The sequence below is a fragment of the Echinococcus granulosus genome (genome assembly GCF_000524195.1).
Source record: "Echinococcus granulosus chromosome Unknown EG_S00023, whole genome shotgun sequence".
Classification (NCBI taxonomy): domain Eukaryota; kingdom Metazoa; phylum Platyhelminthes; class Cestoda; order Cyclophyllidea; family Taeniidae; genus Echinococcus; species Echinococcus granulosus.
The window spans coordinates 290,191-362,279 of NW_020170403.1; the positions used below are offsets into that span (position 1 = coordinate 290,191).

Genomic DNA, 72,089 nt, shown 5'->3' on the forward strand with positions numbered 1-72,089 from the left:
GAAGGCGAGGTGGTGGTTTAATGTGATGTGCCAACTGCTTGTTTACCATACCTATTTCTAAAATTCTGAATTCAAGAAATAGTGTTTTTGTGCATGATGTTTTTTTGTCTATGCTTTCCTATCATTTCGTCGTTAGACACGTGAGCAACGATTAATGGAAGGAAAGTTGGAATGCTTTCGTACTAACTACTGCAGTTTCGCGGCGACCTGGTAAAGGTACCCCCACAGGGCTAGTAGTGAGGTGGCTTTTATCCCGAGCGACTGTTTTCTCTCTGCGCATATTATTGAAGACGGGAACTGATCTTGCGCTAATGGGTACGAGAGGTACCCGCTGCTAGCTCTAATTCCAACAAAATGGAGAATCTGCACTATCAGAATTAAGGGTGTTTCATGTGTCTGTTTCGGTAGAAGCCGACGAAAAGATTTCTTATTACATCTACATTTGCTAACCACTATTTATCAGTTTGCACAAGTGCCTCAATCCACTGGTAAGGTGCTCTACTTTGCTCTGCTATCCCCTCTTGTTCTCAATTCCCGTTGAACCTCTCTCGTAACATTTGAAGAAGTGTTACGCAGTATCAGAACGAATCATCCAGAAATGGTTTAAAAATACTGACTTTGGTAATGGATCATCCAAGGACGCAAAAGATGGATTGAGTGTTGCGACTGGCAGGTCAATTCGAAGTTACTGTGTCAAGAGCACAGTTCAGTGTTATTCAACATGTTTGTTGAAGCAGTTGTTTACACGTAGGGGATGGAGAGTCATGGAAATTAAAGCATTGGATTCCAGGTGCCTTAGCAGATGACAGTGAGCTTGAAGGTTTCTTGATTTGTTTCCACTTCCTTTACTCACATTGTGGTTTAAGTTGTTTTTTTGGCTGAACAACATCCAGTAACTCTCAACGTGGTGAGAAATTTGTAAACCGTTGCGTCATAATTCGAGTTGTCACCTAAGTTACAGTGGATGCGTTGCTTTGCTCGCCATATCAGGCACTACATTAACCGGGGGTGGGTTTCAGTAGCAAGATAGTTTTTGGGCTGTTTGATGGTCACGACTGGAAGGTAGTATCCCATTCAACAGACGATTGTCAGCAGAATATAGCAGAATCAACATTCCGAAAGTATGATCTGACCTATCCATCCTGCTGTGGGTATGCCATGCCAGCAGAATGTAGGAGGTTAATAGCAAGACGTAAAATCAGGCCAAGATTAGTTCAAGAAGTTGAAAAACGAGATTACACGAAATTCTGGCGAGTTTGGCTGAACATTGTTGGGTTTACTTTCTTATCACTTACCTCAAAATTCTGTGGTTAAAACTCACTAGTAAAACAACCATTGGATGGTGGCCGATTTCCATGGCTTAGTGTCGTTTTATGACCTCCACCAGATGGACAAGAGTTAACTTAGTAGTATAATTAAGGAGAAAGAGGCTTTTCAACAACATCAGTCGACAACGACAGAACCACATACCATTTGGGAATGGAGGATTGATAGGAGCATTACTTATAACTTAAAGCACGATTTTGGCCCTAGATGCTTATCTACTACTTGCCTGTTACAATTGTGTCGACTGTTATCATGATGACTGAAGTAAATGACGCCATGAAGCATCATCGAGGCGCTCAGTAAACGAATGAAAATGGGTTTACTTATCACTCAGTTGACTTGCATGGTCTGCGTTCCACAGCTTGCAATGTCTAAATACTCTAGAAAACGTACCTTAAAGAAGAGGAAAGGTGACGAGAACTAACAACTGAAGAAATGACATTACTTTGGTCCATCTTAAAAGCTGCAAGCCAACGATTCACGGTCGACGTGGTGAGTAAAATGTATTCAAAGTCGACTTTGTCAGGTGGGGGACCAAAAAATAAGCGATCAAAGATCACCCATACTTTACTTACCTATTCTACAACTTACCATTCTTATTAAACTTCTGGCAGCATAAATCTGCCACAATAGAGACAGAAATCCCGTCGCTTTTTAAAATAGAAATCAGAGGTTAAGTGTCTGTGCCTATCTTCCGACACCGCATGCCTTAGTCCTACTTACCTGCACACTAGTTTTCATCTATCTGCCGCTGCTTTGTCTCAGATGCCACTAAACACACTGAAGGGAGTTACAGTGCAATTGCTTCGAAGATCAGACAGGAGCCCGAACAGACGTTTACTATCATGGAGTTGAATGGCTTCGAGAGAAAATAGTGTTTTAAAGTGCGTAATAACGTGTGATTCGGTTGACCCCATGAATCGCCAGATCAGCAACTAAACTAAACGCACAACACCACGAAGATTCTCCAAGACGCCTGTTTTTCTTCCACGATTTCCTTCTCTCAACTGTTTCGACTTCCCTTGTAGTGTCATCCAATAAAGTTGACCCTTACTCCATTTGAGCCACCTTGCCTGTGCACCTTATTGGTACTATAATGACCTCAAGGCGACGTCTTACGTGGCGCCCCTAGTTTTCCCTAAAGTTTTAACACGCCAAAGTGGTGCAGAAGAGCTGAGAAGGTGTTATCATAACCCAAGCCCATGCCGCAATCATTAGTCAAAAACTCGCTTCAAATAGGCGAAATAAGTTAATTCTTATTTCACCAAATAGACCAGAAATTACTCGAAAATCACTCAAAAATATAAACCTGTTGAATTTTTCCTGACGGGGACAAGATAGGCACTTCTTTTGGGTCAAATATAGCTTTGTACTAAAAAGAAGAATTATGCCTTAAAGACTACTACCTTCAGTTCATGGATCGGAGAAGTAGTTTTTCTATCCTCATTCAAAATTTACTTCGCCTTTTTCCCTCAAAAATCCCTATAATTAACGTAAATTTACTACAGGATAGACTACAATAAGCAGATTTAATCCAATAACTTCCTGATGTTTACCATAGTTAGATGAATTGCCTTATCAAAAAAGATAATCGTGATGCGTCCAATTCACATTTCGCGTAGGATAGGCATCGAGTTTGGGAAATGTCATGGAACAAAGAGAGCACTTTAACGAACATCCAAATGAATCTTAATCTGCATCGACAGACGACAAAGAAGAAGGAAAAGATTCTCCTTCCATTCATTCGATTTCTCAGTTGTAATTAGCTAACATTCTGACCCTCCTTTTTCTTATTTGCCTTTCCGACACCTCACACAGTTAAAATAGCAGAATAGTGCCTCCATATTGTTCCGAATAACAGAAAACAAGTCCCCATTTAGTTCTTTCACAGCCTTTTTTGTATAGTCCACCCTCTTTAAGCTCATTGAGATGGGAACCACTGTCTCCCCTTCTAGCCTCGTCATCATCTTGTGGGTATAATGTTGGTCTTTGGTCGCATTCATCGCATTGCTGCATCCACCGAGGTGATGAAATTGCTGCTACGTTTCACTTCTGCTGCAGATGTACACACTGCTCCGCATCCCCTCCTCTGCCAGTGATTTCAGCTCCGCCTCGAATGTCCTACAGCGGCATTTCTGCGCTGGCAATAATAGCGGCTGGACGATTCAAATGCTGGCAATATGGACATGGTCACCTGGGGCAGTAGCGGCACAGTGACACTTGGCACATTGGCAGCAGTTGACGCTGCGATGTCTGATCCTCAGTACGTACTTTCATTAAATCCCTTACACCATTTAAGTTATTTACTAGGTTGTCAAAAACGCGTCATTCAAAACGCAGACGTCCTTTCAGTGAACATTGAACGCGATATTCTGTACTACGTACCAAGCGGTATAGTCATAATCTACCGGCTCAATATGGTTGGCGTAAATTTATTCACCCTGAACTAGCTCTCACCATCACAAAAGAGTACTTCGTCACTGCGTTATAAAGTTGACCGTCAGCTAAATGGGAACAGTAGGGATATTGCCGTTTACGCATCAGAAATGCCCGTCTAATAGATTAGGAAATAAGTGCAGCCATTGCTGGATATTTTTGGCACTAAATGCCCTCCATCGACATTTGAAATGAAATGGGACCCTACTACAAAAGAAACTGTTCCGCGAGGCCCCTAAACCAATCCACTACGAGCAGAAACACGAGATCTGTTGAAAACTAATGCGTAGGATTACCAGCACCCCAGAACTTGCCATTCCCGACCAATCCTAAACCGACATGATAAAGTCAAAGCTACCGACATAAACGACACTACACTCCCTCCCCCACACAGACGATACAAATATGGCCAGACGTCCCTTGGTTGTAGCCAATCCACATGCGAACTAATGAATGTGATCACCCGGGGGGCAGGAATCTATCAGATCCTGTCTGCACAAGCAGATAGACAGCCCCGTCGTCTAGCTTCCTGTGTTCATTTACTAGTCTCTACCATCCTCATTATCTGCCCTAAGGGCATAGTCAACAGGCATATACACTCGTCGTGCAGTTGTCAGCAAGGCTGGCCTGTGCGTATATATTCAAACGCTGACAATCCAAAGTTGTCGAATTAATCGCTCTTTTGTACCACAGAAACTCACCACACTTCTATCTGCACATCTGACGTTAGATTAAATGGGGGAAAAACATACCTTTTGTGCCACTCAAATAGAGCTTGGTTCTGGTTTAAACCTCTTGTTCAGTAGGCTAAAAGTAGTGCAACTTTGCTATTATTGAATAAAAAGTAGATAGACCTCAACAAACAGTAACGTCCACATGGTTCCAATTTGACAAACAAGTAAAACGCCAGGAGGCGCGAACACAAGCAACTGACAAAGATGCATGCGGCTACAAATGGTTGTATAACTCTAAGAGACTGCTAAAAAATTGGAGGGTAAAGATACAAAGTGGGAAGAAGGCTAATTCCACGCTGAGCTTATGTATTCCTTGTGAAATTTGTCCAGACAGCCGTCCAGGTAGATAGCACCGTTCCTGTAAAAGAGGTGATTCATTGTTAGGCAGTGAATAGCGGTTCATTCAGCTAACTCTGTTCAAACATGAATTCTAAGCAAATTGTTCACGAGACGTAGAGACTCACTTGAGTGTCTTAGCGGAGGTGGTAATGTTGTCGAGGGTGACAAGGTCTTTGTCCAACTGGACCAATTCGTCGGAAAGAACCTTTGCTGCGCCCTCACCCTCGTTTCCGAGACGCTTTTGCATCTGATGCAACTCGCGCTTCACCTGCGAAACAAAGTCGACGCACATCTTATCATGGCAAAAATGTCTCAGAAGCAAGCACCAGTTGACAGCAGCAGCAACGAAAGTGACTGATGCTTCATGTTTTGTAATGAAGAGTACCCATGAATAAAAGTGGTCCATTAGGAGACCAATGGTAAAATATCCAATTCTTCTAAATGGGAAAAGCGTTTGGGTCAAACCAGCATTACTGGTGAGGCACGTAAAGGTAAGTAACAAGTGTGATCTATTCACATTCATCAAAGGCGTAAGTGCAAACCTACGAAAAAAGCCACAAAACGCATTACAATGAGGTGATGAGATGCCCAGCCGCTCAGTAGTTCCATATAAAAAGGGTATAGTATAAGCATTTCAAAGATGGAGGTGCTCGGATCTGCCAGTTAAGATTCCAGGTGTGGTGGTTCGACTCCCACCTAACAAAGCAGGAGTCATTTATGTGAACATTCAGTGTAAAATGCCGGATCCCTAATAATTACACGGAAGGCTTCTGCCAGTAGAATTACCGGTCATGTAGATTCTCAGCCTACAGCCCTGACAAACATCCAGCGCTGTGAGCAGTTCAATGCACAACAAGTCCACTCATTCCTTCTATTAGAACAGTGGATACAACGCAACCAATGACAAACGCGGACACCCACAAATTTCAAAAGTCCGTCCATGTTGGACAACAAGGCCCCGACTGACGAAGTTAAGCAGGCCATCACCGAATGGTTCGGCCTTGCTGAACATATCTTTCGGAAAATACGACTATGAGGAAAAGACAAACACTTTTTGCTTGCCAAAATTAGTTCTCATCCATTAGTGGTAAACCCAAAAGTCCCAGCTTGAAACAAACACGCATCATGTTACACAGCTCGGGAGTCCATGTTCCATTTGACACTTAATCCTGACCATTCCACGAGTAGTGCACGCTTTCCGGACGTAAAAAGGACATATTCCTTTCATCGTGGCAAAAAAAGTGTGCTTAGAAAAAATTAACGAATAAATTCATAATGCGTCCCCAAGGTATTACGAAAAAAATGTTAACAAACGTGTTTGCGTCTTTGAAGGTGCAAAATCTATTCAATTAGGTTTCGCTACTAGTGACAGCAAAGCTAGAAATACCGCCTACATTGGTAAACAAAGTTAAGGTGAATAAATTAAAGAGCAAATTAATACCAATAGAGTGTGGATGTAAAGTGGACCACCTTAACTGCCTAAAGCAGCGCTACAAGTTGTCAACACAAAAAGTAAAATGATTTATGCAGCCGAGAGAGAAACAAATGAAATCATTACCAAGATGTGGTAGGATTATTCACCCTAAGATTGATGTCCCAGTATCGTTAAAACCAGTGCCTGAAAGCTACACAACAGGGCATAATTGTTCAATTCTTATTAATGTTAACATTTCTGATATTCCAAACTGACTGCAGTATTTCAAATATCCACACTATGTTAACCGAAAGTGTCTTTCAGCTTGCCTTTCCGGGCATAGTTTTCGTGGAACTCTGGATGAGTCGTCGTATGTTTGATTGATAGGTTCATTATTGAGACAATATTCGCATGTTAGAATTGAATGTCTCCTTTGACAAAGCAAAAATGTGTATTTCGCAAGTTTTGGTCGCTTCCAGGCGTCAATGGGTCACTTCCTTTTGACGCGCCAATTACTCACACTGTTTGCTAGCAAAAGCAGTCACTTTGGAGTGATTACGATTACAGGTTACGCATTTCAACAAAGAGGAAATAACATTGTTTCACCATAATTTACGGGTTGTGAGCAGAGAGTGAGCACTGGGATTACAAGCTAATCGCTAGCAGCACAAGCGATCACAGATTGAAAAGATAGTAAGATTATGCAGACGAAGAATTGAGAACCTTAGGGAGTGCCTAGGGAAATTACTGAGTAGCATAAGCATTATGACAGGGGCGGTTGAAACTGCAGAAAAGAGACAGCGGGCGAGTCCTACCTGGTGTCGTGCGTTGGTGCCAGTGAGGTCAACAATGAGGCGGAGCTTATGTGAGGCGTAATTGACGTACTGGGACTTAAAGGCGGCTTCGCGCGCCCTGTTCGTCCACGCCAGGCGCTCGTAGGCATAGAGGCCCGCATAAAGTCCGCCCAAAACCATTATCATACGCCATCCCGTCGCTTTCAGCACCTGTAAGGAGGGAAGCATATCCTCAACAGTGGTCTTAGTTGCCATTTTTTGGAGTACCAGAGAACGATCATAAGGAATGCCGTGAACGCCGGGAGTTTCTGAATCGTTTTAATTAGTTTTTAGTGCTCTTTTCATAACTGTTTGCGGTAAATTCAGGTGCCTGTTGTTCCAGCCATTTGTCATTCGTATCGCCAACCCAAAGCGCTACTCACTACAACATTACACGGATCTTTTTAATAGCCTTCTGCATCGATGGCGTGAAGCTTGACCCATCCTGCTCCGCATATCATAGGCTTTATAAAGTCTGCTGGTAGCGTCAGAGGGCATGGCCAACATCTTTTGCTTCTTACGAAGTATGCATCTATTTACACCACTGCCTCAAAAATATACAAAAATTGGGTTTGCAAAGACTCGGGAAGGGAGGACATTACTTTAGAATGGATTCTTTAGAAGCTAAAATATGGATTTCTATTCAAACTACATGGGCTACTAGTTTCCCAGCCCAATTATGCCTCCTAACCCCTTCAGAGGCAATACGAAAGCTAATACACTAAAACAAGTATAATTAATATACACTATTAATTTACCAGCCCAAATGCCCAGAATTACAACCGAAAACACTTACACACAGTACTAGACAGGCCTTCTCAATGTCCCAAGACTTAGTGTTCACGAGGGTGGAGTCGAATTTCCAAAAATTCCCATTTTTATGGCTGATTCTTGAACACTCTAGAACGTTGGGCTCGAGGTCAATCTCCTTTATTGGTCAAAGCCAATTAAATACTGCAAACGCGGGAGACTAAGACCGCCCCCAGATTCCGAGTTTTTTTGCCAAGGCAATCGGTCACCATAGCTATGGCCTACTGTTTCCCCATACCCTCCGGTAAGCAGAAACGTCTGAATCGACGTCCTTGTCCACTGATTACTCTACTTAGTAACTCTACAGGACCCAAGCTCACACACGAGCGTCAGTTCATAGCAAGAAGAATTTAATTCAATGAATACGGAGTGCTGAAAGAATCCACAAATAAACAATTTGTGCGCATCATACGAATTACTGCGAAGACTATTCTATCTTGGACGTGGAGTTTGGAAATTGACGGCATTAATGGATATAAATAACACAAACCTACGAGAAGTACCACTATTGCTAAACCCTGAGGTTCTTCGTTGCACAGAAAATTATCGTGTAATAGCCATTCCAGCTTTATAAATGATTTCAATTTACTTGTAGTGGCCAATGAAGAAAAGTGATCTCAGTGAGTAGCAAAAACAAAGCTTGAAATAATGGGAAGGCTGTGTAAGGAACTTATTTTATTTATGTACACGATGACGCGATTATATTCAACTTCCCCTGGATTAACCATAACCCACGCCATCAGTCGTTCAGACCTTCCACGCAAAGTCTAAACATGTATACACGCCTAAATGTCTCGTAATATCCCTAGAGAGCCTAGATCTGTCGAGAAGTGAGGATTTGGTAGATGTCAACAGTCAAATGGGTTAAAAAACTTTAGAGTATTTCATTAATGAAGGCAAAGGACGTACAATTCCACCAACTACAAGTAGTCCAACGGTGTTTCGGCTGAGTAGAGCTGGAAGGGATGAGAGGAAAAGCGGCAGAACCGGTGAGTACTCCGGCATCCCTTGCGACCCGGCCTAAAAAAGACAACAGGAAGTGAGTGACAATCAGTGCTCATCAGCCTTTGCTACTACCTCAGCACCACACTAAGAGAGGCCACTATTTGACGTATTCAACTTAGACCGGGGCATTCTGTTTTACGATTCCAATATGGGTACTACCGTGACGGCACTACCCATGCTATTAAGTGGCATGCTTGGCTCGGTAATACTTGTAATGAACAGCACACACGCAGTAGATCAGTTGGGACAGTTGATCAAAATAAGTATATGTGAACGGAGGCGTAAGCTCGAAGCTGGAGGGACTCGTGTACACAATAGACTTTAGGCACAATAATGATACTGTAATTTGACACAGCTACTCAGCAGTAAGACACTTGGACATGATTAACGTTTCAAAAACATTCTCATAAACATTCGGCATAAGTGCGGAAAACTTTATCGACGACAAACCCGTTATGCACAAGGGACCAATCTTTCTACGAAATAGATCTCTAAAAGACCATCGCACAGGGATCAGCATTTTTGCAGCGACGACAAAGCAAAGCATTGTTCAAGTGCACGGACAAGTCGTTCCAAACCACTTGGATGGGTGTATAAACACACTAGATGATTATATAGGAAAAAAAAAAAAAAATAAATGCAGTTCCCACCTTTGAAAAGTGTTCATGTTAAATGTGAGCTTAGAAGTCTCGATTTGACTTGAACGATAGTCTTAACACCTTGTATCCGATTCACTTGAAATAGATGAGACACTTACGTAGCCACCTGTCCACGTATTGGCAGTAGAGCCGGAGGAATAAAAACCACCGTGGCGTTGGTGGTGGAGCAGCCGCTCGGCTAGAGAGGAGAGTCCAAGAGAGAAACGAAAACGTAAGTCCTCCCTGAACTCCGCGCAGATATTGCGACAGTCGACATGGAACTCTGGTTCGAAGGAACTCGATAGAACGCTCTGCATTATCCTACTCTTTGCCGACTCATCCGCCTCCACCAGACCTTCGTAGATGCCTGCCAACACAGAATCGAATAAAACGATGTTATAACATTCGAAACACCCTATTGCCTCTAATAAGAAACCAAAATCGCTAGAGCATTCAACTCTTCTCATTTATGGTTTGATGAATGGCAACTTTAACTATGAACATCTTTTAATTTGAACTTTATAATAGTGCCATTGAATTAGCTAGTCTGTAAGCTCCGACTTTTCAGGTCAGGTGATTATGCACCTTCCCCTTGGTTAAATGGACGCGTCACTAACATTTCGGTATTTTGATTACGAAATCCCCAACTTTTGTGAGTGACTCAGGAGTTTGAGGGTTTAAAATACCTGCGGCATTCCAGTCTAAAAATTCATGTTATGCCCTTTTGAGGAGGGGTGCTAGTAAGCATCGACTAGCCTTAAGCACCGTTTCTCAAACGGAATACGACAGGCAGACCAATTAGAAGTGAATTCGAAAACCTTATCAAAAACCAATTGCTTGGTCTATGGATTATGCTGCCTGATTCATTCTAATTCACCCGAATAAGGTTGTCATAAATACAGCAACGAAGTAGTTCCACTCCTCGTGACGACCTTCAAAAAGGGCGGTAACTGTGACGAAACAATATCTGTTTCAACTACATATCAAATTTTACAAATCTTTTCCCTATATCGACGACACGGTACCAATTTCATAACTCTTCCGCCAAACACAGGGCTTGAAAGATAAATTGAACCAGCCCTCACTAGCCATAATTTGTTCAGCACGGACCACCTGCGAATGAATATCACCGGCACACGCAGCGGCCAGTTTCTTGCCCAGTTCGCGCTCAATATAAGCGTTGAGCTCGTGACGATAGGTGCGTAGTGTCGCCTCATCGTCCGCTGCGAAAGCGTGCCCACTGAAGCTATCTACCAGTTCGCCCAGTCGTCGAATCTCGTTGCAGAGTGCGTTGGCCACCTGAGCCTCCACGTCCAGTAGGCACTTGGCAATGAGGTCGTTGATGGTCCTAGCAGCATTCTGCAACTTTGCGCGCAACTCTTCAAGTCTCGCCTGTGACAGACGTCGGTAACGGATACCTGCGTCCCTTTAAGTAAGGCAGGAAATCAGCATTCAAACTCGAGGAGACTGGCCTGAAGCATCTGCTTGTATTGCTTACCTCTTAAAATTTCGGATTCTCATGCACCAACTGCATTATGTAGATTAAATTTAGAGTAATGTCAAACAACCGGCAGGGCAGTGCTCAAGATTGTTACCAGCCGTTCCTTAATACCAGATGCCAATAATCGTGTCGTAAAGTTTAAATCTAGCTTTTACCAAATTTTTGACAAAAGAATACTAAGAAGAGTACACTCTACTAGACCAATTTTGATGCTAAACACGAGACACTGCGCTAATCAACTTCGCAATATAAAAGCGGACAGATATCCCTTTGCAAACTAGTATATCCTCTCTAATTCTCTAATCCGAGCTCAAGATGTTAGAAAACGATATGTTTTGAACTCTCCTGTCGAGTTTAAATTCAGCACGAATGAAATAAAGAATGCCACAAATGATAACCTCATTTGTTTGATTACACAAGCAAACATTTCAGATCAGATCGGAGAAAGAAGGCATTAAAGCATGGTAGGGAAAAGTACTGGATCGGTAACTATGAAATATACAGGTTACACAAGTACCCAATTTAAAAATCGACAACCACATGACGCAGGAGGAATAGATACCAGCAACATAAGGAATACAAATGACCCTGGTAATGTGTCTCAACAAAGACGGAAGACAAAAAGTGGACGGTACCACGTTTGGGAGAGGCAAGTGGAAAAAAGCACCTGTAAAAACAAACAGTAGTTCAAATTGACAATAAGAATTCCAAATCCAATATTAGCAAACAGCACCAAAGTATGCGATGACACGTGACCTGCCGTCCATCAGACTGGGTAGAAAACGGTAAGGCAGCGGCACCACATGCGCATTAGACAGGAAATCAGCGCGCAAAACTAACTTGTAGTTTGAAATCAGGCACTTTATATATAGTGATCCAATAAAAACACATTGCAACGATGAATATGAATAAGTGTCATAAATGGTGATGAAAGTGAACACTTGCAGGTCCAAACTTCAAGGTTCAACGCTTGAGAACTCAACAGAAGTAGATTCCGTTAATGAAAATACTTGGCAATATCGAATATCTGCCTAAATTTATTAAAGTTGCAGAGGAGAAAAAAAACTCACCTTTCAGACGTGGTACTCACCAAGAGCCAAGTGTCACCGATGAATAAAAGGAAGCGTCATGGATGGGTGTACGATAGTGCATGTGAGATAAGTACAAGAACGCATAAACACAAATTTTTAATTTGAAATCAAATTATTTACAAATATTTCTCCGATGAAATTAAGTAGGAAGCAAACTACATAAGCGATAACTCCAAATATCTGCCTGGAAGAAACGTAAAAGATGTAACATGCTATAGAGAAAACAAAGCATAGATGGACATACTTCTCCTCTAGGGCAGCCTCGTAGGTTGTCTCCATGAGTTGGCGGAAGTAGGCGGCCAGTTCTTTGCCCTGCTCCGCATGGGAGGCAAACTTTGTACGAGTGGCCGAGTCAGAGAGGATTTTCTGCAAAAACACATCTATCAAATGCTGATCACTTGTTCGTAACAAGAAGGCAAGCATATTCCTTGGTGATTCGAATTGCTTTCAATCAGCAGAGGGATAGAGACATGGAGAACACGGTTCGTAGATAAAGTGCCTGTAATCGACTTGATTTACCAGGATAAAACCAGTGCCCTATTGTCTTGGACTAAGGATTCAGCTAAATAAGATATGCTTGAGAGACCACGTAGAAAAATCGTCCTCTTCAGTGTTGTAGTGAAAAGGTACGAAATCGCCAATCGTCACGATCTGAGGATTATGTGCGAGTGGCCTGGATCCCATTGAGCTCCCAACCAGACTTCAGTCCTGAGGCCTTTATTGACCAACGTATGAGCAAGCGAAGAAAAGCACAATGATCACACACACCTTTATGGGCTAGGTGGCGGAGATCGACTGAGTCTGAGTCCGAGTCTACGATTTTAGTTACGCATAATTATAGTAACTAATTAATATTGGCCTTCAAGGGATTGTCAGTACACTTGAACTACGGCCACGCTTGATGTAAGCCAATCAAGAGGAGATAAGCCGAAGCGCTAATCTCCAGAATGCGCCTAGTAACCCTGAAACAAGAAAGGGGAAGTTTCCCAGGGTTACAGGCATCCCCAGCACTTTCATGTACCCCCTTCAGAGTTAAAGTAATTTTCGATAGTCCCTAGTAGCGATATATTTCCACTAATGCATCAATGCCTCCAAAATTAGGAATGGAATCAAATAACAGACAAGCAATTGATGGTTCATTACACTAGAAATAAAAATACAGTGATTGTTATGTGAAGAGACCACGAAAAAATAAAAAAAAACGCGCCTAATATGAACCCCTTGTCAGATATTCGATATTTGGGAGAAAGACTCACAACAGGATGAGCCGCGAAATTTGTACCACGATTAAGCCCTCACTGACAACACCCTATTTCTCCGTTTTGCTCAATTCAATCATAAATCAAATTTAGATTAAGTACTCTTTTGTCTGCTCGCTCCAAGCAGTTAAATCAGGAATTGCAATTTACATTTACCATCTCCTCCGAGCTTAAAATGAGTACGGCAGTTAAACTAAGATTTGACTGATCTATTTGAATCCTGTATGCCTTACTGCATTGGTCGCCTCTTCTTTAAGTCAGTGGACGAAGCTTTCGACTCATCAGCAGAACGAACAAGATGCACTGGTATTCAAAGAAGCACGTTTTTCTGCCTAGTGCCAAATGACACTCCTGAGCCCCAACCGCTGTGATAAAATCACTTTTTTAATCATTCACTATTTTCTACTAAGGTATGATTTTTCGACCACTTCCAGTAATAACTTGCTTTCGCCTGACTTTAAGAAACTGACGCGTGAATATTTTTTGGGGATTTAAAGTGTAACTGAGCGGAAAGCCAGCACTCAATCATGCGTCTACAGATGCAAGAATATAGTAGAAACGATACTCTACGATCAAAAGAAAAGGGTTACCGGGATCTCGGCAATCTTCCCACAGGTTTCGCGCTTAACAAAATGAGGCACATCACAAAGTGTGATTTCCAACAACACAAATTATGGGCTCTACACCAAAAAAAGGATCACACCCAACTTAAAGTTCCTTTTCGGTTCATGGAATTTGGCTGAAACTCGAAGCCTCTTTTTAGGCATAGTTGCCGTTCGTTCCTGAAGGGGAATATTAATTTGAGAGATTAAAACGAAATTTGATTTGCTAATTGGAATGCGTGCTTTAAGTGAATCATTTTCGATACCAACCGATCATAGGCGTAGCCGAACCGAACATCCCAATATAAAGAATTTCAACGGTTCATTATTCAGGTAACAAAAAAAGCATTTATTTAAGTAGAGGAAGTGATCCAGGCAATGCGAGAGCTGTAACTTGTGCTTTCATGGACGTGGTCAAATTTACTACAAGCAGTTTTTCCTTCGCATAAACAAGGACATTGATAGACTCGATTATTAATAAGTGCAGATGAACAAGGAAATTACCTCGAAAACTTTCTCAAAGGTGGAGAATTCCATCAAACGAGCCTGCCATCCGTCAGCCAGTGGATAGCCTTTATGAGGCAAAAAACGCAATGAGATGAACATCATGGAATTTGCAAAGACATGCAGCTAATATATTAACTAGAATGTGTTGGAGCGCGTAATGAAAGCACTTGCCGATGACAAGCCGAATGGCTTCGCCTCTCAATTATAAATTCTTTTGCCAGTGGGGAAACTGCAAAACTGTCTAGTGTCATACTTTGTATTTCATAGTAGCTAGGTGTACTGCGGACGTAATTTTATCTTGGAGTGGTCTTTGAGTGAAATGAAAAATTCCTGAGTGGATTGAAACTCACGATTTACCCTTGAAGAAAAGAAAATCGGTTTACAATCAGGTTTATCAGCGCTTAATTTTCAGCTGTTCGACAAATCGAGGAAGCTTTAAGAGAAATGGGCTTTCTAGAAGGGCAAAAAACAGATATGATATAAGGTGAGTTGGCAAATGGGATTAGCTGCTGTGTGCCCATTCATTGTATCACATAAAAATAGACATGTTTTTTTATTACCCGGGGACACAAAGAAGACCGAGAAGATTTACAATGAATTCGATGAAATAAGTGCTCAGAAAGCAGTAATATTCCCACTTAAAGCATTATGATTGCTTGATACCACAGCTCCATCCAATTTTGTTGCCACTTTGGAAAGACCAAGTACTTTAACTGCTGAAAGCGATTACCAAGTGCGAAAAAACTAAAGGAATTGAAATGAGAAGCAGCAGTAACAGCAATATCAGCGACATCCGATGACATTCATTAGCAAATGTGGCAAAACACTGCCAAGATGCCCTGTTGTGCTAGCCCCAGTACGGAGAAAAACAATTACGTTGTTTAAAAGAAAAACGGGAATGGAGGCACAAGAGGCCCAAAGAGTGGTGGTAATCCCAGCAGTTAGAGATGAACAGCAGAGTATTATGGATTGGCGATATCCATTCGCATTTCTAGAGAACGTGCACTACCGGAAATGCCGACTTGTTCTGGTCAGTGCCTAGAAAGGCTGAGATTTCTATAACTCAGGAAGTCAGGCAGAGACTAAACACCAAAAGGCGCAAATGGGAGCGGCCGATGATGCGAGCAATCGATGAAGAAAGAACATACCGCCAGCGGAGGGAGAGCCAATGTTGGGCGCAGAACCAGGTGGAGCGCCGCCGTTGAGAGACCTGGCTCGGATGGTGAGGACCTCGCGGGCGGAGACAAAAAAGACGCGCTCCATTGCTTCGTCGTGTCCACACACTTTTAACTCATCCGTCAAGAAGGAAACACACCTCTGCATATGTTGTTCCTTTACCTGCATGCACACACAAGAAGAGCTAATGGTCGAACAATCAGCTATGGGTGCTCCTCCCCAATTGCCGAAGGGTTGAATGACGAGTCTTTGTAGCCGAAGCAGCCAGTGTTATCAAACAGAATCAGGCCAATGAATAAAGCTGTGGCTTACTTTTATGTACAAATTCTTTTAAAAAGTAAGTGTTCTACTATCCACTTGAAATTTTTGTCTTAAATGAAGAATTGAGAAAGAATTATATTGATGATTAAACTAGTCATGGCATCCAAACTAGCAGTCTTTCGGCCCTCCAACAGGTTTATAGGGTACTTGCAGAACTGTGGTATGAAACTTCTTTAAAGTCGACATAATTTAGGCATCAGAAACCCACAAAAAATTAATATTGTAATAAGCAGTCTTATCCAACTGTATCACAAAGCAGTTTCCAACAAACGCATACATGTTAATTTGGATGAAGGATATTAAAACAATGGTCTTAGCACCAAAAAATAGGTTCAATGGAGAAAGAAAAAACGAAATTTTTCACAGATCAAAAGTGAAAGTGGTAAGTAGCTCTTTCTGCATCTACAAAAACCTAACTTGTGCGATAATGTAGGGTATATGGAGAATAAGGATGGAAATATTCACAAAAAGGTAAGGCAGAGGGATATAGCAACTAAATGACTTGGCCATTTTTTCATAAATATTACAAAGTTTTGCCTGTTACTAAATATTGAAAAAAACATTCAAAAAAAATTGAGGAAATTTTCCACATAAGTTCAGGAGTTTAAATCCAAAATGATCGAGAGTACGATAGAGTCACGCCTCACAGCGCCAAATTATTGCGAATTCGAGTAAGAGTGATAGCACGATCACGACTGCGGTCCCAACGCCAAAAACGCGCCAAATCTCCACAATGACTGCAACGCATTATGCCTAAAGTAATTACTTGTAAGATTGCAAATGGGCATTAAAAGTAATGAGATCAGCCAAGGGGATAGATAAAAAATGTGGAATTTGCGGTTATTATGCTTTTTTAATAAACAAGACGATGCCTAAGAGCCATAGTTGCATATTTAAATGCATGTGAGAGCAACTGTGCATTAGCGGTACCTGAGAACTAACACAGTGAAATGTGAATTTTGCAAGGTGCCAAACTGCGCATGAGCACGGAGTGAGATAACCCAGAGTAGAACATCCACTCAGACTCAAAATGAAGCTGAAACAAGTCAGTCAGGTGTAGAATTGAAATGAGCCCAGCGTCTCCCTTTGAATGACGCAATTTTACACTAACTAGGCGACTATATGTATGGACACAGTTAGAGAGCAGTTGAAAAATGTTTGGCCCACTAGATGCGCATGAAATACCGAATCGCCGACAACGAGTAGGAAGTGAGAATTGCGAAATCTAGTGGAGCACAGAAATCAGTTAGACCTACCAAATTCCTAAGTAAAAAGTGTACGGTTTTCTAAAACAATAGAATTATCAATAATTCACATTAAGGGCTGTTTTCTCACCATAAAGATACAAAACCAGTAATCTAAACTCAATATCTATCATGAGATTATCTGCTACAATATCCTTCCCAGAGCAGTTTCTTTATGAAGCGATAAAATAACCACGAGTTTCGTCGTAAAATTGTTGATAAAGCGAGGTGGAGATTAGCTACTAAATGCACAACAGCCTGACAAGTGACATTCTGGTGGGGGAATCTAATCTACAAAAGGTCAATCATGCAGTAAGCCTAAACTAAGTGGGGCGGATGACAAACTGGACGGAAAATAGGTACATGTCAAACTACAAGGAAGCTAAATAAATGAGAAAAAGCATGAAGTTACTGATAGGAAAACATCTGACTGAAAGTAACTGGTAAGCTAAGGAAACAGGATAGTTTGATGGATTGGACGAATGAGTGGAAAAGAGAAAAATCGTAAAAAACGGTCTTTGCCGTTAAACAAAGTAATGAGTTTTTAAAACCGTCACAGGCATCCAGGAAAGAGGTAGAAAAGTGCAAGCAAAAGCTCCGAAACTAGGTATTCCACAAAATTTGTTCATCGAAAATGCAATTAAATTAGGACGATAGCTGCATGCTTCAACTAATTATGCTCCATTTATTTTCAATCACAATAGAACAAACATTTCGGTAGACGACAATCTTAGAAACAGAGCCGATCATCGGTTACAAGAACATACATTCATTGCTCCGACAAAAAATATGCGTATCAATAACAAATTTTGCGCATGAGATATTTAAATGAAAAAATAGAAAGAGACCCTGGGCAACGAATGACTTCACCAACAATAAGCAGGCAAAAAGAAGTACCTGATCGGCTAATTCCGCTTCACCAGCCGAGGCATCCCATCGGTTGTTGAGAATGAAGATGTTCGGCTTGGAGATTCTGCTGCTGACGCGATAGAAGAAGTCTTTTTCCTAAGTTAGAGCCAAAAACTTGCATTTAATGGGGTTCCCCAAAAAAACTATGGAGGGTAATGTAATAATCCACTCTTCATTCACCCAGATCCACAGCGCTACCGAATTCAGAATATGGTTATTTAGTATCAAGCAAGGACAAAACCTTAGAGTAAACTTCCTCCAAAAACCGAAAATTCACCACCAATGACTTAGCTCAGTCAAATTTCATTGTGTATACAATAAAAATCGGAACAAGTGAAAATTCCGAGCTGATACTTTGAAGTAACTGCTGGGTAGAATTAAAAATTGTGGCGAAAATAATTATCGTGATTGAATACTAACATGAGTAAGGCAAATAAGATGATTAGGGCAGAAATTTATACCCATAATGAGTACGAAAATAATTAAAAGAATGTGTAGTAAATTACGACGAACGGTTGTTGCGAGCTGCGGTGAATGGTCACGGTCACTGTCGAGATTCCAATCCGAATGCTTAAGGAGTAGACTTCAAAACAGATGTTTTTACTATCAACTTGAAGAAAAATCTTTATTTCTTGACTATTTTGATCTGAATCGCAACAGTGAATATGCTTACACGCAGCCATGGCGAGTGGAAAAAAATAACTTCAAACCAAGCGTTCGTCTATAATTTTTACAGAGCGATCAAATGTGACAGAATGTGATAGCAACAGCAATTGCCAGACGTTTTTAAAAACCTATCATTCATCAGTCAAATAGCTTAAAACATACTGCCTGCATTAGAGTTGACTCGGCATTAGCAACGAGGATAAAGACGTCAGCATCAAGACAGTGCCTATCGATCCATGCATCCATGTCAGGATCGACATTTACTCCAGGGCTGTCTAGTAAGACCACGTCCTCTCGCAGAAGATGACAGCTGGAGCTTGGCCAGAAGAGGTATATGAGGGAATCACTGGCCATCTTGGCCGAGCTCAACGAATGGGCCAAGTGACTAACCGATTCTATCGGTCGAGGCTAAAACGAGAGAACAAACCTCAAGCCCTTCGATAACCAAGTGATAAAATTAGTACCATAAAGGTGAGGGCATACTTCTGATAAAGTTTGAGTCTCTTCACCTGAACCAAAGTCGGAAATACATTCCTGTTGTAAAAAGCCCTGACTTTGGTTAGTTCCTTGTACTTGAACAAAACAGCTTGTTGTGTGCCCGATACCGGAAGGCAGAATTCGCGAGCCAAGCATTGCATTTATGACTGTACTTTTGCCGTTCGATGTTCTACATCGCGTGAAAATGAGTAATCTCAGAGTAGAAAGGTAAAAAAATATTCATACGTAATTTAATCTAGAGTTGGAGACGTGTATAATAAGTAGATTTTACAATCTCATAAGGTCTATGGCAGAAGAAGTGGGCGAACCCAGTTAAAACACAATGGAAGACCAAATAACAAAATTGGTGAAACCATACAAAAGGCGTGTTTAGCATAAGTTTGCAGCATGCATACATCCAAAATCACTAGAAGTTGATAAAACACAAGCAACATGCCGGCTATGTAGACGTACCGCCCGAAAAAGGCACATTTCATTTGATTACGCGAAATAATTGACTGTATTTGTTTCACTCTTTCAAAATATGGCTCCAAATCAGTTTTAGAGGATTCTTCAAGGGCCGGAGAGAGTCGCTTGCCAGCCTCCTCTGATAGTTTTTCTTTGAAAAACTGTTTGCAGTCATTCACGTAATCCTCGATTTCAGCAAAAATCTTTTGTAAATCTTGCTTAGCTCCCTTGAATTTGAGAAGATCTGAGTGTGTGTTGCTTCTCATAAGAAGATTTCTCGAACGAGACCCAACCTCACCGGTTCTGAAATCTTCTCCCATTACACGAAACGACTAACACGGAGAAGCGAGCCGTGCAAAGGACCGAAATGCTCACGCAGAGTTGAGACGACTTAAACAACTTTTTGAGAATTTGCAGAAGACCCATAACGAGTGCATAAAACTGTATTTGAAAGCGCACAATTAAAATTTTTTTGCGCAAAAACAATTTTTATTTGCGGAGCTAAATTTTATACTGTGATATAACTTATAATTGCTAATCCAGTACCCTATCCGTGCATTAAGTTACTTATTCTGACAAAAACACGGATTGAAAGCTTCACTTGGCTTCAAAAGCTACTTGGTTTGTTCGTTGCTCAACCCAAAGCCAAAATAAGTTTGAGCCGCCCTTATTGGAAACCCCCTATCCCCTTCTAATAATATAAACACTGACCCTTATTTGCAATTTAGTGTTATTTTAGCCCCACTGGTCACTTTTCGAAGACCAATACTTACGCATAAAACACTAGGAGGCAATTTCCATGTTTGGATGTTCACCACAGCGCTTGCAAAAGCCGCGAAGTTAGGTAGACGTTTTAATAAATTTGATTCAATCCCACCGTACGGCTCTGTGACACATTTTAAGGGCAATCGTAATTTGGCTCCCAGCACTTTCATTCTCGCTATTATTTACAAGCTCGCTGGATCCGTTTGCAGTACAGTATGTCGGTCAAAGCTTTTGCACATGTCAGCTTTTAGCTGAGTTTTAAGTATACTTGGAGATGGTCAGCTCTACATTATTCGGTTGCTTTGATGCCTATGGCATAGTTTCAGTTCAATATGCGTTGCCAATCTAAGACGAGATCGGTTTTAGCATATAGCCAAGTTGTCCTTTGCTCCAAGTTCAGGAATATTTGATAATTTGGACGTTTTGTACGTACTGACGAATGAAAAGAACTTGCAGTTCCGGTTTCTCTTTCCTGTATTAAGTAAGATATTGAGGCCTGGTTAGTTTGGTAATGTTCTTCATCAACAACCTTTTTGACCCCTTGTCATAACATAGCTGCCTGAAAGACACTTAATTCTTGTTCTTTTTTACTGGGAACTTAAGTTGCGCAGTTGAGCAGTATTCATCAGGGTTTTCATAAGAACTTTTTCATTCATCGTCTCGTTAGATGAGTTGCTGTACTTCATTCGAGTTTTCTCTGGACCACATAGTAGTCAAATTACCCCTCTCACCCTTACCTTATGAGTATCCCAGATGTGTGTAACTCTTATTGAGACTGGTATATATTTCTAATACGAAAATGACAAAATTTAAATTAGTCTCATGATTTTCTTCTTATTCTCTCACATTAATTCAAATGAGTTTACGTTTGTGGATGAAATGCAGTACTCATTGTGAGGGTTTTCACTTGATGGACTCAATCAACATCGGAATTGTAGCCATATGATTGTTGGTGAACGGGTCTCGCGGAGGACCTTGGTTGAACCTGAGAGATTGGTTCCTTTTGATAGCTTCCAGCAGTCTCGTGACTGCTCCACTTTCCTCCTGACATCTGGAGGAATCGAAGTCAACAATACAATCTTGTGGTTAATTTATGAACAACCGAGAAAGACGTTATATCATGGACAAACAGTGCAGGAGGAAAGAAGCAAAACGCTAGTTATATTCATGTCAATGGTGAATACTTCCTGGCAGCATCACTTAAACACTTCAAATTAAAGTTGGATCCAATTTAATAAGCAAGAATAGTAACTTTACTGTATAGTGGGTACACTTCAATGCCGTTAATGCATATAGCACAAGACTGGGAACTCTGTCGGACTTACGTAGAGCTGGTGTGTGCTAGATATCACCGGTTTTGAAGATTCATTTGCTGTCGTTTGGTCTTGATAGCTCGGATTGTGTCTATCACTAGCGCCCGTATTCGACTTCATTTTTTCATCATCTGACACCTGAGAAATCATGAAGAGAAATGGTTTTCCAGCAAAAAATTTAAGGTAGAATTAGTGAAACTGCAGTGAAATCGAAATTGGGTTACATGAAGTTCACATCGTCTTAAAGAAAAATATTCTAAATATTTGGCAACTGTTTTAATCGCCTACGAATGAACTTTCAAACTCACATCAGAATCGTAACCGTTCGATCTGATGGATCTTTGAGATGGCATCTTTTCTGAAGCGTAACGCATCTCCTGAGGCTTAGAAGAGGAGGGTGGAGTATTGGGGAATGCCGTTGCCTCCTTCACCGCCTGTTTGATTAAAAATTATTTCCACTAACTTTACGCATTAACAATGGATCTTTAGTAGTTAGGTAATTTTGGCGGCATCATTAAACTGCCATCCCCGTTGTTAATAGTACTGGTTTGAGGCAGTGATTCTGATTTTATTATAAAGTTATTTTTCTGGTCTGTTCACTTCAAGTTGAATCCACTGCAATACAAAGAACAGATTTCGGAGCCTACAGAACTGTGAACTTGCTAAAAATTACACATATTACAGTGCTCTGGAGGAATATTTTATTTCTAGTTCAGCATGCGAGTTGGTTCCCTTTTTTATCATCTTCGGAAGGGCATGACGACTCACCTCACTTACTGAACCCTGATGGTCTTTGTTTTTTCCCACTTCTGCAGACTTCCGCTCAAGTGAGTAGAGAAGCGCCGCTTGCACAGGGACTATTTCGATTTCGCCAATTTCATTCAACCATTCCTAAAGTTGGATGCACCACATAGCCAATTGCATTGCTTTGCATAGTAAAGTAAGAGGGGTTCTGACGATCATGAGAGTAATCAAAATAAGGTTGCACTTTTATCTTTCGCTTAATCAGTGGGGCATAAAAAAGCACCATAGAAGGGGAGATTAGGTCAGAAGCTGCTTACATCCTGTCGATCCTCCTAAGGTAATAATCATGAACTTATATAGAAGTGATGGTAGACACAGTTATAATGACCTGATCACGGGATACCTTTTTATATCTACCTCGTGGTTGAAAATGACGAAGACTAAACTCGATCTGTGCATTAAAGGTACTGATAAGTGGTCCCCGTCCGTGCACCTCTTTAGGCAAAAAGTGTTGAAAACAACTTCTATTTTGCCTAACCTAGAGGCTAGGGCGAACTTTAAACCATCAATCCAAAATCTGCATTTGTGCAATGAACACACTTCTCACCTTATGAGTAGCAGTTACTTAAAACACCTCCAATCTTGCTAAGTTAGTAAAACAAAAGCACGCTTTTTTCAACGTATAGATGCCTAACTCGGAATGGGCGTAAGGCACCATCAGTGGGACACCAAGTAATTGGTGAGAAAAACAAAAACATATTTTCAAATCCAACAAGGCGATAGAATTTTCCCACCGTAGATTTATTGTGCTTCTCACGGTAAGGTATGTCAATAACGTTTATTATAACAGGCATTAAACTCTCGAAAACTCTCGTATCTAATTTTGCACTCAGAATGCTAAATCGCCTGTCCACTCTCCCACGCAAAAACACACAATATCATTCTTCACTCATCAAGCAACTACATGTACCGACCCTTTTCGACACGTTTTCAAGGTAAATGCAATCCTCTTTGTTAAATTACACCCAGGTTTACCGCTGAGTGCTCAACAGACCTACTCATGGCAGAAAAGCTCCGCTCATCCCTCTCCACTGTACATAGTGTGGTACAGTGCTCCAGATCATGTGGCTTTTGTTAAATCAACTCGGTGCCTTGTAAAATGTTTGACTCTCGTATCATCACCACCCAGCACTTGCCTAATTTTCACGAGCCCACGTCAGAGCCAGCTGCAAAATTCAGTTTGTATATGATGAGAAAACCCCTTTTTACTAACGTTACTAACTTAAATTGCGTCTTTTTTACACCATATTGAGGGTAACCAGTGTTATGAATTGCTTCCCTTTACTTTCATGAAGATTTCTAAAAAACAATTTTCGCGATAAAACACGCCTTCTGTAGTATATTGGTCCTAAAAAAACGTGACCAACCAAAGTATATTCTTGTTAATTCATTTTCTTTTAAATAAATTACTCAGAATAGGTTTCGACTAACAAACATCGGCGATGCCAGCAACCCAAATAACCCTTCTCATCACGCCGAATAACCTTAAGCAGTAGGAGCTGTTTAGCACCCATTTAAAACAAACCAAGTGCCACTAAGCCTGAACGCATGCCCAAATTAGTTCAAAATAATTTTCTATTTAGTTTTTTCACCTTTAAAATTTTTTTAACTTCTCTTCTTACTTTTGTTTGTTGAATAAGTTAGGATTTCATATCATCAAAGCAAATTTTGTAAGGTATAGTTTAATGATAGACGATAGGCAAAAATAAGTTTCATCCTTGATGTTAAAGGAACAAAAATAACCTTTCAAAGCGATAGAATTTTCCTAAAATCAAGTTTGGTAATCATAAATCTTGGAGCAGGATATATTGGAAACTTATCCACTCACTGTAGGTGTTTAAAAATAAACTTGCCGCAATGTTACATTGCCTTCACGGGTTTAAATATTTCAAACTACACAATTTTTAACTCAAGTCTACAATACCCTGCCTTTTCATACTTTATTTCGGAAGGTTTATTTGACGCGGGGTTATCTTTGAATAGACTGCTGGAAACGATCTTTTTAAGAGGCAGTGGGGTAAAATGTCCGTTTACTAGCAGATTAATTATCTTTCACATCCACTTTCCTTTTCATCTACTATGTGATGCAATTTAAAACGCGCATGTGACAGCCTCTAGAATCCAACCATAACATATAAAGTAACTTACCGGTTTTTCTCCATCGTCGTACATGTCGTTGTAGAAGTTTGAGCCCAACAAAGTTGGTGCAGAATCGTTCACTGTGGATCCATGGCCCATGGCTGGCTGAGCTTGATTCCGGTCTTCCTCCTCTGATTCCTCATTCGCCTCATCACCAACCAATGACAGAAGCAAATTCTTCTGCTTGGCATTCACTCCACCCTTCTCTGGTATGTACCACAGGGTCGGCTCTGGGGGGGCATCCCGTTGCGGTGCCTTTTGTGTCTTCGGCACCAAAGTCGTGGTGATCTGACCTTTAGCATCCCCTGTACTCACCGCTGAGTTCGCCTTACTTAGTTTTGCGATCAGATCGTAGGCAGCTTTCAAACGGTCGTTTAGGTCAAGAATCTATCAGAACACGTTCAAGTTGAGCGACCCTAGCAAAAAACACTTTATAACGATTTACTTTTAAATTCTATTGCGTAACGCAGAAATAATTTCCCAGAGATAGGCTACAAGAATTTAGAATTTGAGAAAACCAGGATGAGTAGACTTAAAATAACATCAACAATTAAAAAAATGTCATTTTCGAGGATTACATGCATTTCTCTAAACCAGACAGTGATGTGCATTATTGTTACCTCACTAAAACCTGTAAGATACAAATGAATTTCCAAAGGACTTTGCGGTTTTCTGTTCACTGATAAACAAGCCGCAAGTTCCTTGTGTAGTACTAAAATTCAGTTAGGTAGGTAAGTTTTAGTGTCAAAATTGTATCTCATAGACAATTCCATAGGAAGAAAAATGAGCTCCACTTTCTTGATTTATTGCTTCTGTTTTATTCCACCTTAGATAATTGGTTAAGCTCCAACTGACCTTTAGATTACGCTCCTCCCAGCTTCTTCGAATGTTGGCTAATTTCGAGTTACCTCCAGCAGGGCCTGAGCCTCCGGCAGAGGAATTACGGGCATTGCGTTGATAGTGACGCGGCACAATTGCATCTTTAGCGCTCACTGCATTCGACGAGCTCAAAAGTGTCCCTGGAGGCGGCATCGGTGGCTCGTACCTGCTCTTGTCATCGGAATTCACTAGTTTATCGAAATCCTCCAACTCGCGATACAACTGTTGCGTGTCCTCGATCAACTGTCTGTAGGCCTTGTCCTTGACGTGGTAAAAGTCTGTGTGGGGAAATCAATCAGAAAAACTTGGCATAGTTTTGAAGTTGATACCCCACTGATGTTCTTCTTTGTCCCTTTTAATCTACGCCGCAGTATCGCGGACAACAATTTGAAACACCAACAAGCATGAATCGTTTGAAGCGTCACCTTCTGATAGACGGTTTTTGGAATGTGAAAATTAAGCACCGCAACAGGGAAGATAAATCCATACTTAAGCTAAAAATGGATTTATTTTATTCTCTTAGGAAAATAATATATTGTTGCGAAACCGTTACGGTAAATAAAATAATCTAGCACCTTCTGGAACAACCCTACTATCGCTCGGCGTCTAGTTGGCATTTGGTAAAAAATGTTGAGTCAACTTATTTAACAATCTAGTATGTCGGCCGATTTTTCATTTCCATCCAAACTATAAACCAAAACATCCTTTAATTATCAAGGAGTTGGTATCACGTCCTTTATCCGTGTTGGCATCTAGAAATGAATAATTTGTTACAAAGGCACGCTCACCAACGGCAGAGGATCTAAGTCCAATGCCTGCACTGAATTCTTGAAGGCACTTGATCGTGTTGTTCTTCTCCGTTAGCTCCTCGTCCTTTGCTTTCAGCTGAGCCTCCAGAGTACGCACCTTTTCGTCTAGATTGGTTCCCTCGGTCTTTTTTGCCACATTGACTATTTTATCAGTGCCTGCGAAAACTCTTCCATTTGTTTCTTCCTTCTGCCAAGAGCAAGGCGGCAGTAATTTTACAGGAAAAGGTTGAAATAAAGCCGAATGGTATGGAATTACATTTAAGTGTCTTATGGAATTTTTAAACCCGATGTGGTACACTCGAAAATCCGACAGTATGTGACAATCGCAATTTGTGTAGCATTTAGGTTGAGGGTACTGTATGTAACTGAATATTACTCCATTCACCAGTAATATACTGATTTGGTTGATAACTCAATTTTGGACTTGACAAGTTCACACTCAGATTCTTGAAGGAAAATCGACTACTACCGTCTAGACTTGTTCTATCGCTACACTATATCAGGAGTTGTCAGCCACATTTTTGGTTGATTCAGCTATTATTCCAAAAACGGTAGGGAAGTGCAGTTACCTGTAGGTGGAAAACATCCCATATACATTTTCATTACATTTACATTCAGTTGCCAAAAGCCCACAGCAGAAAGCACGACACATGTGTGTGAGGTGCAGGCCCAGTTAAAAAAGACGAAGTGCCACGTAACTGATAGAGAAAGGTTTTGTCTAGTTCTGGGAAGCCTGCTTTCCCTTCCTAAATACATGCTTGATGAGGAGGAAGGATTCGCGCTAACGGGCACATGCCACCAAGTAATTATAAGACGTTCAAATTAGTCCAAATTAATTTTAATTTAAGCAGGATCATTCAAAAAACGCAATAAATGCATCACGTATTTGATTGTTGCATAAACAGTGGGTTTGCCTTTAGATAGTCACAAATAGACAGCATTAAAATGTGTTTGTTAAGTAGAAAACGCATTTAAAGGCTAGCTGATCTTTCCATTAGGGCCAAAGAAGTAGGCATTATATACATGCTCTACCTGACGAGTGCCAGTGCTTTTGAAATACTTCCCCAGGTTCTTCATAGTCCGCGTTGTTGCTTCGTCAGCCGACCGATGAATAGGTGGTGCTGATAAGCCCGATTCAGCTTGCGATACCTTGCTCGCATTTATACTTTAAAACACCCACCCGTAGAGATGAGTCGACCACGGAGAGCGGCGAGGCCCAATCGCCTCAAACCACATCATGTGTTAACGCAACGTCGTGGTGGTGATTTGCACAGATCCGTGTGTGTTCATGCGATGTTTATGGCTTAGGTGTTAGAAAAGCCGTGGCGCGCAAAATGCAATCAACACATTAACATCACATTTGAATTCAGAGGTGGTCAACCACGGCCCCTTAAAGGTCGACAATAGACTTCGAAAACCGTTTTTTGACATTGACACCAACATAGATATTTGCAATAATGGTGTTTGGAGGAAGCGCAAATTCAGTTTAATTATGGGCCGGTAATTGTCTACTTCCGAATCTTATCAGTGGGAATGGCTCCCTTCAACTTTATATGTGATTAACTTGTCTGATGTTTCCAAAGTTCAACGGATATTTTCGTTTGCTCAAGTGGTTACAACCACCAGCTTGGTCCTAAAGGGACGCAAGCACTGAAACCCTTCTAACGTACCTCATGCATAGAATTTCTCAACCTTCTTAATAAACTAGGGTTCTCTGGAACTAATTATACTGTATTTTTATCGTTGGTCTGTTATCCAGCGTTGATTTTCTTCCTATTGCCTACATCGGCGCCTCTCACGTTGATATCTACGTATGTGCTACATTTTACTGTTTAAGCATTTGAAATGAATTGGGCTGAAAAAAAAACATCGCTATCATCATCTTTTAAACAAACGGCGTAGCATTTGATAAAATTCAGTTGAACTGTCCATCTCTGAAGACGCAACACGACGACTCAGTTGGGAAGAAGGTTCGCTATCTGCGTAAAGAAGGAGTGGTGCAGAATGCTATGACACCAAGGATGGCATCGAAACCTCGGAGGGGCCACTTTGTTAGAACATATAATTAAAACAAGTCTTTCTACAGATCCTAGGCAATAGGGATACAGGAAAGACTATGGCCTAGTGGATTCACGGAATAGAAGAATGCTGCCCATTAGTGGCAGTGTAAGCTGTAGATTTGTTTGGAGCTCCCTTGCGAGCCAAATCGCGTGGAATTAAAAGTTGTTGTTGGAAGAGCATACGCCCTACACCAATCACTATTTGTAGCAACATTTGCTTGAGAACAGCACCAAGAGAAGAAACTTTTAGCAAACATTTCTTCAAGGTTGCTTTCGATTTGTAGAGGTATGATCCAACGCGATTGGTGGCGATTTTTCAGAAACCGAGCTTTGTGACTTAGTCCTCTGCAGCAAGTCTCTAAAACTTTAGCCATTCAAGGTAAATATTTTCCTTCTGTGACACTTGGGCTTGGCAAACATGCCATGAAATTGGGGCGATCGCCTACCGTTTACTGCGACCCGGGTTAAACCTGTGGGTTTGGTAAGACACCAACATAGGAGGTCTGTTATGGGTGTACAAAAGGGCTGATTAGTTGAAGATATGAGCAGAGTCATGACATTCGAATGAGAAATGACGATCTCGTGTTCTCAAAACAAAAAATTCATCCTAACTTTGATTAGTTTTTCTTAGTTCCAAGCCACCCCCAATAGCAGTTAGTGATCAAGGTCATGTGTAATGACCTTCGGCATTGGAGGGAGGATGCCTTAATTTACGATCTTACCTGCGTCATTCTCCGGGTGCCACGACCATTCACACCAGTTCTTCCTGATTCAACTCCACTTCGTTCTTGAGGGCATTCGAATGACTCATGCTTGAATATTTCCAAATAACTGTAAAAGGGCATTCGTATTTGACAACCACGGAAATGTCGAAATTTATATTTTGGTGTCAAAGCAATCGACCCTCATCCGCAAGTTAACGTGAATAAAACCCCACCTTGAGTGCCTATTTTTGCAAAAAAAGCCAAGCTATGAATGCAAATGTAATAACACCGAAAAGTAACCATCGTACTACCAATTGTCTTATTTGATTAAGGAAAGCAAGGGCTGTGGTAGTTAAAAAGACGGAACATCATAGGCCTTCCTAAAGTTTGCCAACAAGATTCACGAGGCGGAAACTTGGATTTCCTATTATTGACAACCAGGCAGAGGAGAAGGAATGACGAGTCACTGTCAGATAGGACAGAAATTGATCAGCACCATCAAGTGGATCATTGACATGCGTATGCTATACTTAAGAACCGATCACATGCTTGCCACTTGGATTACATTATATCATACAGTTAGTCAGAACACATAAGTGGCCCCCCCGCTTTTTAACGAATAAAAATGCTGGTACACTTCTACGCCTATGAATTTAAAGCATGGACTCGAATAAAGCTAAGTCCTTTGGCAAACTTTCCTGAGAAAAAAGATTGCGCTCTAATGCTAACGCAGGTATGGATAAACTACGAAAGACTAAATCGAAAGTAATCAAGAGAAAGTGTCGGGGGAATGTGAGGAATTCAAAAAATCGACCTGCCTAAAATGTGTGGCAAATGTAGCAGTTAACAACGCGGATCTTTTAGTCTTCACAGTTCGACTGCTGCCATGGTGCGGTGACATCCATTCCGTATCCACAGTCGTCAAGCTATACTTCACGCAACAGTAATCCTTGCGCTTGGGAGATGATCTGGAGCCCTAAGAGTGAATTGAAAACGAATGACACCACCAACCGGGGATAGTAAATCCTCTTTCAACTGTCAATGTAAAGTAATGGTAGTTACAAATGGGACACAGATGATTTCAAAGAGACACAAAGCACTACTCCTCAACAACGTTCTGCCCCCTATTGACCACAGCCAAGTCTTAGGCGTCTTAGAGCTCCATTTCGGGGCTGATTCGAAATTTAACGACACATTATCAAGCCACCAACCCTAGTGAATACGAACCTGTTTCTGAAGTCCAAACCCTGTGTACTTAATGCCGCTGACTACGCCTAGGATAGTGTCAGGGCTGTCAATTAAGGCAAAGATTTCAGTGCTTACTACACATCCTCCGCATAGAAGAGGGAAGTGTCTGAAAACCACACCATGGTGGAATAAAGGACTTACCGGATGAGTCTGATCTCAATCGTGAGCCTCAGCAGCCACCGATCGGTGGCACTCTCTTCGACACTTCAACACCCCCACCCTGTCCTAAAAAAATTTCTTGAAAAGAAATAGCTTCCTCCACACCAATGACCCCTGCTTTTGGTAATAATTCGCCGCAAAGTAGATGCAACAGCAATGCCAATGAGTTTTTTCATTTTAAGTCATATGACCACCCAAATAACAATTAAACGCTTCCACAAAATCACAAGATAAACAGGTTTATAAAAATGGCCTTTTTTACAATCCGTCACCAGATTTGAAGTGTTAAACAATTATTACGGTAAGTTATGTCACTAATATGATTAATAAATAAATAGGCTAATTTTTACCAAAGAATTTAAAGCGCTATCCAAGTCAAAATCATCGTCATAAAAAGGAGCGATAAAAGGAAGTGGAAAAGGCACTGTAATTAAGAGAGACTAGTTTCAGCGTCAGGTTTCTTCAGCATCTTCATCGTCGATTTGTTCATAAAGTAGGGCTTCTCCGCGGTTCCATCGTTGCGTTCCAGATCTTCGCCTACAGTTCAGCCATCAAACATTGTCCGTTAAATAATGAAATGGATGTTTTTGAATTGCATGCGCAATACATTCACATCTGCCCTGCCCTTTCATGCGCCAATAATAAAGCTACTTCTATGCTCATAGGCCCTAAAACGTCTGTAGGAGTAACACTGTGAGAGCACTGAAGAGGCCTAGAGGTTGTCTAATTCACGAAAAGCGATATTAAACAGGAGTTCAAAGTCTGGATTTGAAAGGCCACACAGATGAGTAATAAGGAGTGCCAACCATAATCAAAAACTTGCATAGAACTAGTCGACTCATCATGATCTAGTCTCAACTCAGACATCCCACGTGCTGCGCTTCATTTTCAAGATTCATAATCGACGCCCAAATGACACTCATCAAAACATCTCTCGACGCTGGCTGCATTGTTTAGAGAGCAGAGCACGTAATTGTAAGGAATGAAGTGTGAACGTCAAAAGGCATTCGCAGCCCCGAAAACTGTGCTAAAAAACGCCAAATCAAGAGACGCCAATGTCTGTGCGTGTTGATGCTGCAGCGTCACTAATGCAAATCATCAACAGTCAGGGGAACATGCATGGGAAGTAGAATTGTGCAGAATGGGACGCGCTCCCTCTTTAAGTGCTTGAAAAGCAATGAAGGAATGAAAAGGAAGACTTACAAACACAAATAAAGATGGTATCCACACCCATCTCGTACACCGAGAAAAATGCCTTAGCAACGAGATATGAAGCGATGGCGATGACCTAGAGGGTGAAAAGCCATGGGGATTAATGACAACACGGCAATGATAAGGAAATATATAAAAATATGTAACGTATCTACAAAGGAGCGATGCTTGTATCACTTTTTTTGACACAATTGTAGTGATGTGGCATTTTGCTTAACTGTTTTTAACTGCCCAGACACTTCAGTCTTCGCAGATTTTAGTCTGCACCGCCGTGCCGCCTTCAGGTCATGCAAATTATCTCCCAGGTCCGCCTTTCAAACTGCTTGGATTTATTACAAATGCGGGGAAGAATCGCAGCAATGCACAACTGGGCAGATCAAAGGTTATTAACGGGTAAACTGAATAAAATAGAGCAAGCACGAGAGTAGAGAGAGCGTTACCGGAACAAAGTATGAATATGTGTGGTCTAGAATTCCTCAAATATCCTATTCTGCTTAGTTTTTCTGTGAAATTTAAGCCTAAGATGTAAGTTGAAAGGTATTCTTCCAAGCTTTAATACTGCAAAATCCAAATAAAATGTGAAATTGAATCCCAAAATAATGCCAGTACCTATAGGCTGCGTTTTGAATTTGAAAGCAATCCTCGAATACGGCTCGTCCTGGGCGTAAACCAGAATGAGTAAGTATAAATGACAAAAATTGAGTTAGAATGTGTTTGCCAAACGACGAAATGGAGTTAACATTAACCCCGATCTCAAGGAAAAAACCATGAGTAGAAGGCATATGAGAGGTCATATCAAGAGAATTTGCAGTCTAGCTCGTCCCACCGTAAGCATCAAGTACCATGATAGCTCATTTTCTGTACAAAAGTTACTACTAATTTGCCGTGCTATCACCAGTTAGTCAGTTTTTTAAATTCAGCTTAGCATACAAAGGGGGAGAGATGCCTCAACTCACCAAAATAGGCACGAATATGTAATTCAGTTGGAGATTTTGCTCTGGCACAAGGTTCAGTTTATCAGGGATGACTCCGCCCAGGTAAAAATAGGCAAGGCAAGCTAGGAGACAAGGAACAATGCAAAATTAGGTAAAGAAAGAATTCCAAAGTCTATATCAATGAATATTGAGACCTCTGGGAGTATAAAATCACCAAATAAGTACAATCGATTTTAACAGGAAAAGCTAAATAACTGCAGGAAACCTCCTAAAATATGTTACCCGTTGAAAGAGGTACCAGCGCAATCCATCATCCAATTGTTTCTCAGCGTACCATAAAACACTGCCCGTCAAAGTAAACAGCCCACCTCTACTTCCAACCACCTACTTTTCTGTCTCAATCTTATCTTACAACTGTTAATTCTACTTTGTATCTGATCATGAGAGGAAAAGATGGCAATCGTTACTGGGAATCGGGTTAAACTTGACTCGTAAAGCAGAAAAGCTCGAATCATATGCTTGGGGCAGAGGTGAGATTACTGGAGAACTAGTTGACGATGATTATAGCAGAGAGATCACACATTCCTATGTAGCATTGCACCACGAACTTTCCAGGTGGGAAATAATACAAAATAAAAAAAATGACTGTTAACGTACATGCAGCTGCACTAACAGCCAGTTTTCCCACGACCAGGATATAGTCAGTTATCTTTTCAACAAGGAAGACTCTAAAAAGGCAAGAAAAACGACTGGATTAGCAGAGAAAGAATTAATTAAAGTCTGCGCAAGTCAACTTTTAAAGTTGTAAGCAGGTTCCAAATTGAAATTGACATCCTCCCAACACTTCGGTTTACCGATTCTCAATTTGCTGCCAGCGTGTGATTTGAGCACCTTCCCTAGTGTTGGCAGGTAACGAGTTTCCAGGGTGCTTCTAAAAGTGTTTGTGAAACCTAGACGTGATAAACAATGACGTCGCCTTTCAGAAAACTAGTGCAACAAAACACGGCTAAAAATGCAGCTAAATGAATTATGTAGCTAAGGTGAGTGCAGCTAGAAAGAGGTTGCGAAATTCGCCAATCTAGGAAGCAATTTAATCGTTAAAACGAGCTAGCCACGTGAGAAGCTTGAACTAAGACAAGTTTGGTGGGTAGTGTGGATGAGCCAGGAGTAGGTTTAAGAGAACTGACAAAACGAACAAACTAGGGACGGACTTGATGTATTTGACGCCCCAGAAATACTAAACATTTAAAACAAAGTGGTAGAGAATGGAAAGTAGATAAACAAATTTATTCTCCGACGCATTTACCATATTTCGTTGTCGTAGAAGCCTGGTTTCAGCTATTCCATCCCTGACATCATTTAGTGATGTGGTTTTTTATTTGCAGGTCCTAACAATACGTAGTAAATACTTGACTCCACCATTCAGTAAAGATTTGCACTCGTTCACTTAGCAGTGAAAGTTCTGTTATTTTGCTCTTAAAGTTTTTAAACGAATCAATCTTTTCGAAGAGGTGACGTGTTGGTACCATGCACACGACTCTATCAATTGTCAGAGCGCACACCTCAATTTCAATGACCAGTGGTCTCATCACCACCTTCACTCCGATAGCAGTGTGGATTACAAGTCGTGAACCTCTGTTTCCGCACTTTAGTAATGGCTCCTACGTTTTCATGGAGTCGTAGAGCAATATAAACCCTCATTTTAAAGATAACTGTTCTGACTGCAATAAAAATAACTAAAAAGCATACTTCCAGTTAATCTCATCTGAGAACGTCTATGCCAAAGTGTAAACTGACCGAAACAAAGCAAAGCAAAAAAGTTCTCCCAATGCTATGGTTGGAATTCGTTGTCATTGAAAAGTTGTAATCCCCACGACAGCTTATAAGGATCTTCACGGAGGCTCGGGTTAGAATGCAATGTCCGAAGCTTAGGGAATAATTACCTTATGAATTAGAGAAAAGCAAATGTCTTGCCTGGAAATCACCTAGGGAGTTTGGTTGCCGTATTCGCATTAAGCCTAGAATGGTCAAGACTCCTCTATCCCTTAGATGCAATTTTTGTTTCCCACTTTCCCACTTGGGTAGGTGGGAATGTTCGCGACCCTAGTCATGTGTCGCTCTTCTAACGGGCATTTAGTGCACGCGGTGTGTTCAGACACCAGTCATTTTGCCATCCGATAGAAAATTGTTGGAAAATGTTGCATATTAAATGAACCTGTAACAAGGGTCCTTCAAAAACTCGAACAAGACTCATGACCCACCTGACTACATTTCGCACAATGAGCTGGAATGCATCCCTCGCAGAGCGGCAGAACCCATGTCCGTAGATTGCGATCTAGTTCCGATGAAAAATATGAGGTCATAAAAATCAAACCGCCTACGCAAGATATAGGCTCAAAAAAAGGCAACGAATTGACAAAGGGGGCAACTTTTGAACAAACCTTATTCCTTCATATTAAGTGTATGGTCAAATTCACTAATAGTTTTTGACCTATACCCACGAAGACCACTCGCAATGATGGCAGTGAAAGGGAGATAGTAAAAGACCATACACAAGGAAAGAAATACCCATAAAATGGGGGATGGAGCATAACCATGGCGTTTGAATGCTTGAATAGTTAACAATAAGACTAGAGAAGTCGGAAAATACCCTGAATTCAGCAAAAAAGCCATCGATTACTGGCACTGAGATCAACGAAATTGGACAGGAAAATCACAATGAATGGCGTCCAGCATAGGAGTATATAGCACATAGAGAAGGCGAAGAACGTGATGGTTGGCGTAACACCCTGACAGGAGACGGTAAAAAGCCCATAAGAACACCAAATCCTTCAAAATCATAGAATGAAGAGAACACATTGTCTGGTAGGTCAAGCCATGATAGGATATAGAATGAGACGGGAAATATTCAACATTTATTTCGAAGGGACAGTTCGCTTCTTAAGCAATTGTCACCAGCACTAAAACTGCTCTCTATTAAACTTTAAAGCATTCGGTGAAACCAGTTTCAAAATTGTGCCACAGTTGAAATCAGTACTCAAAACATAGTATCATCAAGCTGAAATTGGCCCTATAAGATGTAACGCTTTCCAGAGATTTGAGAATAATGAGTGCTAGACACCACTGGAATGACATTTGACAAAAAATACGATAGACAATCTATGAATCGTGTCGAAATAATTTAACTGAATAATGTCAGGAATCACTTCAAAACCGACTACGTTGTGCGCTGTTTTAAGCTCCCGATACAGCTAATTATAAATGGCATAAACTAGTGTTTAACTGGTTGAGCTGGGATCCCGTCGGGGTCCAAGACAAAGTAGTCAGGAGACAAAGACTTCAATGCAAACATCGTTGTTGACAGGCGATTATGAGTAGGCTGGATATGGCGCATGCTTACGCGACAGGCGGCGGACTACCGAAGACACAAGACAAATTCATTTTTGAGTACTTATGGTATTTTGAGTGGTCCTGCCCTTACAGTGACTATGAGCATATTTAATATCTGCCTGTACGTAATATTGGCCAGAGAGGAGAACTGAAGGGGAGCGGAAACGCTCCGAATTTAGCCACGAAAAGAGAAGCACCTGGAGAATCGAAAGTAAATCATTCGAAAGTAATGCCATTATAAGCGCAGTTTTGTATGCGGTTTGAAGACACTAAAACAGCCACTGAAAATTTTTTAGGCACCTCTAGCGAAGAAAATACCAAGGCCTTTTTAAAATAGCCCTCAGCAAAAGGATAAAATTTGAATTCACGTGACCTGGAACCTCAGAACCAATAGGTGCTTTTCGATTTCGACGCTGACGAACTTTTCAAGTGGCCGTAAAGCAATGGTGAGGAAATGGAAATTCGTGCCACTTTTAGCTACCTAGGGAGAAATGGATGATGACTACGCATTACCCACTGTAAGTGCTTAGAATATCTCTACAATGCCATGTTATAGCACTCGAATGTACGAATAAATTATCAACACGTTCGTCGCGAGTGCCTTAGGAAATTTTATCAACGCAAACCAGATATTCGATTACTTCAATATGCCATCAACACCTATACTAGCGAAAATAGCAAATTCAATTGCCACAAAAAAACTAAGAGGTAATTACTATGAGCACCCCATCTCCACTTTATTATTCTAAACGTAACTAATGCAGCTGAATCACTATTTGGTGCCAGGTACCTGCTCTGTGCTGACAAAGAACACGTCACGGCAATGGGAACCCCAGACTCGGATAAGAGAAACTTTGGCATCACATATGTGTAACGCTGGTAGCGAAAGTCTCAATGCTGAGACTGTGGTCAATTTTAGCTGATAACAGATGCAATCAGAGGGTTTAAAAGCATCTGAAAAATGTGGGAGACTAAAGAACAATTTTGATAAAAGCAAAATCTTTACAAAGTTCTTCGTGCAAAACTAGACCGATGAATTCCGAGTCCAAAGGGACGTAGATGAGATTATTCTTGCAATGTTAGCCCATTGAGTGTCCTGATTAAAGAAACGAAGAACGTACGGACAGCGGAAGAAATTGTCGTAAGTGCACAGAATTATTAACTAGAGAGTGAGGCGATAGGACAGCAACAAGACAGAGATAGTATATTAAGGACCAGGTGACACGTGCGTAACCTAGAAACCATCAGAGATGCACGACAAAATGGTAATTAACTACTTCTTGGAGGCCAAAGGGAGCACTGGCAAATGATGAACCGCTCAGCCGTCGAAGCAAATCATGGAAGCAGTGCTGGAAAGTATCCAATGAAACAAGGTTTGTATCTTCTTCAAGAATGTTGAGTTTGTGGAGACAAAAGTAGTAATATCCGAGGGAATTAGGCTACCAATACGCTATAAACTTTACAATCGAAAATAGTGAAAGAGCACTCAGAGGGGATGAAATCAGAACAGCAAAAATTGCTTTTGAAAGTACCCGAATTTCGTTACGCTCGCATGAAAATGAGGCCCTCGGGTGGCGCAGAAAAAAAAACTAGATCACCAGTGTAAAAAGGATACCAACCAGTAAAAAACTGACTTTAGAAAGAATTTTGTCAAGATAGGACGTTTCAAAGGCCTCTTCCTAGAAAAATTCACACCTGAAAACGTTATCAAAGGCTCAGAAACGGAAACTACACAGCTGAAAATCTCAAGAAATTATTTTGAGATAAAGTGCTCAAAAGCGTCAAAAAAACGCACTTAATTCACGTAGCTTTTAAGGGGGACAAGGATAAGTCAAAGGGCGGCACGAAATAGAAAGTGAGGGTATATTGGAGAAAAAAATGACAATTAAAGTGACAAAGAACAGAACTAATGCGAAGCTGCAGCATCAAAATTCAAACTAAATTTGAAATTAGCGAGTAAGAAATGCACAAAAAAGTGGGCATTTTTGTTGAGGAGATGGAAGAGCACTTTCAGACAGCAAAGGCAACAAAAATTCATGAAACGAAGAATTTGGAGGGCTTATTTTTATTACCGATCTACAGTCGATATTCCAGGCACAATTCAACAAAAATCAAAAGTCGCCCAAGCAGAACAAATGGATACATTTGGAAGTTCCGCAGGCTTCTAGGGATAAAACATTAAGAACTGATTTCCAAAGTGATTACGACAGAGAAAAACTCAAAATCATTCTAGTTAAAACTGCCAAATTAACCAAAACCTCACATAAATTAAAAACACCTAGGAAAAGCTGATATCATTGAAATTTCTGCCGACCAAGGGCAGCAGGAAAAGGACAGCATGCAGTCAACACAATGGAAGAGAATTAGGGGGTAAAAAATGTGAAATTCTCATGAAAAGGACACAATCGGAACGCCCGTTCTAGCGTTAATTCAAAAATTGAGAAAAAAATCAACGAAAACGCACCATAATGTATGCATTCTTATTGAGAAAACGCAAGAATTTTTCTAGGCACCATAAACAGCAGCAGAAACATCGGAGAAAGAATTGTGCAAGCTCGTTGTTGGCAGTTTTGAGTCGTCGCTCAAGACGGAGAAGACATGCACGCAAAAACCAGAAGATGGTGATAAGAATGGAGCCGAGGGCCAGGGAGCCCGTGTTGTAGACTAGAGCGCTGACACATGTGCCGAACAGTAGCCAAAGGCCGCAGCAGCCCACTATGGTATGACGGCGGCGCTGGCTTTGAGAGTTGAAGTAGAAGGTGGCGAAGGCACCCGCTAGGGTTATCTGATCCATGGCGATGAAGAAGTTTATGAGCCAGACGCACATGAAGAAGTTGTACACCTGTAGCCAGGGTGTATACCTGAAAAAGTTGACGTGAAAAAGGCCAGAGGATTTACAATTGTGAGTCTCTCATATAAGCTATTAAAATCAAGCCAGAGTCTAATACCACAGACATTAAGAAGGATGATACCTTGACAATACTGAGGGTAGTAATCAGCACCAAGAGTCTGCCCATTACTAATGCCCTGCGCATAAAGTGTGGGTGCTAAAAAGAGGAAGCAGCATGTCTCCCTGATGCCATAACTTTCCTAATATCACGCAGGTGTGGAGATATGTGGATAAATATGATATCCAGGGCCTAATTCATGATATCAATGCAGTTTACGCTCCTAAAAATATGACACTTCATTACGTAAGCACAAGTTCTGGTTAAACCTGAACACACTCTGCCAGGTGAAGACTTCCTTCCGATAAGAAATATAGTTAAAATGAAAAAAATACTTGTAATTCAAAGACATTACTCTCACTCTAGCTCCTTTCCCCATCTGTAAACGAGTTTGGCTGGAGAACATCCACAATTTCTTCTGTCACAATTTGACATGGAATATTCAACCATTTCAGCCAGTTTATAACATTCATGTTAATTATCTGTACTGAAATGTAAAAGTTGTCAATGGAACAGGGCTTCCAGACATACTTATCCTAGGCTCCGATTGAGTTATACACCTGTGTTATAACAGGAGGGAAATCATTTCGACTGTAGAACAAAAGTAACAGCGTAGCCGGTTAAGAAGAACGACAAAATTACAGTTCGAGGAAATAATTCTCGCTGTGGCGGGCAACCTTAACCCTGCGAATGACCCAATCATTAGTTACGTGAGGGACAGACCGGAGCAAAACATGTTGCACATTCATGACCTTAAGGCCGACGCAGTCTGTCAAAATCTGTAGGAAGGCTAATGTCGCTCGATTTTTACCACAAAAAAACTAACAACTAAAGAAAGTACCTTAAAGTATCCCAACCATTCAGATAATCATTACTAATCTAAATTTCACCTCCATAAAACAAATTGACTGTCGAAGCAAACAACCAAGATCTAGCCAAAGCCACCTCCGTCTACATCTCAGTTTTATTTCTCAGGTACCATTTCTGTTATTCATCTCTGGGACAATATCTCCTTCCCTCGTAGCCAATCCTGAGTTGAGAAAGTTTCTCAACTTTGTAAGGTGGGAGATCTGGAGTTGCCTTTCGGAAGTGAGAACAAGACTTTATTTAACCCGATTGATCAATCTTGCTCACTTCTAAAAAAGAGGTTTTCTTCCACAACTTAGTTGCATGGAGTAAACAGACCACAACCACAATTTCTACCTGACCTTAGGCAAGTAAACAACTCGTGGTAAACAATTTTTTCTCTAGCACATCACGTACACAAAGCAAACATGAAAGCACGATCATCTTAGGCTGACGGATGAAGTAATGCGTGGATCGTACGTCGATCGTCCGGAGATAAGCTGTGATGTTTGTTCGTCTAAATAACTTGGAATATAAAAGTACAAAACCCATTTTTCATCTCAAGTCAGACAGCCGGCCAGACAGCCAATAACTGAAAAATCATGGCGCACTTGAAATGTATGTAAGGAGGACAACAAACTGACAGTATGAAGCTTAATCACCGCTGCATAATAGCATGACACCTAACCGCTAACCAAGTAGCTCCTATCACCACCAATTGATGTTGATCTAAACCAATTGTTGCAACATGACTCGGGTTAGATACCATTGAAAGCTATTCCCGACAACTTCGCCCACAACTACTTTAATGTCAGTAGCGAAACAGTTCTGCAGGATCAAAAAGAGGAGGCCTTTTGAACACCAAAATCAAGCAGGCATTTTAAATTACCCCTGAACAACATGTTTTACTGCCGCGCTTTCTTCAAATGCTGCACAACAGAAGTTACGAGAAGCCCCTGAAGTCTTGAGTAACCGACTTAAACTCGATGCGTAAAGCGCAAAAGCTCAAATTACAGTATGAAAGATGCATGGAAATGTAGATTGGACTTTTATGTCTTGTAATTCACCCGCACGATCACGTGTGTTTCACAACTTCCCACAAGTCACAAAAAGCTATTGCGGCAGCCAATATGGAAAGAGATATGGAATTTCCTGTCACCTGATACTCATGAAACGGTAGGGTATTTTGAAGCAATTACCATTCCAACAATTTTTAATCGCTTTATACAATTTGGTAGGATTACTGGTGTCTAGCCACACCGTGTGCACTAAATGGTTGAGTGTTAGAAGAGCAACAGCCTGTTCCAAACATGACTAGGGTCGCAAGCATTCCCGTCTACCCAAATGGGAAAGTGGGAAACAAAAATTGCACCTAAGGGATAGAGGAGTCTCGACCAGTCTATACTTAATGGTCAACCAACCAATGGTCAGCCAACCTCAGTAGATAATTCCCAGACAAAGTGGTTTAAAAATTATGTCGTAAAGATCTATCTCAGAGGGAAAACAGCCGTCAGAGGCCAATATTTTTTGGCCCGATTTAGCACAAATTGTCAATTTTATAACGTTCAAAAGCTAAACGCAACCATCCTTGGACTGGAAATACCACGCATCCAGTTTAGTACTTTGCATTCAATCAATCCAATATCTAGGTGCTGAATGCCGGTGACGTCGAACGTAGATGAGCAAAATCGAAGTCACATATGTGTGACGCTGGTTGCAAAAGTATTAAAAATGTCCCAGTCCATAACAAAAGCTACCAACAAATAAATTTTTCTTTAAAAAAAAGAAAACCAAGTTATTTATGTAGACATAAAATTCTAAAGAGATACGAGAAAACTACTTAGGAATTCCAAATGGAACAGAATGAAGCAACTAATTGAATACTTTTTTGGAAATAAGGACTTAGAACTGATGGAAACAAAGAAGGAGGCTTAATGATAACTTTAGCATTACAGCAAGTACTTACGCTGTTGTAATGTGCTTCACGAAGAGGCAAATCTGACCCTCTGTGTTGTTTGCCTATAGGATTACAAGGATAAAACAGGGTATATTGAATGATGAGGACAAATGCGGTTTAATTCAATGTCGATAACGACCAGCTTACGGTGGGATCACACTTCATGGAAGCGTTAAGGGCCCAAGCGGTCCACTCCTCAGGGCTTTTGTACCTCAGGCCAACTGTGGAATTAGCATAGTTGACACCCTCACTGACTGCAATGGAGCGGAGGTTAAGGTCCACAAAAATCCATAGCGCAATTGTACCGAAGATAAGAATGAACGGAATTATGGGCCAGAACAGCGTCATCGGCAGGTATCCTATCGCTCTGAAGTGATAATACAAACGTGGCGACTCAACACAATTGAGTAGACGGATTTTTGTAATGAGAACTTTCGATTACAATGTAGGAAGAGAGCGCATGCACCATGAGCAGGGGAGAAAACCCAAGCTTACTTGCTTGCCTCGCCGATAACACGATAGGCTAGAACGATCTTCTCACGGATGAAGATTATGATTAGCAGAACGAGAAAGAGAATTAATCCGGAGATGATCCCTGTTAATAAAGAAGCGAATTTCAAAGGAAAGACAACCCATTAAGGATGTTCTCTATAACTTGTGAAAAAAAGACGACCCACCTAGGATGAGCCAAGTGGTGGAATAGCAAAAGTAGACCGTTATGTCGAGGGTGAGGAAGAGGGGCGGTGAATTTGCGTTAACCTTTTTGGTCTCCACGTAACGCCAGAAACAAAATCCCGTTGCTAAAAGACAGGCAATGAAGAAATGTTACCCAGGAGCATCTGAAGGAGTGACATTGCAGTGACGCAAGAAAAAATACCAAAAGCGGAGCCGTCCCAATGCGTGCTCATGGGCAAAAACAGATGCCTCCGCTGGTACATTGAATTCGGTGATTCCAATACTATCAGAATAGACATGTTTCTTTTCTGACCAAGACAGCGCAAAAATACAAAATCACGAAGACCAATAAATACCATTTTTAACGAACTACTTGGTCTGCAGCTAACAGCCGACTGAACTGCAGTTTGAAAATATTGTTAGGTAAACCCATGGATAGAATGGAATGAATTCCATGCCATTTTTAAATGCTAACTTCGTCCCAAAATATTACGAAAAGTAGTTATCTGTCGAATGTGTGGCTGATGAAAGAAACACTGCATACTTAGGCGTCAATTTGGGAAGAACTTTTCTAACAGGCGACTTTAATATTGAGGATCAAGCCATGTAGAGAACCTTATTTGAAAACGCAACGGATGGGCCAACAAGCAGATAATTAATAGACAAAGACTTCGGCACAGATGTTTATGCGGCTGGCGTATATGTCTAAACGATAGGGGGATATGGGTGGGTGCGGATGCGCCAGACTGCCTGATTCACTCTGCAGCCTTAAGTATAATTAAAGTAAATGACTGACCTCGACAACATTAGTGTCAACTCATTTAAGGCACGCTTATACAAGACCTCAAGAGTCAAGAGATGAAGCAAGAACGCGGCTTCTGGACTGTTCAAAAAAATTAACCACGAACATGGTTACTTCTGTAGAATCGAACCGTAACGTTTGCCTAGGGTTGTAGGCACCCAAAACACCTCTCGGAAAGAAAAAAACAGTAGCGACGAGTCCTAGGAACAAAATATAGTTGTTCCGTTACGGGGCTTCGGCTAGTAGACCGTCACCTTGATACACAGGACGGACCAATCCGGGTCTTTTCCCCCAACGGTATTCTGCAAACCAGATTGCACAGGGAAAAGGGGTATTTGGAAGGTGTCCAAGTCCATCCACCGGTAGGGTATCACTGGTTCCTCAGTTAGTCGCAGGCACAATTGGCCAAGATGCCTCATCCAGATGTCGGATGGGACTTCCGTAATTGGGTAAAATCCCCACAACGACGGCGTAGATTTCACAACCCGTTTTGAACTTTGTTAAGGCTTCTTCTACACGCTCTATGAGGTCGTTTCGTGGCCTTGGGACTAGCGTTGCCTTGGTCGAGCAAACTCTGTATACCGTTAGCCCTTCGGCTGTGATTGTCGGTTTCCTGAGCCATTCGGTGTTAACCGATGTACCGGCAGAAACCTTTGTAAGGTATTGGCAGCCTTATCTTCCCTCGTGACTTCAGTCGTGCATACTTTAACGTAAACAAACCGCTACGCTTGCCCATTAGAAGAAAACACGGCATGCTGGCAGCAAAAGTCACGAACTCCTGCGACATGAACCGCGTTTCATTGTCCATAGCTAACGTCTCCACGACTCCATACCGACAACCACAGATATGGCGCAGTACTTGTAGCGTCTTGGTGACGCAGAACGTGGTATGAGACGTCATCGATTGGATCGGGGTAGTCACAACCATAAGACTCTTCTGGCTGGGGCTAAGGTAGCGGTAAGAATTTCTGAGACTTTAGCGCTCGTTGGCAGTGTCGAAAGCCTCTGATGAGATTGAGGATATCCTCATCCACGTGCAGCCAATAAGCGAGACTTCAGCCAATGAGCTTCATGCTGCTGACCCCAGAATGGTCAGTATGAAACTGACGCAATGAACTTGGATATAGTGGTTTAGGCAATAAAACACGATCACTGGTCACCAGGCCGTTTCCGGGGGTGCCTAATATTTCACAGCGATGGAATGGTGATTTAACCTCATCTCTGGGTAAACAAAGTGGCTACTTATTCCTGACGAAGCACATCGTCCGTATCAAGCGCTAAGAGACATTGTTGACGCTTCAGCTTCGGTTGTGGTTATTTGAAGAATCCGGATATCATAGATAAAACAGAAAGCTGATGTAACGTATTTGACGATTGCTGCCGATTACTCAAGGAGTGTCCCACTTGAACGCGTCTGGTTGCAGGTGGGTTTGATCAGCACCTGGTCTATACCCAGCTTGTCAAACCAGTCAAGGCCAGGTAGGTTGAGGCTATCCTTCGTAATACGGCACGTTCCAGTCAATGATTTGCCGTGAAGAGATCGCATCATTGCATTTATCTAGAGGGTTTTAGTTGGCCATCGCCTATACCTGTACCGCTGGATCGGTGAGTTGCCAAACTGAAGCCACATTTCTTCCGATATAATAGTGATTGTCGAGGCGGTGTCCAGTTGTAGCCGCGCTGGGTAGTCATTGAGACAGACGCTGGTGTGCCTTCGTCGGCCTGGTGCGTCATCTTAGAAAGTGTTCATCACACTGGGTAGTCTACGAGTTTTCCTCGTCCTGTTTTTACTGGCTTTCCATGCTTTCAGGTGCCTGAATTAGAGCTGGGTAAGCAAGATTGACAGTGCCCATTTTTGTAACCAACAGCGTCGCATTGGGATCGTAGGTGATTTCTGGAGAAGGAGAACCTCACAGGATGTCAGGACCCTCAGCGCCAGTAGGTAAAAGGACTATTTTGTCCTCGGCATAAGTTTTGATTGTTGGGATATCGACAAGATTTTGACGGACCAGGTTTCTGTGAAGTGGATTGGATGAGTTGCCGTACAGCATGAACCCAAGACCTGTCCTCATCCTTAGACTGAACCGAAGTGATGGCATGTTTGAGATTGATCAAGCATTGACACTCCTTGATGTTTTAGGATGACAGAGACCCTGCTCGATCCTGCTTAGCAGACGACAGCGGATGTCTGAGTCGGTTGACAAGTACAAACCGCCAACGACGGTCGGGTACTTGAACAGGTCATCGTCCAGCTCCTTCGCTTTGAAGAGCTTGCAGAGATGCTTGATGCTTCTGCATGGGTCACGTATTTCTCACAAATGCACTTTATCAGCTTCAAACAGTTGTAACGTTGATGAAACAGCGGATTGCTAACCAAAAATGCGTTTCAGTAATGATGTAGTCTCGTCAAAGTTGTGATTATTTAAAGACGAGCGAAATGAACTTTTTTGTACTTCTAGTGTCCAGCCGTCTTGAATTTTCGTAGTGGAAGTTGGACTTTCTACCCACCATCTAAAAACACCCTTATACTTGTCGAATAGGGAATTAAGATGACATCCCGTACTAGAGTTGATAGCAGGTCAGCGGATTGCCACTCTTGGTCCGACAATAGTCTCAAAGATTGCTTTTCACAAACATGACCATAACGACAAAGCACTCACTGCGTCGCATGGATAGCTACGATACGGATATCAATAATCATACCTGGAAGTGTATTAACATCCTCAATCGGAGCATCCGATGAAAGCAGCTTCGAACAACTAAGACTTCTGCATTCAGGAGCCCGAAGTAAGGAACTCATTGTTACTCCTGTTGATGATAACATTTGCAAAGCACTTTTGGTCGCTTGGTAAAAAGCCCGTTTGTAATGTGAACGGTTTTTAACAATCGTAATTACAGAGCGTAGTTTTCAAACAATGTTAAAAACCCCTTCCCAACATTTAGGTTTGTAACTACATTCTGATCAATTTGTCATGCCGTGGTACCCTTGTAAACCAGCAGCGGTACGTGAAAATATCAGCGATCGTCTTTACTCAGCAAACGCAAATGCGCAGCACACTAACGCAATACTTTGCTAAATAAGAATTGACAAAAAAAATTACTGAAATTCTTCGCCTACCAAGACCAAAAATGCTGACGAAAGCAACAAGGGTGAAGACGACCATAGCGCAGGTGCACATCCTCATGAAAAAAATCCACAGGAAGGAGGCTATTGCTGCCAGGAGAATACATCTATACGAAACAGAAAATTTCAGTTAATTTGATTGTATTCTCAATGAATTTGTGATGGATTCACTTAATTGATTCAGGCCTGCAAAAAGACTGTCCCTTCCTCTATTGAAAAAAAGATTGAGCTGCATGCATCATCAATAAATTAAAATGTGGCAGATGAACCAGAATTTCTTTTCGATGAATAAACGCCAGTTCCGACTCAAATCATGAGACCACTTGATGGTATCAGAGAATCAGGAAGGGATAATAAATTGCATTTCCTTCGCCTATAAAAAAAATTCTTCCGCATAAAATAACTAGTAGTTATTGTGTACGAGCAGCGAGTTATGAGGCCTGCCACCCTGATTTATACTGCAATACCGCTTTGGTCCACAGAATCAAAATTAAGACTTTTACAGTTCCGGTTGAACTACCATACAAAGTCTATTTGTCACTTAGGCGTCCCACTGCCTGGAATATACAATACAGAGCTTTGCTTAGACGCCAGTTAATTTCCGTTTGCCAAGGCCATAGGATCAGCCATGGACTGTTGCGTTGTCAAGAAGACGACACATTAGTTGTTCAAAACTAACCAAATCGGGTCAGTGAAGTTGTTGTGGGTGGGAATTCCCATCAAACCCTTCGAAAAATAGAGAATTCATTTGCACAAATCGCAAAACGACTGTGTTTGAGCACAATATCCTCAGAACACATAAATTAAAAATGATAAACACTGTTTTTGGGGCAATTTCAAAGCGATTGGTTTAATTGTTCGTAGTTAAATCCACAAATTGATCTGAGAGGCGTTTGAGTTGTCAGCCCTAGCAAATAGGAATAACCGACGTCTGGGAAATGCTCCGTATCCCATATTCTAGACGGTAGGATGCCTAAGTGACAAGTAGTTGACAATGCCACTTTGCTTCCGTGGATTCTTGTGAAGGTTCCTTAGCGTCAATTTTGTGAGTAGAGTTTTGCGATTTGCAATAATATCCTAACTCGTATATTTTGGAAACTTTATTAGTGCAAAAATTCTAATTTCAAAAAGAAGTCAGTATATAGTGGCTAATGGAGATCAAAACCACTAATAAACGAAAGTTTGACCCAAGACGCAGTTTGGGAAGTGCTGTTATGGAAGAAAATCAACCAATTGGCACACGTGAGACCCCAAATGAGACATCAAGTCCGACCATGAAGATGAAAAGAAATCGGCTTTGACCTATTCCACTAACATCGTAATGTTTTTGACAAATCGTCAAGAGTACCAATCATATTTGAATGATGGCATCAAGATGAGTCATTCTGCAATTGTAAAATTCAGTATTTCAATGAATTCTTAAACAACATCTATTTAGATTTGTTGAGCATGCAAATTAACATCTGACTTGCAGTACTAACAGTTATTTCATAATTAATCGCGGAAGTTTTTTATCTATGTAGGAGTACACACTGCTGCTGGGACTGTCTACAACCCCTAAAACTTCCCTGATTCAATGTTCTAAAAGTTTCCAACTTTGCACCCAGACCCTAAACATTATAGAAAGTTTCGAAACTCGCGCTTATTGCAATCCCAGCTTACTTTGACTTGTTGACAAGCCAAGGCTCCGCACCGAAGTCCATGTTTATGGCTATTCGGGTTGAGAGCTCAACAGGGTCGGATCTCCCACACATGCATGGCAGGTCACAACAACTGTTGCGCGAATAAGCATTGAGTATGAGATGCCGGATTTCGACGGTCAAAATCCCTTTTAAAGGGTCTCGGCTTATTGTTTAATTTCTTAACCACTGCCGGTTTGATCAATAGTCACTTTAAGAGTAACTTCTGAATATTTTTGACCGTAGGTTCCACCGGGAAATTAATGGATCAAAGAAAACTCGAAACACCAACGGGACATCGTTAAGGTGACTACCAAATTGCCATCGACGGTACAGTAGACGAACACGCACCAGCTGACAAAATTTTAGCGATTTTCCTTGTTTGAAATACGAGGCATTATCTGCTAGAAGACATAATAGTGTTCGGACAAGGTCAAAAACTTAACCAAAAGATCTAAAACTTGCCACAGCGACTATCGTATTAACACTCTTAAATGGTGCGCTTTCGAAAAAGTTTCAACGTCTTGATTAAATGCTTTTATTTATCAGAAGCTATAGACAAGGCTTTTAAAGGGCAGCAGCCGAGTGCTAAGTCTTTTCAAGTGGGAGGGGTTGAATCATCTCCCTCCACCAGACCATGGCACTAAACAGCAAGTACATGACTTTTATACCTAGGCAGGTACAAACACACAAACGCCTTTTTTTGCCATCCTATTGGCCATAAATTAATAGTAATAAAACACCAATTTTAAAAACACAAAGAATCAAACTAAAACCTATCCCGCCTGGTGAGCAGAGCAAACGTTATGCACGTCCCCTTGGGCTTGATGGATAAAATCCAAAACTTAATAGATGATGATCTTACACCCGGCTAGCATGGTATATGTACTCGATATAGCAAGAGCTCATGTGTGGAGGATAATCTAGGAGCTTTACGGCAAAAAATAGCACAATAGTAAATGTATCAAACTTACACCAAAATGACCTTCCACGATCGTACTATGTCCTCAATCACCTGTGTGAAAGCGGTCCGAGCTCCAAGCACTACCGAAGGCAAACTGAATGCACGAAAGTAGCCAAATTAATAAGGAGCTGTAAAAGTGACAAATCAACTAGAATCTGTGCAACTGTGCTGTTAGACATTGATCGTGCAATTCAAATCCTGCACCTCTTACCCCATTTCACTTTTAAAATTAGTAACAGAAGAGGTGTTCCAAAAAAGAGATTTGATTAAAACAATGCCATTTAAGTAGAGAACTAATAACTAATAACAAAGGCGAAAGTAGCAACGTTTTACTTGTAGATATTTTGGGAGTCTCTGCGTGTGGAACAAAAAGGCAATCGGTTATTTCAATTGCAAAACAGACCGTTTTCCCACAAGAACACACCATTAAACTGGGAGAAGGGTTAGACATAAAAGTCGCACGACGTTTGTTTCTGATTATTTGCGAAAAAAAGGAATGCACCTCAGTAGCGGCCTCTCCGCCTCAGGATTAGCCAGTGTCCGCCGATTGAGTTGATCAATTGCCGGCACAATGTCAAGCTGCACACAGCGCCTGAACACTAAAAAATAATGTTATGCGAGAATAAAAAGTCTGTCTCGTAGGGAATGCATTTCAGTCTGCGAGGTGAACGCCAAAAACACTGTATTGTTAATCCTTTCATGCAGAGGTTCCAAGAGCTCACAGTCGGTGAATAAAGGATAAGCTACTGACCAGGTATTATAACATCGGCGATTTAGTTTAGCCATCTTAACAGTATACTTGGGAATTTTAATAGAAATTGTACTTGTGCCACAATTAATCGTTGCATAAATTTTAAGAATGTCAAAATACAGGCCACGTGATAACCTTCCTTACAACGTTCATCTTTTATTTCATATGGTAAGATTCGTTCAGCGGTTAGGTCTTTTCCATTCTAGAAATTTAGTTGAGCCTTCAAAAGCAATTTCCACTACTTCAGTTCTGAACACATACTGCAGCTCTTTATCCCAAACTAAGCGTAGGTAAGGGAGTGTGGGTGCCCACAGGATTGCTGCAGATAAACATATATTTGGTACTAGTTGTAATAATTTTATTGTGTTTAGCCCTTCTTTTTGGTTTCGTGGGCACTGGAGGGTACGGCGATTGTACTTTCGCTCGGTGGCATATCCTCCGGTAGCCCCTCTTGTGGACGTCGTAAAAAACAAATTCTACTCAAGTATTGTCTTATTTCAACTTCAGAGAAGCCTCGGGGCGCTACATTGGCGGCAGCGGAAAGCGAGCCCGATCTTAAACGACAACCACCCCGATTTGTATCATTGAATGCTAAATATTAACGCGACAGAAGGGCATGTGCTGCAGATAGCAGAATCTGTTCACCCCTAACAGAAGGGTTGAAAATGATGTCTACCTTAGACAACTACCCTGTTTTGTGTTCTACAGGAATGGTTTTAGCAAGCGAGGCGACGCTAGCCATAAAACATCTGGAGAGTTCGGTATGGGACCATCCACAGGACCCGTATGAAAACATCAACGAAATAAATGCGCGATACCTTCTCCAACTCTCTATCAGCTGGAGAGAACCCAAATAGATATGACTGGGCAACACTGAGGTTAAAAGAAAGCGGCAAGGAGAAACAGACGCGAAACCTTGACCTTACGAACCCATTTCAAGTCCTGTCCCTTACAACTGGTGGTGAACACAAGTGATGGCCAGCACATTCCCCCTTTCCAAATACAGTTCCCAAACAGGACGAAACTGCAGATCCAGTAGAATTGTTAAAAGGGGTCAGTGGGGTTGTAGCCAGTTATTACCGTAGTTGCACGCTAATTCTATGACTGGCGTAGTTGATTCGTGGATGTTATTCCTAAGACACTGACTACTTTGTTATGGGCGACTCGGAAGGTTGACCATGGGGAGCGCCAGGGACGACGCTTAAAAGGAGAGGAGAGTTATATAATTATTTATCTGCTTGACTCTTGATTTTGATTTCGCGGGCACTTAAAGCTCCGAATTTTTAGTTCCGCTGGATAGCATGGCCGTGGACCATGTTAGTAACCCCTCAGTTCATCTGTACGTAGACAATATATTCTGCCTTAGTATTACGAATTCTTTAGTCTTCAGGAAAGAGTCACAGCACTGCAGTAAAAGTTCTGAGACTAGGAACTCCCTCACCGGGCACCAATTAAATAAATAGGACAGTTGAAAATAAATGGCTAAACAGTAAACAAAGCTTGCAGCGCTTCAACAGTTAAAACAAAACTGCGTAGTTGATTTGTGGCGCCCAATAAAGGTGCAAAATGGTCCTTTTTTTCAAAATCCGCACAAAGACACATTTGAGAGAAGTTCTGACACCAAGGTTTTTACAATAATATATCCCAACACCCACGACTGCAGAAAAACCTACAATTTTATCAAAATAAGCACTACTAGTCAAAGGTGCAGTGACACATTATTGTGGTGATATAGATAATTCGCTACTAAGACAATATTGCTAACATTTGGAGATCACAAAAGAATCGACCCAATGAATATAAAACCCTAGGAAGTTAATTTAAAGAAAATCCTACCGCATCATATCTCCCCAGTTTTGGTGTCGAGGAGACTAGCAAAAAGTACATTGCCTAAAATTTCACAAAGCAAAGGAAGTGAGCACTTTTGTCATGGCACTGCATCAATGAAAGAAATCCAGTGCACCCTTCATTGATGTAAACCCCCACATACTTAAGCTCTCAATCATAGAGTTGCGTTTGAATTCGTTTTCCGAGCTACCCAATCACCAGAAATACAATACATTGTAGTAATGTGATAGTCCTTTAGCTGCATGTTTATCCATGCAGATCCTTCAATCCCCATAGTTTGTGCCTCCGGCCTAGCAGCATGACCTTCCAGACGTATTTATAGATCCCCATAAATTCATGAGCTGTCACGACTTCAGAGTTGACTAGGGGCACCGCAATCGTAGAAAATGCAAGCGCACCACGTCAAAGGAAAATCGTCCTGATTTCTTTGGTTGATTAGCAAACCTTAGCTCCATAAAAGGGGCATTTGCTGGTGATATTTGGATCCGTGGGGACCCACTACAGAAGGGTAGCTAAAGCCACATTTATTCTTGGTAACTACCTCAATCTCGTGTTCTAAAAGTAATAAACAATTGAAGCAATACTAAGCTTGAAAAACCTGAAAATGACCATTACAAAGCTGCAAATTACACAAACCTGGAATATCACTTTACCGGGAAGCCTGTAATCCCAGAAACGCTATCGCTCAGGAGATGATGTACTCTAACAGTACTGCTAACTACTACAAGATAAAGGCTAACCTGTTACGATAAATACGTGTCACTGAAATCATTGACATGGTTAGTGGCCTTAATAGGCTTCAGGGAACTCACACACATGACACTAAATCATAAAAATTGACAACCCAGTTTATGACACTACTCTATCCCCCCAGTAGCTAAACAAAAACCAGGTAGACGGCTGGACAATAATGAACAGAGTGCATAATGGCAAAGAGGAGCTTATCAATACCATTAGCACCATAGAGCTACTTCAAATTATGCTTCCTCAAATGCCTGCCCTTGAATAACTGCCCCTAAGAACAATGATTGGCATAGGAAAAACGTGATTAGCGTGGAGCACCGTTTAGATTTTCTGATGCGACTCCCACAGAGGGCAAAACATTGAACACAAAGAAACTGACGAGGTGCATAGCTGATGTTGGGGTTGAGTGTTTTCGCATACCCATGAAAAGTTAATAACTGCTTTTAGGTAGTTTTTAAGGCATCAAACACAGCGGTGGTCCAAGGAGTGTGACCGAGGGAAGAGTAGAGGGAGAGGTTCAAAAGAATAAGAGGATGATGCAGTGATTTGTTGTTTGCCTAACGGATAAAGACTTTCAGTGCCCGCTGTTTGTACTTCCATTCAAGCTCTCCTTCCATACTATTATGGATTGCTAATGACTTCGGGAAAACTCCAGACGCTGCAATGGTAGACCCATCAAGGCGACCACATATAATGATTCACCCCTTATGTGATGCAGCCCAACTTCAAAGGGGTGGCCTAATGGGACAGAACCAATCAAGCTGTTCGCCCAAGTCGCACCAAGTTGGCTGGTAATAATACCAAAGTCTGCTGCCATTGCAAGCACAGATTAATAGAAAAGTACTAATATTAATCTTCGTCTCAAGCTCAGGTATCTCCACGTGGATGAATAAAATTGCCTCTCACAACGGAACTCCTTCAATCATGTATCATTCAGCCAAGCGCCTCGTTATTTGTTGAAGAATATTCTGCAATGAGGCTCATGTTTTCGAAAATAATAATAATGCCACCAATAGTCTAATAAAGGTGCCAATTGAAAAAGTCGAAGATCAGCCATGCCTCGCACTCAGCCATCGAGCAACACATCGCCGGACCAAACCGGGTCACTACAGAACACACCAATATGAAGCGTTTCGATGGAACTCTAGTGAAAATCGCCGACTGTTTTCGATTCACAATGGAAATTAAGCATACTACGAAGAGAGCGGCAATTCATTCAGTGAATAAAGTCTTACCTTAAAAAATAAAACGAGATAATTATTTTATTGTACCAATGCCAATGAGAGGCTGAGGGCTCACACACCTCCCTATACCTGATAGTAATGTAGGCCCACGTCCCAATCTAGAGGGCACTCCAAACACCCGTGGGAGCGTCATCTCAACAGGAGAGCCATTGCACAAAACGATGTTGTCAATGCAACCGATTAACGATTAACTAGAGACGCAAAACTTGACCATTTCTTAACTTCTAAATGGCTCCTCAAAAAGGGAAAACTTCAAATGATTGGAAAGTATTCGCAAGGACTAAAAAATCACCTCGGCGTTAAACGCCTTATTTAAAAATGACTGTGGACGGACCACCACAGAACAAATGTTTTACCGTTCCAATATAACTAGTTATTTTCTACTTTTCAATCTAGCTCAGTGCCTTGCAATAAAATTTGTCGCATAAGCGCAAGGAAATCAGAGTATCATATACCACATTTGTAAGGAATTTTAGTAACGGAGACACTGTAAATAGGCTCAAATTCATCATCGTCATAAAAATGAAGTCAAAATCCACGCGGAGAGCTGGTGTCTGTGCTCAGTGGCATTGCTCGCCACAGATAAAGGAGTGCCGACAACACCTCGGTAGTGAAGTGTGCGCGTGCAAAGGCACGCCACATGACGAACCTGCAGGACCTAAACAGTGTGTTTACCCTGGTATTTCCTTACCTTGTGTTTGTGCATAAGCGACAGCAGCTTTGCTTAGTTGTATGATACCGCAGAGCGACCACAAAAGTTGACTTTAAAGTGCCTGACCAACATAGGGCAATTAAACATCGCCCTATTGTGACCTCTAAATTAGTAATTTCCTTTTCCTACCAACCAATTTACTTCCATTGTCGCTTTTTTGAATTAGCATTCAGAATAAAATACATCACGCACGTTAAATCAACCATGGAAGCAATGGAGTTAGCAATGATCAGCCTTAAATCCGTTTAAGCAAGGGCTCTAAACCCCTTCCGTTTCGTGACTATACAACCCAAATTTATTGTTGGTCTAAACAAAATACTAAAAGTTCTCCAAAGTTGTGTACCATGTTCGGCTATCTACAAAAACTTGATGCATTGAACAAGTGCCATGACTAGCTTCGCATTTGCACGAGACAACCAAGCACGCTCCAGATTATCCCAATTGATGCCTTTCCAAATCTAACCAATGTAACCACTTTTTTCAAAAAGCACTCACGACAAAATTGTTGCGCGATCTAAAGTACGCAGGGAAGTGATGAAGCTGGAACAAGTAACGGCGCAGACAGTAAGACTCACTTGCTTCTGTGGGCAAAACTTCCGGAGCGCAGATTCCACTCTGGATTAAATCACTGACTGACTAAAAAAGATTAAGCGAATTTCGATGATGTATTCAGTGTCAACACGCCTTAGCATCTTGGTAACACGTAGGTGAATCGAAGATCGAGGCAAGAGATCGTAAGTCACTTAGCTAGTACCCCACAGGTGAGAGCATTTAAAGCAATTGATGAACTCGCAAAACACTTAGATGTAGTTTCCCTCGATGCATTCATTACTGATTCGATCGCTATGTTAATTTTTAAACATAAAAAGTTGTTGATTTGTTAGCTTATATAAAAACTAGTGGAATTTGAAGTAATTAGGATGATAATGACAATTAACGCATAACTGGCAGCAGTTCTACGGTAATCTGATGGGTAGAAATTAGCACAAAAAAATAACACCTTCGACGTTGGTTTTAAATCAACAATTGTATGCCTAACTCGACTTCCCATTGGGAAGTGCTGGTCCCACAACCAGCACGTCGTATACGGGCTTTTACGGAAGTCCATAGCCAATAGTGGCCAACATGGGCGTTTCTGTGAAAGAATTTAAGGTTGGATAAAAGAACCGTCCTTCTATCCTGATCCCAAATACAACCTGTAAGCGAATGAATGGAGAAGCATAAAAGTGGCGCTCATCACAGATTAAGCAGTTGACAGATAAGTGAATGGCGACTAGTTCTATCACATTGTGTGCACCGCTTGCATCAAGTACAGGTTCGTAGCCGAGTGGTCGGTCTGACCACGCGACACTAGGAATTCGCATAATATAATAGAAAAAGCCAACTGAGCGACAGCATAATGACTCCATTAAAGAGTAACTAACTTTTAACTTGTAAGCCTCAAAATTGCCGGAGACTCCACCCTCGCAGATCATTTTGGATCGTGATTCAAAAGAATCTCCTTCTGAGGCTTTCCATGTGTAGTTCGGACAGCTACTCACGCATACCTACGTAGAAGTTAAACAGAGTCAAGTAAAAACGTCTAATTTTAAGGGATCAAATGTAATAAACAACAAGATTGCAAAAGCTGATACGACAGTTGGTAGGGAACTAACCTGTTTAGTGGGACATCCATACTGAATGACCACTTCTGGTAGATAAAGACATGAGAACATATCGAAGAAGAATAGGTATTTCTGTTCACTGAAAATAGTAAAATTGACCACTCTAATGCTTCGCGAAATAATAAAGCACTACCGGTGCTGAGATTCAAAGAATGAGTAGGTTATTTACCGTGAGCCGTTAATAATAAATGTGAAATGATAAGGTGTGGAAGGTTCAAATGCCAAATATTTGGAAAATACAATGAATGGTCGAAAAGAAAAAACAACGTACGGATAATCCACGCCACAAATTTTGGCATGTGAGTCTTTGGGAAAAATGACTCTTCTGAAGTCCCCCATTAAATAACCTGAAGTTCATTCAAATGCATCCTTAAACTAAACTGCAAAACGAAAAGGAATTCAGCTAAATGGCAACTCACTAAATCCAGCAACACATGCTAGTAGGAGAATGCAAACGATAAAGATGATGCAGCAAAGAGCGTCCGTACACGACCTGAAATCATTGTATATGAAGAAAAATATCATCAATTCAAGAGCTCAAAAATATGTGAAGAGGCGCACCGATTTTTGACAGGAAGTGTGATTTCCTGATGTGATTTTCGATCTCCGCGAGCTGAAAATAATAGAGAAAAGCATAATAATTGGAAATAGAATAACAGAGAGAACGGGGCTTTGCGGATAGTTATGCGATGTTAGGACCGGAGATAAGTCTGCATTTACATTCGACAGATAAAAGACGAGGGTCTAAAATAGAGACATAGGTTACAAGTTAGTACCGTCAATAGAATGTAAAACCAACTAATGTAGGAATGAGGACCACATTAGTACCGAGGAGGCATCACTTCCTATACTTATGTGATTTCACCAGATGCGTAAAAAATATACAAAAAGATCAGGTCAAAATAAACTAAAAGTGGACTTAAATTATCAGACGACCAAAAAGGAACGCGCAGTTCTTGGTGTAATGATTTCTTATAGCCTAAAGGGACTTGTAAAATACGTGCGATTGTTTACACCCATGTGTTATAGAGCATATACAGATACCCCTCAGCCTAACGGACTTGTATTCCAGGTGAGCTTTCCACCACTTTTTGGTCAATTCAAAATTTCAAATAGGCCGAGGAGAACCAGATACAATTCAAGCCTGCCTGCTCTGTGAATTTACATTCAACTTTAAAGTTACATGGAAAAACCGTGAAATCCGATGCACAGGACTTGAAGACAAAGGGTGTCGTCCGAAACGTTTCATAAAATTACATTGGTTATGAATAATTCACAGACGCATCACGTTCAGGAAGAGCGGAGTGATAACCATTGCTACTGACTAATCCACTCCAGAATTCGCATGATGGATGAAACAGCTAGTTTACCTCTTCATTGATTGGAAAAGAAAAGTCGCAAAATATCCCATGCAAGTAGATTCCACCCGTTAACAAATGACAAAAAAATCTAAACGGTCCATTTATTGTTCCTCAAATCCGCCCCCAAAGAATGTATTGAAGATTCGGGACGATTAGTCTGGTAATTTGTGATGAGAAAGAGCTAGGCAAACGAACATACTCTCACACGATCCACTACCGACTCCAAACTTCTAAGGCAAGCACCACGTCATTAAAAAATTACATCCGCCTTTCTTGTGTCAAGGCTTGCGATAGACATCAGATGCAAGTGTCTATTTGCTAAAGATCAACTGGTTATGCATAGAAACCATCCACTCAACAAGAAAAGTTTCTTTTCCAGAATAAGCCAGAACCAATCAGGAAAGTGCTCAGGGCTAGATTGTTTCCTTCTAGACAGAACGTCAGATGAGAGTGAAATATGCAGTCAGCGTTTTAGTGAGGAGAGACCATGGACTGCAGTTGTAGTCAAGTAAATAATAAGTAATTTTAGATACCTTCTCTGCCACTTAACATTCATTTCAAAGTAATGCATAATTTACGTTAAATAAAGGATTAAACGGGCCATAACATTGAGCGCCACGGGAGCGCCAATTGCCACTTCCTACAATACTATGTGATTTTGCAAAATAAATTAACAGGTTAGAAATGGGAAGCGGCCCGAACCAAATAAAACACACTAGCAAACCCGGAACAGTGTGAAGAATATATTAAAGTATGGCTTACCCGATGAAACGTCTTCGACTGAGGACTGGGTTGCGCGATTTCCTAATTTTTAAAGTTCCCAAAGTTAGATAGATGTACCTTACCTTGAGAGGAATGCTTCTGACCCATGCAATAAAACCGATCAACTTGGTCAAATACTCGAAACTTGAAGAATCGCCACAACCGACGAATCAAGAATGCGTTGGTCGTAGGACTAAACAATAAGTATGTTTGAAGGATATCATCAAATACTGAAAGTAAACTAGCCACTTAATTCAAAAACGATAAATTAGAATATTTTTTGGCTTCATTTATAGGGATTTGTAGCAAAACAAGTCCAATTACTTACGCATCGTGAATAATCTAATAGGCGGCACAATTTTCCAGCCATTGTAACGTGTGACACTTAAAGAATATGAATAGTCAGCATGTGATAGTATAGATTTACACTAATTTACTGTTTTCTTTAACACTTAAACAAAATAAGACATAAAACCAGGGTAGAATATGTATATTAAATATGCAGAAGAACCCGGGGATCCTGGTGTAATGCGGTGGTTTTTTATCTCTCGGCATTGGTAAAGAGCCACTTTTGAATCAGTCTTTGTACTAAGCCGAGTGGGCTGGCCTTCGGGTCATGGCAGTAGCCAAAATACCCCCTCTGTGCTGAATATATATGTCCTGCCCGAGTATTTTGTGTTCGTTTGTCTTCAGGGAAGTCTAGGGACTCTACACTGGCATGGCTTAGATACCTACTCACTCGGCTAAGATAAAAAGGCCAAGATGCAAAGTAGACCCCATACCAAAGCCAATATATTTTATCATCCAATGCAGCGCAAAGTCACTCTCCTATTATGAGCGTCGTCCCCTACGCTCCCTTTGGTCAGCCTCTCACGTCAGCCACCAAAACGTAATCAGTGCCGTAAGGCAACACCCAAAAACCAACCTTGGCAGTCACCCAAACTTATGCATGTAAGAAAATACTTGAATAAGAAGTCACTGAACTTCCTTGGCAATTCTTTTGGGTCCGGGATTCCATCCTTAATGAGACGTGCATTGGTAGAGGGGGTAATGTACTGGCCAGCACTTGTGTTTATAGGTGGGCGCAAGAACACTGGGCCAAAGACATAAGTATAGACGGGGCTCGTAGGTCTCCTCATCACTGGTCCTCATATCCTTAGAACTTCCAGGTTGGTTTAATTTTAAAATGCTTGTTAGGGCGAGTAAATGGGAGAAATCAGTACTGACTTTAGTGGGGTGGGATTACGCAACCGCTCTCCGGTTCGCTGGACGTTGACCCCTTAGTCACCAGGTTCGTTCCATATCCACGCCTCTTCCCCGGAAGGTACATTAAAACAACGTAAGTATTACGTAGGCATGTATCAAGGAACATAACTGATTATAGGTGCGTTGGGTAGGGTGTTATTTCCATACCTTCTCTTTACGTTGTCTTCACTTTAGACCTGCCCAATATCGTCAATCATGATTCTCTTTAGCTGGTAGGGAAGTGGAGGTGTCGCGTTTCCATGTATTTAACATCTTCATGAAAGCGTGGTAGACATCTTCGTGACAATACCAATTTGAGTGGTCAACGGGTAGTGACGTCTCTTTTTTATTAACCATTTTAGCAGGACACGGAAATGGGTAAGCTGTCATAGGTAAGCGGAAGAATAGATGTCTTTTAGGATGGGGTCCGCTTTCCGATATCTTAAATATAGAGCTCCGAGACCTCCCGAAAGTGGCAAGAAGACATGATATTCGAGTAGAATACACACTTAAACCACAGTAGGTTTTGGAGCTACTACATAGCCCGGAGGACAGCCTGTCTGGCGAAAATACAATAATGGCGACTCAAAAAAGGCTTGCTGCCAAAACCAAAACTTACAAACTAATGCATCACAAACGTACTATCTTAACTTTTAGTCGATTAGGTAGCGACTTAATGATAAGTTGCTTAAGGATAGCTTTGGATACATCCTGGTCGTTGCTGATTAAAATAAAGTCACTTCGTCATCAAATACCTCTTATTCGTAAAATATCCAGAGCATGATTGTGGCGTCTCGAGACTCCTCGAAGACGAGTGAAGACAAAGTACTCCTTTAAAATATGTATTCAGGGCAGGAAAGGTGTCTGGGCTATTGGCATGGCCCGAAAGGCCAGACCACCCAGCGAGGTACAAGAGGGCTAATTCAAAGTACCAAAAGTGGCACCTCACTAGTACCGAGGGATAAACCACTATCGTATTACATTGCAAACAATGTAATAACTGGATGTCAAGCGCGAATTAAGCTTTGGCGCTTTGATACTCATAAAGCGAGTCCAGCGCTTTCCTTTACTGCCTCTGCTATAGCGCACTTTGAAGAAGAGGATTGTTTACTTAAGGACGTCTTTTTGAGAACTACTGCAAGTGTGTAAAATTTACCAAATTTAGAGTAGATCGGTGTTTGTGTCCTCTTCAGAGGCCAGTGATGTCATCTCACCTTGGTCTCTCCTCACTTAGAGAAGCACCTATCTAAACGTGTCTTACATTTGTGCTTGAGCTGAACTTTAAAAATCCTGATGGTTTCCACTCCTATTTGATTACACATTCATGGAATGCACTTTATAGGCAAGGGGCGATAAGCGATCATAAATCCTGTTTTAAGAGGTATGTAATCCTTATTCAAGATAAAAGCCGAGCGTTAAGTAATCATAATTCTTATCACTGTATCCCATTAAAATAATAATAATAATAAAGAGGGACTTCATCTAATCAGTCCAGTAGCTTCAAGTGAATGAAGGCCAAGGCAAAAGAGGTGCACTTTGAGTCTCCTACACTATAGCAGTAAAGTCTGTATCACAGTTACTTGGTGAAAAGCAAGCACTTAAGCCATTTTTCGCATGCTTACAAAATCATATTAACAGATGACGTATTACAATGGCACAATTATGCTCCTAGTATGTGTATTTTTTATCAGTAATATAAGACAAAATTTATAATTTAACTATAGTATTGCAAATATTGCTTTGATTCATATCCAGAATATCACTGCACGAGATTACTTTGGGGTTAACTGTGCAGCAATTTGCATCCCTGTAGCATCGAGCATGGCCAGACCATTTAACCTCTTAGCTTCTCTCAGCGCTTCCCGTTTAGAATAATTTTGAGCTTTTTATACGACATTGCATTGGCCTTAGAGGTAACTAGTGAAATATTATGTCAAATCAACAACAATTTCGTTGTTTTAGACAACTGATCTCTCCGGCGCTTTTACCTAGTGTTCGTTACGGGCTTCTGAGGTTGTGGCATTAAATGCCTTTTTCGTGACTCACCATACAACTACTTCGCCTTTATCACTTATTTCGTTTATCTTTCGGTTTTTTAGCTTTTCGCTGATCATCATGCCTATAATGCCTATGTTTAATAAGCATAAGCAGCCTCGAGAACACATTGCCGTAATTTATGATAGCTTATTGGTAAGCTAGTATTTTAAAACTCGACCCACTCATCTTTAGGTACTCGATAATGTCAATAAAAACGATAAGGAAAGACGGAAAGCTGTGGAGGAGATCGCAAGAGCACTAAGCTCCTTGAAAGAAGCTCTTGTGGAACGGTCTGATTCTCGTGTCTCCGGGAAGGACAAAGATACTGAATTTTCGAACGCAGAGAGGGCGCGTATAAGCGAAATAATATCTGAAGTTACCCAAGAAATTATTAACCGCGATATGGTTCCACTCATTCTCGCTCATCTCGATGCCATAGAATTTGAGGTATGGAAGTTCGCGAATTGGTCAGATCTTTGTGTAGAGTTGTAAGCAAATTGTCGAACTTTTTGGTCACATTCTTCGCAAACCTGCACGTCCATTCAATCCTATGGTTCGGTACCTTTGCGAACATCCTGAAATACTGGCCACTCTTCTTAAAGGCTATAATACACCTGAGACCGCCATCCACTTTGGAGCTGTGAGTTTACTAGCTTAAAATGCTGCATGACAATTGTGTAATTGTCGTAAACCTTGGTTATTTATGATGTTTATTTTGCGCGTTTTGCACAGATATTGCGAGATGCCTGTCGGAACGAGAACATAACAAAGCTGGTCCTGGGTTCGCCCGGTTTCTATGATCTCTTTGGGCACGTACAAGGCACTGCATTTGATATCAGCTCCGATGCCTTTGCGACCCTCCGGGACCTGCTAACTCGACACAAGCCTGAGGTGGCAGACTTCCTTATAAATAACTACGACGTCTTTTTCAAGCATTACCTCACTATGCTCACTTCTGAGAACTACGTCACCAAGCGTCAGGCTCTGAAGGTAATGCCCACAGTTGGTATATCGACCACCAAAATATATGCACTGAATTCTGGCATTGTTCGTTTATTCATGCACGTGCCCACTCACACTTTCACCCACGCATCCGCATGGTTTTCAGGACTGGGTGAACTTTCAATAGGTGCCACTCCTTATCGACATTTGTTTGCCCTCTAATATACTCTCTTTCAGACATTTGGGTGTGGGTAATTACATACTTACATGCCTTTAAATACTCTTGGTCATGTGTCGTTTATGTGTATTAATGTTTGATAATCAAACACGCGCCAGCATTACATGGTGGAATTGTCAAGGAGCTGGCTTGTCACTTTTCTCTGGGCTGTCCGGGTTCGTATTGTTAGCCCCCTTTTTCTGTTGCACCAGTTTAAGGTGGTCTAATGTCTCGTTTAATAGCATTTTTTTGAATTAATAGCCGTAACAGTGCCTCATATTTGGTACTTCGAAAGGCAATAATGTGATTATATTAATTCATTCGCAACAAAGCCTCTCTCGAATTGGCCGTTTTTGTTTGTATCGGGTCACCTGTGTGGAACCACACTTTCGCAGTTCCCACTGGTGCTAAGCTTCAAAAAGATGTTGGCTTTTTAATAGTGCGTTGTTGAATCCTTTTCGCTCGCTTAGAAGTAATTGGAATTTTCTCGCGTGACTTATAAGACATAAAACCTGCCTGATTGACATGATTTTGCCGCATTGCTTTTATATTTGGTGCTTATGAATTCTAGAATTCCCTATTACAGAAGAGTAACTCACCTTTGTACCACTTCTCTTAAACGGTGATAAATCGCAATACCTTATTAGTACATGTTACTCACGTAATCCTGTAGCACGTATCTTGGCTTTATTTGAAGAAAATCGACTGAGATACTCCCACCGCAATTGTGATTTATTTTCAATTGTCGAGTTTTATGGCGTTACTTTGTAGTGAGAAATCACGAAATATGTGAGTGCTGTACTTTTTTTCTCTATGTGACTGTTTTAAACCGTGCCTAGCACTTGCGAATGAGCTCACTAATCGTAATGCCGCCTTCGTCTTTTATCGGGGTGTGCTCTGTTTGTCTTCATATTCGAATGTGAAGTTATTTTTTTCGCCGCAAAATCGAAATTGTTGAGTAGTGTTGATTTTTGGTTTGCTGCTTTTCACTCTGTGTTTCCAAATGAGGGCTCTAGTATCGACCTCTCATTTTTATCGTACCCTCGTGAGCCAATAGTCCTGACAATATTGTATTCTTGCTTGACTTTCGGAGTTCGCTTCCTATTGGTCAATTCACTCAATTGCACTTTCCTGCTTTAGCCACGAAAGCGTAGATTACCGAAATGGGCTTGTTTTTGCCGATGCATACCACTTCAGTCCAATTAATTTGTTTAATGGGAAAAGAGTTTTCGTACGTAGTCATGATCACTGGGTCAGCAATTTACTAAACTCTGGTTCCCTCAAAAGCATGGCGTTTGTTAAATTAACCGATGAGGCTTAAATCGTGCGTACGTATGTGCGCTCGTTTCCGGTTTCGCTTGTGCTGGGAGAATATTCACATGACTGTAGGTAGTTTGTGGGACTCATGAAGTTTCTTAATTCACGAATCAAATGTCACATTCGGATAGCACAGGTAGTAACTGGTCCTTAATGTTTCGATCTTAGTATGACGCTTATCATTCAATCAATTTTATTTATATGTTACACTCAAGTTACCACAGGTACCTAGTCTAATCATAATCTAACAGATCTATTCTAACAATCTCGATCGTCCAGCCATAGCAGTCTTTACCTCTTTTGAGGCGTCACATCTAACGAGAGCGGGTGTGGGTTGTCAGATTACTAGTCATGCCTTCATTGTCGATATAGCTGCTTTTGTACTTTCCGCGACTATCTATTGTACTGCCTATAAAAAATCATGTCATTCATTCACTTCTTATCCGTCTTTCTATGTACTTTTCTACAGTGCCCAAGTTGATGCTGCACAACAGAAGTCTGAAAGTTGTCTTTTTATAAGCATATTGAGGGGCACAGGGGCCATCGTCGCAGATTATAATAGAATAAGTGTGTTTGCTCTTTGCTTTATTGTCACCAAGGCCTTACCAACATGATTTTTTCTTGTAGCTCTTGGGAGAGCTCCTACTGGACCGTCACAACAGCGAGATAATGAACCGGTACATTGCTGACCCTGAGAACCTCAAGCTTATGATGAATCTGCTCAAAAGCAAGGAGAAACAAATTGCTTTTGAAACGTTCCACTGTTTTAAGGTAGGTCCGTCTCACGTTTTCACTCCAAAGTTCACATCGACTTTACAGTCATATTTGGGCAGTCGACGGGGAAGGAGGTTCGCATTGCACAAATAGCCGAGAGTACCAACCTTCAAAGTCGCTTCACTCTAAAGACTTGTGTCATCAGCGATTATTGCGCTTACACTTTTTTTCTGTTTTATTCACGTTTCATTTGCTACATCACATGCCATTAAATCGGGTTCAAATGTGGTGATGTACACGACCTTATGGTTTCACGGCGTTCGTGCCATAATCAGTAGTCGAGAAAATATCCATATTTTAAATAGTCCATTTATTACTGTCAAATACACCAGTTTCAAATTGCCTTATGGGGTAATGAAATCCCTCGAGCACAAGTGAGGCGATGGACGAATATCATTGCCACACACACCTATAACCATATAGTCATTCGCATGGTACTGTAAATGCATTCTCACTCGCACATAGACGCTTTTGCTGAAATGCCTCTCTGGTGATTCACTTGTGTGTACTTGTGCGTACATGTGTTTGTGCGACAGCCTTAACGAATTTGAGAACTTTAGTAGTACGTTCTTTCGTCCTTGGAAAAGTGTCCCAGACACCGTGCCTAATTCTCGTTAATCCAGCATTACTCATTCTTTCGGGGCCTGCTGCAACAGGCGCCCATCCAGTTTGAGCCTGGGTATCTTTCAATAGCAAACCTTTTCCAGCTATTTTCATGTCTTAATATAATAAAACCACTTTGGAAGAAAATTTCATCTGGGGCTTTATAGTCCATCGGAGGATTAGAGGTAACGTGTTTTTCACTCTTCATTTGTCATCTTTGTTGATCTGATGAATTGTAACGTTTATTTCTTTGCTTCTTATCACTATCGTTCCTTCCCATGGCTGTAGTTGTTTTGATGATGAAGTGTTGTTTATGCCTTTTGTTTAGTAAAATGTGCGAATTCGTAACGAAAATTGGCTTAAATTTTCAAGTGATTTATAACCCTCAAGCAGTTACTCTTAAAAGCCGCTGCGTTGCACGCTACCAAAACACACTTCGCTAGCCCTTCCAGCATATTGCCGTGGGTGGCGTGTGGAAACTGCTCTCTGTAAACCAGGTGGTCGGGTTGCCTGCCTTTGATTGGGAAGCTCTCCACTTCTGATGTTGGAAACAATGCGAGAGAGATTCAGCACGCTATTTTGAGCAGAACTTCGTTGCTCTCTACGTCATTGCTCCTTGTGCTTACCCAGCTCTGTCGGGTCAGAAAACATTGGTTCGTTTTGACCATTAGAGAAAATAACTTTCTTTCCCTCATTATATACTTCTACTTGCTGATTATATGAATGTCTTGGCATTTGCATATTACTTTGAGTTCTTGTGAGGAAAGGAGAAGCCTTAGTGAAATTGGATGTAATTTTTAATTTGTAAAATATTTTAATGCGAGCTCCTGAATTCTACATCACACTGTTAGATTCCAGCTATTTGTCGAGGTACTCACTACGCTTTTGGGGTTAGTGCTTTTACCTCCATTACCATCTGATTTCGTTATCTTTAAGTGTCTGGCCCACTATCAGGATTACAATTGCGGACGAATGGGAATTTTTCAAAACATCATTACTCACGCCGTTCCTTGATGTTTTTGATCCTCTGAATGGCTGTGTCAATTTGTTCCACGACGGAAATTGTTTTAAAGTAACGCGTTCCAGTCTGGTGTTCATTATTTCATTGTCTTTTGGCGACGGCGCTTCAGCTTAATCTCTTCGTTAGTAAAAAAGAAGCTTAAATCTGAAGTTCATCTCTATTAAGACGTCTTGGATATACTTAATTGCTTGGACTTTTACGCAGCATGCATTGTAATGCACTCATCAACGTGTTCAAAATACTTCCATTCTGCTCCCTTGGTTCACTGTTGATTTTTGTAGCTTTTAAGGTGTATACACCGCTTTCACCTCACCCACTTTTATCCTTTATCACTTCAGTCTCGGCTCAGGTCTATGACTGGCTAATGTTTAAGGATAAAATTGCCTGTAAGAACAGAATCCCTTGCGCCATCATCAACTAGTTACCGCCTCACCAGTCAAGCACTAACATCACTGAAGGTCTCTACAGCTGCCCCGGTAGCAAAGATCCCTGAAGCGTTAACGTTTTCAAAGACGCACACTACATCTACACAGCAACGACAAGAGCCCTGAAAATCAAGGGATTATTACTACTTCCGATGTTAAGCTATCAGAGGCAAGCTGAATTCCATAGTCCAGCTCTTCTGTTATTCTAATGTGTTACCAATTTTTCTTGTATACATCACTTTTATTCAAACGTGGCACATACGTGTGGCTTACAGACACAAATAAGAGAATCGGTTCGTCACATATCTTTTTAGCATTTAAAGCCAATATCTTCCGGGAAATCGGATATTTTTTATGCTTAGTGATTTGCCAACTTGCAGGTGTTCGTGGCGAGTCCGACAAAGTCAAGACCGGTGCACATGATTCTCTACCAGAATCGGGATAAATTGATCTCCTTCCTAGAAAACTTCCAAAACGATCGACAGGATGACATGCAGTTCAATGACGAGAAGAAATACCTCATCAAGCAGATAATGGAATTGCGGCCTCTCGCACCGCTGTGATTTATCCTTGGTTGCGTGTGTCCGCGTGTACTCTCATGGCCTCCCTCCCCTTTCCCTCTGGCTTCACTAGTCCAACATTCCTTGCCAACTTTGTGTACATACTATTCTTCCAACTCTGCCTACCTGTAAGCTTCTCTCCTTCTTTGCGCCTTTGGTAGCTTTATCTGGCTTGGTTTCTTTCCTTCTCCCCCCCCCCTCTTTGTGCTTCGTCTTCCCCTTCCCCATTAGTGCTACTGGTGCTATTACCACCGCTGCTGTCGATATCTAGAGTGAGCGCAGTAGCCTGTACTAGCGATGGTAAATGCTTGGGACGGCCTGGAGTGTCTGTCTGTGTGAGTACACATTCGCACTGTTCACCAACATACCATCACCTCCATTACTACTACTACCAACAATGGTGGGACATTTGATTTTCAACGTCTTTTCGATTTTCAGTTAGTTGTTTTGATGGACTGGAGGATATCTTTATAAGACATCTGATTGCATGAGTAACTTTGTTAGAGGCCTACAGAGTGGAAATAAGAGGCTCTTGGCGGGCTTGCATGAAAGAGCGCCTCTTTTTGCATCATCGTTAGTCCATCTCGGGCGTTTTTCTTGGAGCTTCAACTAATGACCCGCTCTAATCACCTTGGCTACAGTCGAGTAAAGTGAGGTCAACTGTAAGGTAGGAGTGAAGATTGAATGTTGGACCATCCTCACCACGCCGACTTCAGTGGGTCCATTCGTTTGCATACTAAAGCCCTGAAAACCGTTCGCGGTGCGCTTATTCGATTTGGCGGCTTCTCACATTCCATATGTTGATCCCCCTTCTCTGAGGCATTAACCTGAAAGCGAACTTAGTTGAAGAGATCGTTTTCATGTCACCAGGGTTGTCACCGCATTTTTACATCTTGGAGTGGCACCAGTTTCCCATAATCGCTACCTTGTTTCCGTTTGTACAAAACTATGAAAAAGCAATCATTTTACGGATTCCTCGAGCTTGCTCGTTCCAGGCCGGCCGCCGGGAAACGAAGTTGATGCTGATTCGGCAATTATGTTGTGGGTCTCCCATGTTCATTTTTTCGCATCGGAGGGCATTGTACGAGTTCAGAGTTAGAGCAAGCAGTCCACTGACTTCGACGAGCAGCCACGTTCTTTGCAAAGACCTATAGTCTGTGTACTGTTTCCCACGCCATCACTAATGGAACGCCCAGGTTGACCCCAAATGCCTTAAAGGGTAAGTCTGGAAACAACTTCATCATCAGCCTACAGACGGGTTGGGGGGCTATCGGTCTAAGTGAGACAAGCCGAGTTCCATGTCATGGTGTTTAGGCCAAATCGCGGTTGACTTTAAAGTTCTGTATAGCGTCACACCTAAACCAAAAAGCATCATTTCATTTCACAGTTGTATAACTTTGCTCCTGAACGGGGATTTGGATTTACAATACTCAAACTAATCGCTATGATTGCGGGTCATGCGACTGACTGGCATGATAGTCTGATTTGTCAGAACTCCAAGTCTGTCTATTGATTGTCATTTGCCCTCTAGAAAAGTTGGTGGATTATGGCTTTATTCAGAGGAATTCATTTCCACTCTCCACTTAGCTACATTCATCTAAGCACTAAGAGTCTCCAATTCGGCGTTCAAATCTTACGAAAAGCAACCACAAACCATTCATGGAATGCAAGCAGTTCGAAGTCCTTAACACAGAAATCGTTCACAGTAACTTTTCACCATGGCACAGAAAACGCCTTTTTAGTGTCTCCTTATACTTCACAAAACTTAATATATTGGAATCGTCGGTTGAACAGATATGTTCTCAAAACATGAAATTTGGATTAAACCCCTTTTCGGATACTATCCTCCATGGACTTCGCCTAAGTGCGATGAAGCATTTATACGCGAACACGAATGTGACCTCCTAGACGAGACAAATAAGGCAAAATCTTGGGTCCTGCGTGTAATCATTCCCTCACCTAACCATCCAATTTAACGTGCCTAAGTTTGCATGAGGAGGAAGTGGCATCCTGCGATTGTAAAATGTTAGCCTCTTGTAGTAATCTGTGAGTCAGTCTACCATTAGCTAGTCTGAGTGAGAGTCGGTGAGTCCATCCGCCGTTCCTCGACCAGGTATGACTGAGCATCCGCTGTGAAGTACAACGTTGCTGCTTCACAAAGAACGCGTCATCAGTACAGTGGAGAGTTGAGAGTGTTTCACGACCTTATTCGGGCGAATAGTCGGATTTGTTACATTTATTCACTAATGTTAGAAATGCCTTGCAAATGTCATTCCTTTGTACACCGACTTCGTAAAAACATCGCATTAAAATATGTTCCTTAAACTCTTGAACGAAACTGTTACCCAGCTTCTTCGCTATTTCTTATGCTTTCATTTATTCAATCCTAATAATTTTGCCCTGTCCAATATCTTTTTGATGGTTTGCTAACTCTTTGTTGCTATTTACGAGCACTTTGTGCTTCCGCTAGGCAGTGTGGTCTACGAGGCATGTCAGTAGCCTCCCAGCCCTTCTGTACGTCGACAATACATACTCAGCCTTGGCATTACGTCTTCCTTCGACTCTAGGGAAGACTCGAGACGCTACATTAATGGCAGTGGAAAGCAAACCCAGTCTTAAGGGACAGCTACCCTGAGTTCTATTGCCAAATGCTAAACATTAACGCGCCAGAAGAAGGGAATATGCAGCGGATGGGATAATCTCTGACGTCCCCTAGTAAAGGGTTAGAACTACCCCAGTCCCGTGTTCTGTAGAAATGCTATTAACTATTGAAGAGCCACCAGATGTGAACCACCAGGGATGCTCCGTTACGAAGTTGTCTACGATACTTGTATGTAGAATGGGATCCAGATAGGTAATGCTGAGCGATACTGAAGTGAGAACAAAGTGACAAAAAGGAACGGACGTAAAACCCTCCTCCTACGAAAATATTTTAGACCCCCTCTCTTGTTAAGCGACTGCTTTTGAGTCAGTATTCCAACAATAGGCGATGGGCACACGAGACGGTCTACACATTTCCCATTTTCACAATACACTTCCCAAAAAGGACGAAATTGCATAACCAGGCAGAAAATCAGGGATTTTGTAGTTTGATATTCTTTTAATTGCACACTAATTTGATGAGTGGAGCAGATGATACTTGAGTTTTTTACTTACAGAACCGACAACGTTGTTATGAGTGACGCGAGAGGTTGACCGTGGTGAGCGCTGGGGACGACGCTCAAAAGGAGAGGGGGCTATGTAATACTTGGAGCGCTTGTTTACCCTTTCGTTTTAGCTGCACAGATCTTAAAGCTCGCCCCTGTACTTCCTCTGGACGGCACGGTCTCCGGGTCATGCCAGTAGCCCCTCGACGCTTCTGCACGTCGGAAATGCACATTCTGCCCCGGTATTGGGACCCACTTCGACTTTAGGAAAACTTGAGGTATTACAATTAAGATGCTTGTCAAACCTAGTTTTAAAGGGAGCTGTATTTTTCTTACGAGAATATGCATAAATATGGTCATAATGCCCATGTTGTGAAGGCAAGTAACCAACTCATTAAATGTTGTAAACTAATGCATGATCTCTTACAACTTATAACTTGTAATTATGTAAACGGCATCGGTTTTCTTCTAGCAACTTAAGTATTGTCCTATTTGAAGTCACGCTAAAAATTAGGGACGAACAGTCAGCCATGTCAGTGCCTTGTCAATGCTGATTGGACTTACCATTGGAGTGGTAAAACCACGCAACAATGTTGTAGCACGCAATTTTATTTATTCCTACTACTAACTCCGCTACCAAAGGATCTATACAATAGTTTACACTGCATTTCCTCCGATGCGGAGTTATTTGACTTGAAAGAGATGGAGAGGAATGCTTTGTTTTATATCAGACAATAAACAGTCTCGGTAGAACACACAGAATTTCTCAGTTGCATGATGAACCACCATTTTGCTCATTTGTGCCCTAACAGGCGACATCAGCTCCATGGAGCCGACTAGTCTGTTAGACTGCGTGGGACTGAGGCAAATTTTGACAAATTAGAGATAGAGTAGAAAACATTAATTAGTGCAATTCCTTCAATCACCATTATTCTGCACTAAACTGTAAATCGGTCTTCCTTCACTTCGAGATATCAAGGAGGAAAAGACCACTTCCCCTTTGACCCTACTCATTTGAACTTATTCAGAACTCTTTCAGTTATTCAGTCACCTCCTTCATTTTACTGATTTGGCTTAACTTCTTTTCTTATTAGACTCAAATGGCAGCTGAACCGTGTTACTAAATAAGAATTATTCTGAAATATATTTTGCTTTTACCATCCATTTCACTAGAAACGCTTTTACAGTATAGTCGTCAGTTGGAAGAGAAATTTTTCAATCACAGGGAGGCACACACACAAATGAGTGCTCCCATTAAAGGTTGTGTTTGTCTACTCTAGGTTGTTTTGTTCCATAACGAACTTGTAAACTTTCCAAATGTTCCCTCAGATTTCATAGCAGTTATTTGTACAAAACGATTTGACTAGAGGTTCACTGAAAACCAAGACTTGGGCTGAATTCACCTTCACATAACCAGGAGAGCCAACGACTTTTATGGTAAAGTACCGGAAATCGGAGCAGATAACCCCAACAGCTATTAATCTGCTAGCCTAATCGCACGTTGTCAGAGGGATAGTAAAGCGCCGTGAGATCTAACTAACCGCCAGG

At 41.4% G+C, this 72,089-nt stretch overlaps 4 protein-coding genes across 4 annotated transcripts; 1 reads left to right on the forward strand and 3 right to left on the reverse strand. All coding sequences in view use genetic code 11, as the record gives it.

The window, feature by feature from the left end:
• Positions 1 to 4,781: 4,781 nt before the first annotated feature.
• On the reverse strand, positions 4,782 to 20,182 carry EGR_03981 (Mitofusin-2; the record flags this gene model as incomplete). Its single annotated transcript, XM_024493230.1, has 14 exons — positions 4,782 to 4,854; positions 4,961 to 5,103; positions 7,065 to 7,253; positions 8,802 to 8,912; positions 9,655 to 9,902; positions 10,621 to 10,961; positions 12,372 to 12,493; positions 14,493 to 14,560; positions 15,644 to 15,833; positions 18,134 to 18,241; positions 18,974 to 19,219; positions 19,295 to 19,478; positions 19,763 to 20,088; positions 20,132 to 20,182. The coding sequence occupies 14 exons, from the start codon at positions 20,180 to 20,182 to the stop codon at positions 4,782 to 4,784; spliced, it is 2,400 nt and encodes a 799-aa protein (XP_024352329.1).
• Positions 20,183 to 21,437: 1,255 nt separating this feature from the next.
• On the reverse strand, positions 21,438 to 27,704 carry EGR_03982 (hypothetical protein; the record flags this gene model as incomplete). The annotated part of the gene is given in 9 exon segments (XM_024493231.1): positions 21,438 to 21,572; positions 21,847 to 21,972; positions 22,143 to 22,268; positions 22,603 to 22,725; positions 24,787 to 25,164; positions 25,633 to 25,934; positions 26,445 to 26,652; positions 27,498 to 27,630; positions 27,646 to 27,704. 9 exon segments carry the CDS (start codon positions 27,702 to 27,704, stop codon positions 21,438 to 21,440), a joined length of 1,590 nt encoding a protein of 529 aa, XP_024352330.1.
• A 3,362-nt stretch (positions 27,705 to 31,066) lies between these two features.
• On the reverse strand, positions 31,067 to 58,362 carry EGR_03983 (Choline transporter-like protein 5-A; the record flags this gene model as incomplete). Its single annotated transcript, XM_024493232.1, has 24 exons — positions 31,067 to 31,173; positions 31,840 to 31,924; positions 32,805 to 32,905; positions 33,441 to 33,511; positions 35,045 to 35,118; positions 38,638 to 39,034; positions 41,934 to 41,986; positions 42,072 to 42,291; positions 42,420 to 42,519; positions 42,602 to 42,724; positions 44,122 to 44,348; positions 44,790 to 44,959; positions 44,991 to 45,081; positions 45,316 to 45,417; positions 46,062 to 46,209; positions 46,520 to 46,632; positions 48,188 to 48,298; positions 49,671 to 49,767; positions 55,043 to 55,103; positions 55,892 to 56,014; positions 56,123 to 56,210; positions 56,693 to 56,744; positions 58,255 to 58,296; positions 58,338 to 58,362. 24 exons carry the CDS (start codon positions 58,360 to 58,362, stop codon positions 31,067 to 31,069), a joined length of 2,781 nt encoding a protein of 926 aa, XP_024352331.1.
• A 1,917-nt stretch (positions 58,363 to 60,279) lies between these two features.
• Positions 60,280 to 67,398, forward strand: EGR_03984 (Calcium-binding protein 39-like protein; the record flags this gene model as incomplete). Its single annotated transcript, XM_024493233.1, has 6 exons — positions 60,280 to 60,324; positions 61,729 to 61,983; positions 62,021 to 62,176; positions 62,269 to 62,526; positions 64,640 to 64,783; positions 67,216 to 67,398. The coding sequence occupies 6 exons, from the start codon at positions 60,280 to 60,282 to the stop codon at positions 67,396 to 67,398; spliced, it is 1,041 nt and encodes a 346-aa protein (XP_024352332.1).
• Positions 67,399 to 72,089: the final 4,691 nt, after the last annotated feature.